The sequence below is a fragment of the Melanotaenia boesemani genome, chromosome 11, assembly GCF_017639745.1.
Source record: "Melanotaenia boesemani isolate fMelBoe1 chromosome 11, fMelBoe1.pri, whole genome shotgun sequence".
NCBI classification, from domain to species: Eukaryota; Metazoa; Chordata; class Actinopteri; order Atheriniformes; family Melanotaeniidae; genus Melanotaenia; species Melanotaenia boesemani.
The window spans coordinates 25,209,637-25,281,725 of NC_055692.1; the positions used below are offsets into that span (position 1 = coordinate 25,209,637).

Below are 72,089 nucleotides of genomic sequence, written 5' to 3' on the forward strand. Positions count from 1 at the left end.
CATTTGTGAAGCAAAAGTGTCAAATGTTAGTAAAACATCCTTATGCTTTGAATGCTGTTTTCACAAATTTTCAGTTTTAAAGATCAAGAATGATTGATCAATAAAAGAGATGTGTTTGACTAAAATGTTGCATCTACAACATTTGTACTCCCACCCTTTAAAACGAGACGTTTGCCCCGTGCCCAACAGGGACACCAGCAGTGATCAGCCAAGCACAGAAGCCTAAATCTGCAGGCAGTTTTGTGTAAAACTTCCTAAAACTGTGAACAGTCATATACTTTTTCTCACGAAGATCAGCACTGACTAGAAAGCACCTTCCACTGCAGGATGACCAAATGACCAGCAGTTCCCCCGGAAATGCCCATAAGAGCTCAGACCGCATTGCTGCTCTGAGACTGCACATCCAGATATATCCCCCCCACCCCAAACTTCCCCTTCACCCTCCCGTCCTTCCTCCCCAAAACACACACAGCCACGCCTCCAGAGGCACGCGCACAAGCGCAAGCTGAGACACACCTCCTCCTCCATCACACAAACACGCACACATACAAAGCCCATAGGCGAGCGTGACCACATCGCCGGGTGATGCAGACAACATCATGAAGGACGAGTGCTTGGCTTCGGGAGATTCACGGCAAGTGCAGCGGGGCTGAAGCTACACCTCACGGGGGAACAGTCTGCAGCTTCGCTATGCCCACCGCATCCGATCAACTCCCTGGCGAAACGGTAAAGGCCTCTCTTGTTCACTCACAACATCCGAAAGGTCCAAAACTTAGCTGAACTAATTTTCTTTAGCTTGTCGCTTCCCGGTGGGTTCTTGTTCTCATATGGATCTGCTGCTTCATTCTTACTCCGCAAATGATGTCATTCCGGGCTCAAAGGCACCAGGTCAGCAACAAAGGATGGAGGGCCGTTCGCCCGGTGATGCAGCTCCAAAATAAAAAGGGGTGCACAAGTGCGTTAGAGCAAGTATTTGGTAACGCTTCAAGGCTGAATGCGCCTTGCGGGCCCGTTGGGAGGTTTCAGGCGAATCTGCATCAAGATTAGTCATTGTGTAGACAAGAATAATAAAAATTGATAGAATATAGCTGTCGAAGTTGCTTCTAGTTAAACATAAATTGGTAAACAAATTATATTTGATTGTCATAGCTTCAGAGAGAAAGTAGGCTACAGCACGGGGAAATGCAACCTTTGTCTCTTTTATGTAATATTGCTGCATCATTTTATTACAAAGCATAGCTAAGCAGTCCATGCTGATTATAAGTCAGATTTCTAGACTGAGATCAGTGTGGGCTACAACTGCAGGAGTGCTTAATGGTTTCCTTGCTGTGTGCTGTAGCCATGGAGACAGTATGTGGCATGTGGTGTAGAAAAAGTAGTTCCCCCACTGAAAAGGAGCATTGAACCACAAATGAGTAGAGGAAGGAATGCATATATTTTAAGTCCAAATTTGCTTTGTTTATCCAGTGTCATCACTAAAGAAAAAATGTATTCATTTTTTTGGAGGGAAGGAAAGTGTGTGGCAGTCAGTGGTAATATTCACAACAACCCTTCTAATTAAAGGACAGGTTTTAGTTTAGATGCTGGTGATTTAGCATCCATGTACTGGGGAAAGTGGTTTGGGGGTCTTATTTAAGTATAGATGCAAACCTATTTATAATAATTTTATTACATAATTTGATTCAACTTGATGTGGAAGTAACATCTATTATTCATATCTGTACATGTGCATGACTCACCAGCATCCGTGTTGTTATCATGGACACTTTACCACATATTAATTTAAGCTGGAAAGATTCTAAATAATAAACTTTGTTCTAGTTAGTACTCTATCAGAATTTCCATTTTCATCTTCAATCAGACAGGTTCTTTCTCACAATATTACACCTGAATAAAATCTTATTATACTGACAATCAGCCATTAACCAGAACATTAGACTGTTTCCCTAAGATGGTAAAACATCTGATAGTCCGTACTGTAAAGATCAATAAAACTTTACGCAATTAAAGACAAAAACTACAGCTTGTAAAAAAGGCTGATATATTGTGAATGAAATTGGTAAAACTAAATTTACATGCTCAATTATTTTTGAACCCCCGGATTTTATTTATGCAAATCTAGAAAGCCTTTTTTAATAAAACATATCAGGATTAAACATTAGCCTCTTTTATCCTGATAATGGAAAAAATATACTCATCCCTGTCCTGCTATATGGCTCTAACAAAACATACAAATCAGTGAATGACGGTATAGATTTGTGTGTCGAGGCTGGTTGTGAACAGACATGATATTTAGGTGTGTTGTGGAGACATGACAGGGAGATAGTTGGTCAGTCTTCTCTCATCATGATGAACAGATGGTAACTCAGGGTTGGCTTGTGGGTGAGTGCCAAAGAGAAAGCCCATGTGTGTGTGAAACACATAAAAACCCATTGTTGGAACATTTTGTCCACAATGTTTTTTTTTTCTGTATTTATAATTTAAAAATATCTCTGGATGTATTAATATGAAATTTACAGGCGTTTTGTGTATTATTAAGATTTATATAGCAGCTTTGCTTTTGTGGTAAGGTATAGATTTGGCTATAGCTAACCTGATTTAATTTTCATTCAAGAAGTGATGCAGTGATAGTACAGTTACTTAAAATGTGACTTACTGTAGCTAAAGCCATGTATTTTGTTGTTATTAACAACCATCTTTAAGACTGATTCTTTTTCAAACAAAATTTAAAGTCAAAATATGAGCAAAGACTTTCTGTTACAAGCAGTCTGTTGTGTATATTGCCACTAGTGTTAAGCTTTGTGTTTTCTTCTGTTTAGCTGTGTAAGATGATGACAATGTTGTAGTTTACGATGTTGCTTAATTAAGCAAAATGTTCCTTGATTAATTAAAGTTATATATTTGTCTGTTTTTATGGACTGACAATGTTTAAATCACCTCTAGCTATATTTATACATGTGTTTAAAAGTATAATTGTTTGCTGTGTTGCTCAGACACATTGTTGTTTTGTGTTTCTCACCATGAAGTGCTTTTTGAACCTGGTTAGTAAATGAGCAACTACCCCTGTTAAATTTATGCATAGTAACTTATGTATCCAAGGTAGCAGTTTTTGTTTAGGATGAGTGTTTTTTAATACTATTTTTCTACATGTATTAAAATAGCCTTCAACTGTATTTGCCTTATCTTTCTTCCACAGGTTGTGTTGATTTTGAATCACACTAACTGGAGAGCACTGGAGGTCCTTTAAGATGACACGAACTCATCCCCCTGATATACTGGCATCGACTCTGTATCAGGACATTACACTAAACCCTATCGCTGACAACTCAATTTCTCTCCATTCTTCGAAGCAATGTGACTTGAAAATGATAGATAAATCAGAGATCATCAACAAAAGACACTGCCGTAGTTTTGACTTCATTGAGTCTCTGGATGATCCACAGTCCTTGTCTTTCTCAATGGAGTACCCTTACAAGAGGTCTGAGAACCAGACATTAAACAAAGATCTTTGGAATGGACTAGATCAGCCAGGACATCTTCGCTTTTCATCTCCTGATCTTTTTAACTCTAAACAGTTCCAACAGCACACTACCCACAACAAAACCAGCTATCTCACATGGTCAGATTCCAAAAGGAGATCAAGATCTAAAAGTGCTCCTCGAGTCAAGGCTACCCTCACGCCTGTGCCCATATCTGTATCCCCACCAGGGGCAAGGAAGGGGAGAGATGGACTCGAAGGTGTGCCAGATGCATCAAGGACCTCCGAAACCCAACGAGAAACTTTAAACAGAGTTTTTGTGAATGAGGTGCACCCAATTAAACTACAGCCTCACTCGCCACTTTATGTCTCAGACTGTTTTGAGGAGGAAAAGCCAGATAAACCAGTTGTAACTCCTCATGTTAGGTGCCGTGTGGACATTAAACCAGACGCTGCTGTTCTGCAGCATACATCTAGGCAGGTTCCCCATGTACAGTCTGAGCATCCTTGGCAAAGGTACTCCCAGGCTAGTAGCAGGGGAGGTTTGTATGTACCTCGGCAGATGATCTCTTCACCAACACCCACTCCAAGTGAATGCTACAGTGGAGATTTCAGACAAGGATATTACTACACCACCAGCATGTCTCCCATCTCTTACCAGCATCTAGACATGCACAGGATGCCATCACCAACAGTACCATATCTGAGTCAAGAACAAAGAGCTTACTCAAACCCTAACATACCAACCAAGTTTTTCTATACAGAGGATGCTGTTCGGTATCCAGTCCATCCCTATTCACGGACGTACTGTCAGGATGATCGGTCCAGTCTAACCAGCCTTGGTAGTACAATGACTAGTCAGTATGATCCAAGAACTCGATGGGTGCACACACTTCCTGTGAGGTCATGTTACACAGACCACCTTACCAACAGAGAGCCAGCTCACTCTGTATATAGCAGGCCTTACTCCACAAGTGAGGCAGGGTCATACTTTTCTCAAACTCCACTCTCTAGAGCTTACTATGGCGAGGACAGTCGGTTCAGTCCATACCATGCGAGTAACTCAAGGCTGTTTTATTCCAAACCATTAAGCTCTCCTGATGAGCAGTATTTTCCATCGAGGCCATATCAGACAGAGAGTCGGCGACGTCCTCGAATGTCCCAGGCCTTTTCAGATGACTGGTATCGCTCCAGTATATCTGGTTACTCTAACCAGTCTTCTCAGGCCACACCACCAAGAGTTGGACAAGACCCTAGTATACCTCCCTGGTTTACTAACAGCTGCACAGAGACAAGTCGACTAGGAGCAGATGTCAAAAACCACTCCAAGTCTTGGGACAATATTCTTTATCCACGGCATGACAGAGAGCAACCTGTGCCACGTGGAAGAAGCTACGAGAATCTTTTTTACCAAGCAAGGCAAGGGGCATCTTCAGATGTTACATCTAAGCCTGTTATACTTAACCTTTCAAGTTCACCAAGGCGCTATGCTGCTTTGTCTCTGTCAGAAAACTCTTTGGAGAGGGGTTCAAGTAATCCATGGAGGAATATCAAGAGTAGGAACTGGTTTGTGACACCCGAAATCACCATAACAGACAATGACATCTGTGCAGGCAATAGCAGGCGACGTGATGTCCACTCTGTCAGCTGGAATATATCAGACAATGAGAAGACAACACCGCCGAGGGTAATGCAGAAGCAGCCTTCTAACACAGAAGACACGACCAAAGAAAGGAAACACAACAACTTCTCCCTACAGCAAAGTTTAGAACAACTGGATGAACTCTTAGCGGATTTGGTTGTTGACTACAAACCACCAACTAGCAGAAAGTCAAGTGAAAATCTTTTAGACCAGTTAAAACAGCTGATCACTGAAGACACTGACAAAGAGAGAGGATCATCTGGTCTTGAAAACTTAGGAAGTCTGAACACACAGCTTCCATCCTCTAAATCCAGCCCAGACACAGTCAAAGACCCTGATAGTGGGTGTGATGCTTTGCAAAGAAGTGCAGAAGAATGTTCTCCAGACCATAGCACAGATGAAGATGACACAATGGTGTGTGCTAACAAGAAGTGCAACCGTATTGAAAATATGTTCAACGCTTGCTTGTACTTTAAATCATGTCACAGTTGCTACACTTTTTACTGTTCACGAAACTGTCGCAGGGATGACTGGGAAATTCATAAAGAGACATGCCTATATGGTCGTGTCAGCAGTGTATGTCGGCACACTCTGAAGTTCTGCAGAGAGAATTCAGAGATCCACAAAACCTTCTCACGCATTGCTAAAGCTGGCTACCTCTCAAGAGGGAGAGGCGTTCTCTTTCTGGGTTTTGCTAATCCAGAGACAGCTGACAACTTCCTGCAAGTTGGGCTTCAGAGCCTCCTCATGTCTCCCACATACTTGTCGCTCAGAGAGCTGGATGGCTTCAAGGACAACCTCGGTGAATACTGCAAGGAACTGCAGCAAGCGGGTAATGAGTACGACCCCAGTGAATGTTTCCTTTTGAATGTATCTATAGCTGTTGGTGAACTAGTGCCTAACAGACCTTCACCAAGGGTCCAAGCACCAACAGTTCGAAAATATGCAAAGGTGTCATTGGCCTCTTCAAGTCCTGACAAAAAAGTACTGAAGAAGGAAAATGAGATGGAAACTCTCATCCTCACTCCACCTCCTGGCACACCAGACATTGACAAGGAAGGGGAGGAGGGAAGAAAAGCCAGAGAGGTGTGCTTTATCAATATCCAGCGAGAGCTCAGGACAAGGGGAGTCTTCCTTCGTCACGAGTACCCCAAAATCTATAATCAGCTGTGTGAGTTTGTGGAGAGCAACAAAAGGTTCACCCCCACAACCATTTACCCAATAGATAAAAGAACAGGGAAACAATTTATGTGCATGATCATGGCTGCATCTGAGCCAAGGACACTAGACTGGCTGGGTACCCCTCATCTCTTAGATGATATTATATAGCACAGCACTAAATAGGAATGATAATGATGTCAGAAATGTACTTATTGTAAATAAATGGCGTGATTTAGCTAATCAAACATGAATTTGGAAACCTGTACATATGTGACTAATATTTCTATTTGTCTCACTCTTTCCATTAGTTCTCTCTGTTGCCACACTCTCAAAAACACACCACATATATAATATACATACACTTTTAAAGGTTTATGTGTGTTATTTTTTGGCTTGTTTTATTCCTATTGCACTCAGAAAGTTAATAACCTGCATGTAGACTATAGGCTCAAATCCTGATAACCAGGCATTTAAGATGTAGAAGGACAATATATGAAGCACACAACATTCAGGAAGCGCACGTGTACTTGTGTCCACACTATAGTTGGCACAGCCAAATCCAGTATTGTAACAGTAACCTGCTTTTCATTTCTGCACCAAATTGTTTATCATAAATTTATATTAGACCATATTGCAGTGGTTGCAGTAGTATTTAAGTATTATTTCCTTGATATGCTGTGGTTCTGTGGGTATTTTTAATTATTATATATTAGTGATTGTTTTATTGACAAAGAAGTACAATCAGACCATCTATGTTTCCCACTTTATTAAGGATTTTAGTTGGAGCTTATATCATCTCACGAAAATGCTTGATGTCATTCTTGTAAAAATTGCTTTGTTTGAAAGTGGCCTTTATTTGAAAACAAACTAAATGCATTTGACACAAAGCAATGTATGGAGGTAGCTATTTCTAAAGGCTTGACAGCTCTAGACATAGGTTGTTTGAATAACTATTATACATAGATGATTATTTTGCTCAAAGCATGTTATTTATATTCAGGTATTTTAATATTGCTATTGCTTCTAAGTAAATTTATTATGTTAATGAGATACCACTTGATGCTTAGAAATGTAAAAGATTCATCATACAGTATATTAAGTATTAGATCATTGAACATCCTGACTTTGAGACCTTATTAAAACTAATGCCACAGTATGTTCTTGATTAAACCATATGCAATGAAAGAGCAACCTTACCATCTATATTGTAAAATCATATTTTATTATGAATAGAAAATAATTCCTTTCAATTAAGACTTTTTGCACTAAAACATAAATTATGAAACAAGAATGTTCCTAAGATAGCTGCAGCACTAAACTCAGACGTGCCTGCTTTAATGGCCATTGTTCATTAAACTAAGGTTGCTCTTTTACTTGATTATATATATCTTTGTGCAAGACCTTCCACGAGTTTCTATTTTGTGATGTTTATAACCTATATATAAATGCATAATAAATGGGATTTAAAGTGTGAGCACATGACTCTGAATTTCTCTTGAAGATGTTTAAAAATGGTTGAAAGTTTCTATACATATAATTGATATTTGACCTTTCTGAAAAAAACAGCAAGTGCTACATTCAGTTCTAACTTATGGTATTTAAGATTTTAGGCTTAATATATTTTATGAAACAGGAATTAGACTAAAAACATATCAATCCAAGTTAATGGCACAAGAAAAATGAATTTTTACTAGCAATTTTGTTTAAGTTTAAATTATAGCTTGTATAAAAAAGTACTGATGAAGCAAATGATTGTTAAGTTTTTTTTAAATGCAGTTTTAGAAGAAGAATTAGCTACATCGATTATATAATGAGGTGTGAATTATGCAGCTATATGGAGCAAAATGTTTATGTGAAGATGGAGCATACAACGTCTGCAATTAGTGTGTAAAATTTTCCCAAGGACATTTTTACTCTTATAAAGACATGATGTTATTCATTGTATTAGACTAATGTTAATGAAATAATCAATTTGCCTATATAGCCATAGTTTGTGCTTTGTATTGAAGGGCTAGTTTAAGTATCAAATGAAGGAAATGGTGGAAAGTTCTCCACAAATACTGAATTGTGAAAGAGAAACAACATACACACTTAACTGTACTGCTGAATCACGTTTATTTAAAATATTTCTTGAGGTCACTGCTTTTTCTGCTTTTAGACCACCACCTAGTGGAAGAACATTTCCATTACTGCCTACATTCTCAATAAAAACCAATCTTCTACTTACCTATCTGTTAAACTATTTAATTGTTAGACAAAAAGCATCAATACAACAATCTATGTATAGCAATCCATTTATTCATGGCTTGTTTATGTTTACAAATGTTTACAAAGCTAGAAAAATAGAAACTGATCATTAAAAATTGTTTATTTTTCTTAATCTTTTAGGCAGGCCCAGACTGCAACTACTTTTTGTTGAATTTCAAAGGGTAAATTACTGATAAGTCTTACATGACTTGAAGGGCAAACTGTACTTTCTCATGCTGGCATCCTGCAGAAGCAAAAGTAAATGTAAAAATATGTGGACTCGTGGTTGTTGCAATAAACTTCAGTTTTACTTAATATTTGAAACCATACTGATATGGCTTGGAACAGTGCCATTTTAATGAATAGAAATTAACTCTGAAAATCAACAGTTGTTTTCTATATTGCAGCATATTTTTTTCTATATATTCTGCAATCATGCATAATAAGACACACATGCACAAACATTTCCCTGAATGTACAGCCAGAACTGAAAAAGGAATATTTACCTTACAGGAAAGAGAAATACGTTTACACTACCAGTTAACAATTTTGACACATTTTCTGATTAAATTTAATGAGAAATACGTCCAAACTTTTTAAATTTAATTTATTCTACTTTAATAATTCCAGCTTAATCTTTGTATTTAAGCCATCCTAGTTGCTAGGAGCAGTGGGCTGTCAGATTCCAGTGCCTTGAGAGCAGTTGAGGGGTAAGGGCCTTGCTCAGGGGGCCACAGTGGTTTACCTTAGTTGCCAGTCTAGGGACTTGAACCCATGGTCTCCAGACCCAAGCCCACCTTTGTTACCACAAGGCTACCACTGCCCTTTGACTGGTACTGTACAAAACTAAAACCCAGAGGAAGGATGACCTCACGTTCCAGTTATTTTTGATATGGGATATGGACTCCACTCATCATTTCATAGGATGTGTGCCAGGATCTGGTCACAATATCAGGCCTCTTCTACTGTTCTGTATTGACATAAGACATGCAAGGGGCACAGTGTAGCATTGTTTGCCAGTATTATTTCAAGATTTGGGCAGGCGTGTTACATCAAAGTTAGCTTTTATAAATAAAATAAAAAATATAATCATGTACCACAAAACACTAGATTATCCAATTAAACAGAGCACAGTGAATGAATGAAATTAAAAACTGAAAAGTAGAACAAGTAGATAGATAGATAGATAGATAGATAGATAGATAGATAGATAGATAGATAGATAGATAGATAGATAGATAGATAGATAGATAGATAGATAGATAGATTGATTGATTGATTGATTGATTGATTGATTGGCTTGCTGTCTATTTTAGAGCGAAAGTTCCCTTTAATACCGACAATTCACTTTGTGCGCATGCGGGCTGCGCAGGTCTCCTCGTGATGACAGCAAATGACAGAACTGTTCGCCCTAGCAGAAGCCAGTGTGAAACAGCTAACCGCCAACAAACAATTCCTTAGACGCGACACATTTTATAATCAACCGTGTTTAGAGACGTTGTGAACAATCCGTAGAGATCAGTAAGATTTGGTAAGTAGCTTAAGTTACGTTAGCATGTATTGTTGGTCACGTTTAGAGTATTCTATAGTCTAGGCTAAGCTAATGCAGCTAACCAGTTAGCTTTTCTTTAGCATGTCTTGTTTGACTAGCAAACGTTGGTCAAGTTAACTTGGTTAACGTTAGCAAGCTACTGCTATATTAGCCAGTTCACTAGGATGCTTTCTGTGCCCCTCCTCCAAATCAGTGCAAACACTCTTTCTTCTTAATGGGTGAGAATGTAATACCAGCGTTTTTTGGATTACTTAGATACCTTAACCGCGTTTAGCTATTCAGATGTTACGCTAGTTATATGAGGCACATCTTTATTGGTGATCTGAGACAGGTCAACCTCGCAGACGGGAAAATACATTATTTTACGGTAACGCAACCCATTTAGGCATGTCGGCTGCCATGCTAAATCTCGGTTGTGTAGTACATCGTATCAAGGACACTATAAACTTAATGCTCAACAACACGTCGCAGTTAATCTGAAGTTAAAGAGGTCTTTGCTAAATTTGCTTCCATCCGCCCACTGAGCCGATGAGATGAAAATATTACACCCTAGTATAATATTCAGAATATATGATGTGATGTTAACATGAAAGGCCTGTAGAAGTACATATTACGCTCTCAGAATTTTAAATGTTGAAAGACTGAACGTTACAGTCAACTGTTTTTGTATGCAAGTACAATAAGATGACTATAACTGGATAATTTTACCCCAAAATACTATAGCAACAACGGCATAAAGGCACCAGATTATTACTGAAAATGTAGTGCTTCCTTGTGTTTTTATTAAATTGAAACACTGACATTTACAGTTTGCCATTATAAAGTTTAAATAATTGAGATGTTGATTGATTTAATCTATTATTAATGCTGCTTCAACAACTATTCCTGAAATATCTGTCCTTTTATCTACTATATTACATAGCAAAGTTTTTTAAGTTTGCTTGATATTAAATACCAATCCATCTGCTGCGGTTATTTCAGCTGATAGTGACTCAAACTTTGACAACAAAGACTTTAATATTACTTATTCATTGGAATGCTGCCATCAGCACTCTTTTAGCGTTTTAAGTTTTTTCTTATGCTTTATATACACAAGTCAATGATTTATTGGTTTCTGTCCTGATATTTTGCTTATCACCATACTGCTCCAGTGGTCTCCACACTTGTAAAGAGAGGTCCCAAATGTGATCTAATTACATGTTACTCCTTTAATGACAGATGGTATACAAATTTATAAGTTTTTGTTTTGTTATGTTTTAGCCCCTTATACACTACTAAACTTTTAATCTCTTCATAAAATGAATATCCAGCAGCATGATGCACCATTATTTGGTCCTCCATTGATGTGTCAGAGGGCCTAGTAGCAGGCTAAACTTGTACCTGTTCTGCAGATTAAGAGATATGCTTTGACTGAACCAGAATGAATAGTACATTGTTATGTTTGCCATCAACTGACTAATTTTTTTATTGATATATAAATGATGTTTTATCTGTATCTTGTACATTTTCATCCTTAAGACTCATCTGATACCACCTTGTGATTAACCACTCAGGGTTTATAGTTGTAACAATCAGTTGAGTTAATTTACACACACGCGGCAGCAGAATATATACATTAAATTATTATAATCGATTATATTCTGTTGCTGCATCGATGCAGAATCCTTCATGTCTGCATCGTGATGCATCGTAGAAACGATTAAATTCAACACCTCTACAGAGATGGATGTTATGTATTCTTTGTATTAGTGTTATGCTAATTTTATTTATTTATTTTTAGAAAGAGGCATGTAGTCATAAGGACGCTTTTTTTTGATCCCTCAGATTAGCAGGTTAAATCGGGGTGGGGAAAATGAAAGGGGACTACTTGTCTCTCCCTTACCTACACTCAGCTGACCACCCTTAAAAGCCCCAACATTTAAAGTCAGCATTTGTTTTTTGTCATTTGAAAACATTTCCCAAAAAGTATTGAGCTGCAGTATCCAGGCAGATGGAGGAGAATGCCACTTATTAACAACAAATACCTTGCACTGAACAGTGTAAGAATTTACCACAAGGGGAAGTGTGAAGGGGATGCTGGCTTAGTCACAAATGCCTTTTGTAGAAAGCGAATTCCTTAAAATATCTAAATAAAAAAACACCTTTTGTTCCATTGGTTGGTTTGACTGTATGTGTGTGGGATCTTGTCGTGGGAGGAGAGGGCTCTGTTCCAAACATTTTTACTGACATTGTGATGTTTACTCTTAAAAGTACAATTGTTTTGTGTTTTGCATTTCCAAAATGATTTTAACCTCTTTTATTATGTAACTTGTGTGAAGTGGACTGTCCTGTCTTTTGTTCTTTTCCAGCTTCTTGTCTCTAATTCTACTGTTATAATTGCAGCTCTTCCATGTATGTTGTGGCTGAACAACTGGCTCACCTCTGACTCATCTTCAAAGAATTCTGTAGCTGTCCTACCAAAATTCTCTCATACAACACACAAAGTTGCTGATTATGGCCTCTCTACACTGTCTGTAGGTTGGTTTCTCTTCTGCTTCAGAGTTCCTCTGGGTTCTCCATGACTCACCAGGTAGCTCACTACTGTGGATTGTATTGGAGCTGGGTGGCACATGAGGCAGTGATAAATGGTAGCACGCCTCACTTCTGGCTACTAATAGCTAAGTTTTCACTTCCTTGTGAGGAGTGTGCTTATTTAAAAATCTAATTGTGCTTGTGGAAGTGTGCCATGATTGTAGGGGGCCAACTGATACCAGTTAGTAATAGGGAAATTTTACTTGTAATGAGTCTGTGGGCCGGTGGAATATGCTCAGATTTTCCACTGATATACACTTTTCTTTTGGTTTGGATATTTTATATTAAGTAGAAGCAATTTACATCAGAGTAACGTATATTTAATAGTACTTAGTGGCCAACCATTTAACTAAAGCTTACTTTGAGATAGGTGTAAATATCTTTGGTATTTTTTTACCTAACTGGCTAAATCCCTGGCTTTTCTATGGTTTTCAGACAACTACATTGTTTTTAGAGAAGTAGCCTCACACCCTGCCACTTCAGTATTGCATTGCAGTCATCTGTTCCAGTTAAAGGATATATTGTGTGTATTTGAGAATTGACTAGCTACTATAGCTGTGAATTAATGCAGTGGAGTAAAAAGTTAGACTGCATGATAGAGAAAATCAACATTACAATATTTTCATTTTCTGTGATTGTATATACTATTTGTACAAAAAAATTCCCAAAACCAACAAACCAAAGAAACAAAAATAAAACAATAAAATTAAACAATAATTATGAAATTACATCAGTATATCTGTAATATTGTACCACACAGACTTCTCTTAGCATCATATAATGAAGCAAAAAAAGTGGAAGCACAAAACATTTGCATGTCTTGAATACATAGTGAGTTTAATGGATTATGCTATGTTATTTAGCCTATCAAGTGATTTTTCTTTCGGAAATGTTGTAGCTGTCTCTAAAATTAACTGGATAATGGTGCCTGTGCAAATGTACTGTAAAGTTACTTTCCAGAATAGCTTTGAAGTATTCTCTGCTATATCTGCTAGCAGTGACATTGATTGTACAGCTTCTCTAACTTTGAATAGATTCCAAGCTATTGTTTCTGTTGAGTTTTGTTTGTTCTTGCTTACCAGAGCATACCATCTTCAGCAGTATATTGCTATCAGTGGATGCACAATAGCCCCAAAAGTAAGTGAGCAGAGTCAGCTGAATAAGTTGAGTCAAGTTAGTCGAGATCAGCAGCTGTGCTGTCTTGGGAAACCTTCATAAGTGGGAAAACTCAGACTTCTGAATACTGAGCGTTGTATATTTTTGAAAGGGGTGCTTCTAAACCTAAACAAACATTTTGGTTTTGTGTAAATTCATGTTTGCACATTAGCACCCACTATGCTGACAAGCTCAGAGAGTAGTGCTTAGTGTGTTTATTAGCTAGTTAGCGCTAAAATCATCATCCCAGAGTGAAAGATCAAAAAGCTATTTACTCAGTTTCCAACTCTGCATCTCACCAACAAGAGAACAGTCTTTGTATTAAACGGCCATGAGACAAAACCTATCATTGATTGGTCCATACTTTGAACTGTGCAGGCAGGCTACAGTTCCTTTATGAGGACATTATGTGGTTGCACTTGATAGTTGAGGTTTTGGTTTTGTTACACCTATTGCAGGGCAGTATAAAGGAGAACATATTGATACTCTCACATTATGGTTTTTGTGGTTGTAGATTCCAGTCGAAGGCAACAAGAGAAGCACTATGAACTTTTCCTTTTCAACAAGAAACTTTATAAAAGAAATAAAAGGCATTAAGACAACTGCAGAAAGTCCTGCGGCTATGTTCTGGCCCAGCTGATGACCGACGGTTGAATACTAAAATAAACACACTTCTTCTTGGGTAGCATGACCAGGAACAGGGAGTACTTTCATTCCTGCCTGCTCACATCTTTCATTTTTACTTTAGTGTAAATATACAATAATTTGCAGAAAGTGCTTTATATTTAGAAAGTAATCTGAAAATATAATTAGGAATGCTAAAGAGGGACACTCTTTGATTTAGAGGTCAAGAGGTCGTTTTAGATGTTAAACTCTCCAATGTGGAATGATACAAACCAAGAGCAGTTCTGTCTAGTTGAAAAATGCTTTAAATACTTATTTTACCACACCTCTACAGAAAAACACGCTGAATCTAAGAGTAATTTGTTTACCAATTGCTATTCTTGGTTTGCTAAAGGAATTCAGCGTCGAACCCATCATTTTCTGTTTAAATATATATAACCAATTAGGTTTGTCAGGCGTATCAACCCGAGTGTTGTGGATGTCTGTTCACTTGTTTAGAATGATGCAGCCTTGTAGTCATTTCCATTCTCCAGCAGTTCTCTTTGCTTTTGTTCCATTCTCTGCCTAGAGCCCTAATTCCACACTTAAATCAGTGTTTTTTCTGTTAGCAAGCTACCACAAAGAGGCTTTTGTGGAAACGATTCAGCAAGAAATCATTCAGATTTCATGCACTCAACTGGGATTGCACGCTCTGGCTATATGTGTGTTGTAGAGAGAGTGATTTGCATTTTCTGCTGTGCAGCATCTCCTAAGGTTTTTGAAGAAATGCGCTCTTGCTGTTGTCATTGGGCCAGTGTGTGAAGCACGCTGACTGCAGATGATCGCTAAATGCAAATGCTCAGACGATGTGACAATACTCTTGTTAACTAATGGAAATTAAACTATTTCCTATTTGACCTTTTTCATAACTCAACATTTTAATATGTGGACATTTACTTCTGAATTCCTTCGTCATTCATTCCTAATTCAACAGCAAGTGCAGCAAGTTAGAAGTATGAATTAATTAGAAAACACCACTCAGTCTGTGGCAAGGGAAGTTTAACCATTGTAGTGAACAATTTTACAGCTCACTCAAAATGGTTTTCCAACCTGTATCAATGTTTAGAACAATACAGATAGCTGGCAGGCTGGTATGTATTTTATTGTTAGTCAAGATAACAGTTCTCAGTTTGCATTCATTTGGATGTGTTTGGAGATACAGCATATCTTCCTAAAGCAGGAAGCATGCTGAACATGTTTTAACAAATACACAAACTGAAACTTCACGGATTAATAACTTCCACCTGATACTGGTTTCAAGCACAAAAATTGTTACTATTTCCAACCCCAGTGAAGTAGACAGCCTACAAGCTAATTTTAGTCAAAGTGAACCATCTTTGAACTGGATAAATAATGAGTCTGTGCAACAGGCTTTAAAACCTGTGCATGGGTACAATCTGCTGGAAAAATTACATAGTGTTCTTACTTTTCATGTTAATGTATAACCAATAAAGTCAGTTGCCAACCTGTATATATGGAAGTTCTTTAAGTAATTTAAGTATTATAAAATCTCTCAAACAGAAAAGTATTGAGTTCCCTCAGTGGAAAAGACAAAGTCTTAGCATGTTTCTTATTTAATGACTTGCATCATTGGCTATGATAAGGCTTAGTTAATCCTTTTTTTTGTTTTGTGAATCAATTAATTGACCGAACCTTTCAACCCTAACCCCTGGCTTCCTTTTTTTTTTTTGTAGGTTTGCAGAATTGAAACACAAGATAACCCTGATTATATCATTGCAGGCTATTGTCTCAGACTTAAAATGTTTCCAGAGTCCCGTCAGTCGTTTTGCTGTGGTTTTCACATGACGGTAGTTCCTGCCAAGAAAGCTGATTTACAGGAATGAAATAATTGCAGTATCTGTTTGACACTGTTGAAACCTCATTCTTGATTAAGTAATTATTTGAGCTTTTGTTTAGTTTGTGTTCCACATTTTCAGCTAATATACCTTTTTTTCTGTTCAATCTCTTCCTATTTTTGCTCCAGCTATTTGCCTCACTGCCCGTGTGAGCCAGTGAAGATGGTGAAGCCAGACATCCACACTCTGGCCCACCACCTGAAACAGGAGCGGCTGTATGTGGCATCGGAGAAGCAGTTGATTCAGAGGCTCAACAGTGATGTGTTGAAGACAGCTGGGAGGCTGTATCGGGCTGCCTGGATCGCCAAGCAGCAGAGGATCAACCTCGATCGTCTTATTCTCACCAGGTCAGACCTGTTGTCATGGTTGCTTCAAGGCCTTGAATGGAATTATTATTATTATTATAGGAAGTACAAGCTTAATGTCTCTAACTTCTGTATTATTTAAAACAACAGGAATTTCTTTTGGGGAATATGACCCAGAGAAATTTATCAGGAATGATCTTGCAATTGATTTTTTAAAAAAAAATTTTTAAATTGGATTTAATTTATTTTTTTGTGCGTGTACATTTTTTTAAGTGTACTTTCATAATACTAAAAGATGCTCCCTGGGGATGTAAAAATAAACCAATATCAATCCAAACCTAATTGGAAGATGTAATTAGATCAATATGCGGAACACTGAATTGAGGTTAATGTACTATAAACCAGTTGAAGGCCCAATTCTTCAGGTAGGTGAGCTGAACAAGGTTTGTTGTAGATCCTGCATATTTACTATAATGTTTAATTTGGCAATGATGAGAAAATCTCAGAGTGGGCCTGAACCATTTTAATGCCGGCCGTGCCACAAGCGAGTGGAGTCAGTACACTATTTAAACAGCAGAGTAGCAGAACCCCTTGTGTGAATGCTTTGCTTAAAACAATACATGTCCAAGGACGGGTGACGGCAGGGTTAACACTACAGCGCACCATCCAGTCATTTGATAAGGATGAAGAAACATGCTTAAACTACAGTGGTGATGTAACAGATTTCAAAACTCACCTGGTGAGATGGTATGGTAAATCTATGAATTCTATAACTACTGAAACCAAGCATACACACAAGACAGACAGAAATACTGAAGACTCTTTCTTATCAAAACATAGCAGCAAGGTCAGAGATACAATATTGAGGTTGATAGTAATGACTTTATTATGTAATCAGAACCAAGGTACAAAATACTGAGTAGATGTAAAAGTAGAAGTGAACGATTTTATTTATTTTTTTACACTATGGAGAATCAGAATACTTGATCCTCTGGTATTATAAGCTATATATTTTAACGTAACTAACCAATGTCACATGGCTTGTTTTTAATTTGGAATGGAAAATAGATATTCATATTAAATCTATCACACACCACATTGAATTGCACCTTCCTTATATTTTGATTTTCTTACACGGGTGATATGCACGCCTCTTACACAAATTAAAAAGTACATGTTCAGACATTTGAAAGAATTGAGAAATGAAAGCAACTGTAGGTACAAGAGATGTTGTATGAGGTGTATGTGTAATTAGACATTTCTGTTCTATAGTGCGGAAGCCTCCCCGGCTGAGTGCTGCCAACATGCCAAAATGCTGGAAGACACACAATTTATTGATGGCTACAAGACTTTGGGTTTCCAGGAAACAATCTACGCCGAGTTCTTGGCCAGACTGAGGGAAAATCCCAGACTGGTTGCATCCTGCCTGGTGGCAGGAGAGAGGCTGAACCAGGAGCACACCCAGGGTGTCATCCATACAGTCTTTACCTCACTTTATGGCAACTGTATCATGCAGGAGGATGAGAGCTACCTTCTCCAGGTCAGAGCTCCTAACCATCTCTAGTAATAAGACTGTCTAAGAGGCTCTCAATAAAATTAGTTTTTAGATGGTTCATGATTTCCTTTCTTTGGTTTTCACTTGCAAACTTGCAGGTTTTGAGGTACTTGATAGAGTTTGAACTGAAGGAAAGTGACAACCCTCGACGTCTACTCCGACGAGGAACCTGTGCCTTCAGCATCCTTTTTAAGCTCTTCTCTGAAGGTCTCTATTCAGCCAAACTCTTCCTCACTGCCACCCTCCACGAACCCATCATGCAGCTGCTAGTGGAGGACGAGGACCACCTTGAGACTGACCCAGCCAAGGTGACAGAGCGCCTCACTCCAGCCCAGCAGGAACGCTTTGGAGAGAAAGGCTCTGAGGGCTACAAACAAAGGGTGCAGACTGCTGTTGAGGCCAATGAAGCCAAGCTGGTGGCGCTGGTTAACAAGTTTATTGGTTACTTAAAGCAAAACACCTATTGCTTTCCTCATAGCCTGCGCTGGATTGTGTCCCAGATGTACAAGACTCTGTCATGCGTAGAGCGTCTTGAGGTGGGTGAGGTGCGCACCATGTGTACAGACCTACTGCTGACCTGCTTCATTTGTCCAGCTATAGTAAACCCAGAGCAGTATGGTATTATCTCAGATGCACCCATCAATGAGGTGGCTCGCTTTAATCTCATGCAGGCAAGTGCTGTAGAGAGTTCTATCTTCATGTTTTGACACATTTTTACCTTTCGGCCAAAGTCTGACTTGCAAGCTTTTGTTACACAGGTGGGGCAGCTCCTGCAGCAGCTGGCCATGGCAGATGATGACGCAGACCCAAGACGGAAAAGCAGTTTGTCTAAGTTTGATAAGGTGAGTTCTGTCAGAGAAATGTTTTCTTGTTTCCTTGGTCCTTTTAAGTTGCTTTTACCCTCTGTGTTGTGTGTGTGTTTGATGGGAAGGGGTAGGGGGTGGGCTTGCTGCTCTTGGGTTGGGGTTCTGGGGGATTTTACTCTCTGTAAAGCACCTTGAGTTGCTATTTTTCTGTATGAAAGGTGCTATATAAATAAAGTTTTATTTTATATTTATTATTCAATCCAACTTGAATTTCTGATATTTCTTTTCATGTAAAGAAACATGCTGTTTTTTTTTTTTTTTTTTTTTCTTTTGGGTTCGGCAGAGTTGTGTTGCTGCCTTTTTGGATGTGGTGATCGGAGGACGAGCAGTTGAGACCCCACCCATGTCCTCCATGAACCTTCTAGAAGGCCTCAGTCGGACTGCAGTCTATATTACTCATAATCAACTACTTGCACTGGTAGGTGTTGTTTCAAGTTTACGTTTAAAAAGTAATATAAGAGGTAAAAACTGAAATGCATTGTACAGTTGCCACACTATCTCGGGTAGTTCTTGCAGACAAGGTTACTTTACAATATTTCAGAGCACCTTCCTGCACATTAAATCAACTTTTATACATATGAGCAAAATATTACTATATATAACTTGGCAGGAAAAGGCGAACATAGAAAGATATGGACTAGACTGTGCACATGATTGCAGGCAAATGAGTTGCAAACACAGCAGAAACTTGATGAGAGGAAAGGTTCATGCATCAGCTTGATGTCCTTAGCTTGACCTGACAGGATATGTCTAAATGCGTTGTGATGTTTATGCAAGCACTTCCAGAAGCTGAAATGCCCTTTTATGCGTTATTTGGTATATTTCAAAATTTTGGAGAAAAATGTCATGTACAAAGTTCTCAACACAACTGAAACCGTTGTTTAACATTCAAACTTCAAAATATTGGTGTATTTAGATGATCCTGAAAATGATTTTTTTTTTTCCTGCTTCCTGCTTAGGTGGACTTTGTTCGAAGTGTGATGGCAGGGGATCACCTTCGAGAGGAGGAGCACATTGCCTTGGAGACCCTGCTGGCAAATGTGCCCCAGTCTCGAACTGTAAAGAGCAACAGCCTGGAGCTCACCCCCTCCAACACCCCCCAGCTTTCCCCAGCTACTACTCCTGCCAACAAGAAGAACAGACTACCCATAGGTACCTTTCTCCACTGCTTCTACACCTCCATCTGCTTGCCACTCTGGTTTTTAGATTTCGTTTACTGATTCACTTGATATAATAAGAATCAGAATAAGAAAACCTTTTTTAGTCTCTGTGGGGAAATTGCATTGTTGCAACAATACAGGTGCAGTACGCAGATGCACACAGGTGATATCAAATGAGAACACACACAGCCTTTTTTCACTCTTTAATATCTGAAACATATTTTGCTCTAAAAAAATACTATGAATAGAAAAAAGAACTAGAATATACAAGTATAATATTTAGCCTAACGAGAAACGCAACAAACAAGCAGAGTTAAGTGGTGATAGCTGGTGAAAGTCTGCGTTTTACAGGAAGCTAATGAGCAACTTCTCAGCTTGTTATAGAGATAATTAGCATAGCCTGCATTGGGGCTCAATTACAGAAATGACAGCCAATTAAATTACCAAATATAAATGAACTACATTTAACTAGAATGGATAGGAAAGATGCATAGACTACCTTCATTAGCATTTTCAAGATAAATGATGCTATAGCAACAGTTCTTTAATGAGACATAAACCACTTGTGGTTGCTTTGTTTGAAATATGACATTTTATATACAGCAAATGATTCTTGAAATACTCTTAATTCTGAGATATACTGTTTATTCTTTCTCCAACTTCCCTACCTTGTCCTTCTCCTTTCCTTTTGTGCTGCCAATGAATGACCAGGACAACACTTAGCCGCTATAACATCCTGGGACCCCACAGCCACCACTCTGTCTGCTCACATTCCATTAGTAACCCCTTTTGGTGGGTAGCCTGTCAGTTGTGTTTGAGCAGGAGAGAGCTTAACCCCTGTGTTTGTGGTCATACTAAGCTATCAAGCATTAGTGTGTTTTCTGAGCTGCACAGTAACCATGCTTCCTGTTACTTAGCACTGCTGTTTCCACATGCTCTCACCATGCCTGCTTTGCTCTCCACGGTGCCTTGGCTCCTCATAGAGCTAAAATGGTTTTCCACTCATTTTGTTTTTCCTTTTTTTTTTGGCTTCCTCGTTAAGCGGAATTTGGCTATTCATTATCAGGTAGAGTGGGAAAATGATAAGTATCTGTTACATTCCTCCTCTTGTGGTAGATGGGATTTACTATTTCTAATGTTTGAACTAATATATTGTCCAGCTGTAGCATTTGTTCAGTACTTTAAATGTAAAGTGCAATAAGTGAAGTTCCTTTTCTAACCAAGTACAAATTTGTTACTCAACCAACTAGTCTGTGCCTTAGTTGTAGCTAAAAGTATAAGAGAAACTAGTGTTCTTTTTGCAGTCATTGAGATCTACTCATCTGTCAGAAAATGTAATTAATCTGATAATAAAAGGATTTACAGATGGGCTCCTCAGGGTTATCGGTACATACATGGAAAGTGCAGCCTCAGATCACTTGAAGCTCTTTGTTAGGATGATATGTTATTATTGAAGAATGTAAAGTAAACACAGTCCAGACTGATTGTGTTTCCATGCCTCTTTTGTATTTAGTTTTTTTTTTTTTTTGTAGATACCATTCATTCTATACAATTTAAGAACCTAAAGGCACTTTCATGGGAGATTTCCTCACTTCCAGTGAATGAAAGCAATAATTATCTCTTGTGCATTGTGGCAAGAAAAATGTGGTGCTGAGCTGCTCCACTTTGTTTAGCCAGTCAGTTTTTTCCCTGATATAGTGTAAGCAGGTTATGTGGTGCTTTAAATATGCACACTGTGATCAGATAATGATAGTTGCTGCTGTTGAGGTACATGATAAGCAAACCCATCTGTGTCCTAACAGTTTAACCAGTAAACTGCTGTGTATCTTTTTAGATTAAATTATATTAAGCTAAAATAAAACATTTTACACACACACACACACACACACACACACACACACACGAATGCATGTATGTGTGTGTGTGTATATATATATATTTTTTTCTTTTTCTAACTGCTACTTACCATCTAGAAATGAGAAACTCATCCTTAATGTCATACCAGTTTGTTGCTACCTTAAAGATGAAGGCATTTGAAGTCTTTCTAAAGTCAACAAGCCACTGTGAGCTTCAGCTGAGTTGCAATTAAATATTTATCAATAAACGGTCTATAAAGTAGCTTTCAATAAGTCATTCTAATTATAAATAAGAGATAAAAGCAACAAATTGGTATGATGTGCAAAATGGGTCCTTTTATTTTAACTTTAAGCTTGTGCTGTTATGTTATTTTTACAAATACTGTTGGGTTGTAATACTTTTGGCTTCAAAGCATAATTTTGTATTATTGGTGAGTGTAATAGTCCAAAAATAATACTTATTCCCTCCAACCCCCCAGCAGCTGCTCGTAGCCGCAGCCGTTCCAACATAGCCCAGGAGGGGGAGGCAGAGGCCAGCTCCCAAGAGTCCCTACAGGAGCTGATGCCAGAGGAGGTGCTGGTAATTTCACTAGGAACTGGTCCTCAGACTGTCCCTGGGATGATGTCAGAGAATGAGGTAATGTGACTTGAATTAATGTACTCATTTGTAGAGAGATGATGATGTGATAAATTCAGTCTAATATTATTTCCTGTCACTGAAGGGGAGTAAAACCTCTTATAGTATACGTCATGCGTTTTACAGTTCTTTACACATGCTGGTTTTACATGTTTCTAATGCAAAACGAACTCCCTTATCCAGATGTAAATTTTTCATGCTGTTTTTGAATGTGGTAATGCCTGAAACAAGAATGGCTCATGTGAAAATAAGATTCTTGCCAAACATAAAAGATATTTTTTTTAATATGCAGTCTCTTCCTTTCTCTGCTGCTCTGTAGGTTTTGAACTTGCAGATGGCTGATGGGGCCCAGGGGGATGGCAATGCTGATGATACGAAGCTGCATGGTAAACCAGACAAAACACTGCGTTTCTCGCTCTGCAGTGACAACTTGGAAGGAATCTCAGAGGGTCAGTCTGCAACCAGATGACACAGAAAGCTAAAACATTGTAGATCACCAAGATTTTCTCTTTCGTTCAGATTAATATGAAAAATTATGTTCTCAACTTTGTTTTGTCTCCATGTGTGTTTTTTTTTTTTTTTTTTTTTTTTTTTTTTAACATAAGAATTTGGTGCTATTTAAGCTTAGAGAATGACCTGATTACCGTCTGTATGATTTATTCTTTTAATATCAGGTCCATCAAATCGTTCCAACTCTGTGTCATCTCTGGACCTGGAGGGAGAGTCTGTGTCTGAACTGGGAGCTGGACCATCAGGGAGCAATGGGGTAGAGGCTCTGCAGCTTTTGGAGCATGAGCAGGGTATGTGTCTATATCTGTGCATGTTGCTAAAATGTGTTTTTGGAAGCCTGTCTGCATGTTTCATATACATTCATTCTATAAACAAATGAAAGTCATGAATGTTTGTAGATGAATGATGAGCAGGCTCAGTCTAACTTTGGAATTGTGCATCTCCTTCAGCCACCACACAGGACAACCTGGATGACAAACTGCGCAAGTTTGAGATCAGAGACATGATGGGTCTGACAGATGACCGTGACATTTCTGAGACGGTCAGTGAAACCTGGAGCACTGATGTGCTTGGCAGTGACTTTGACCCAAATATGGATGAAGATCGACTGCAGGAAATTGCAGGTGCGGCACAGTTTAATTATATAAATATGTAGACTTTCACTTAGTGAGAAAATTGATAGATGTGCATGATCATTTATCTGCTGTATACAAAGATTTTCTGACTTATTTTGAAGGTGATTTAGGGAAATGTCATCACCTTGTGGTATTAGAGTGAAATAGCTTCAAAGGGCTTATTAATCTGCTAAGAAGTGCAGCACACATGTATGATATCTGCATTCATTTTTGCACTTTTTTTGTTTTTGTTTGCTAAAAGTAATAATAAAGGCCTGTATAGCAAATTAAGTACGATGAGCTTTTTAGGTTACATTCATTCACTCAAGTATGAAGTTCAAATTCAGTTTAAAGGCTGTTATGCAATTTCCTGTATCTTGGCTCGCAAGACCAAGAAAGTCAAACTATGTTCTATGATTACATAATATTCTGCTTAAAATCCCCTCTGTTTATACATATTGGCCAGTTCACATTATAATCCTTTATTACTTTAGAATAAGGCTTTTATAAACTAACCAGTATTATTGGGACCTTTGTTATAATTTATCCACCTAAACTGAAAGACTGTATTTCACAGTAGTTTTTACTTTGTATTTAGTAATCACAAACCTTATTAATTGCGATCATCTTCTCTAATTTTCAAAAAAAAAAGTACATGTGGTACATAAACACACAAAAAAGAAAACTTCCATTATTTTAAGTTGATTATCTCTAGATTTTAAGGATTTAAAACAGAATTAAAAAGTAAATAAATTAAAACTATATTTATTATATTACTAGTAATAGCTTCTTTTAAAAATGTAATTATAGAGTTTGTATTTGTTTTGTATACCGTAACATATATGGTATAATTTTCATACAAAACAGAAGCTTAATATTAATTGCTTAGATGTAATAAAACCATCCTTAGTTTCTGTGGAGCTTGAGTCTCTGGTCTGTTTGGCCAACACCACTGTAGTGAAACGCTGGTGGAAAACTTAATAGGTTTATTCACTGTGAAAGCAGCGGTAGACAGAATATCTTGAGTCTGCATGTCATTCAGACCCTGCCTGTCTCCTTGGCTTCAGTCTTTTTGTTGACATTCTTCGCCCTGCTTAGCTCGCTCTCTCTCTGACATTCACTCAGTCCCTGCAGTCTTATTGACCTTGGTTCCTTCTCATTTGCATCAACCATTTTTCATTCTTCGGAATATGGCGTTGGGGGACTTTTCCATCATTAAGTGAATTTACAGCGATTTCCTTATGTGTTTTCTCCAAGGGATTAGGTTATGAGATGCACATTAAATATCCATTAATACCTCATTATCCCACTGATAAGATTACCATGATAATGAGGCAGAAATTCTAATTGTTTCACTTCTTGTTGTGCCACTCATTTAATCATCCACCTGAAAGACAAGTACTCTGTGCCCCTACCTTGAAGACTGTAAACATGGACAGCGGGATGGAGCTCTCCCACTGCCAATGAGAGCCCTGCCCCCGCCAGCAGCAGCACACACACTGTTGTCTGGGTGCTGGCATGCGTGTGTGTGCGATGAATTGGAGCATTACGTAGTGCAGCTACCACAGGTTGACTTTTTGGTCATAAGCCTTGGACACTGACTCCCACTCACACCTGCTCGCTCAGCCCCCTCCTTCTTTGCATTCTTCCGCCTTGTTAAGCCACAGCTTCCCAGGTGGAGATGGAAGGACACGGTCGTGAGGACTTTGTGGGAAGGTGGACAAAGCAGTAATTTGGTTGTGAATTATGCTAGGCTTAATCAACAGCTCAAAGTCATGGCCCTGGAGGCCAATGCGGGATGAGATGTTACCATTAACCTCTGGCCTCTGGCACAGTGGTGTATGTGCCTGTGGCTTGCTGAGCTGTCTGAGTCTGAACCCCTTCATGGGTCTCAGTGGGTCATATTTTTGCTTATCTCAGGCTATAATGCTGTTCAGTTTGAAAGTCATAGACGAAGGCACAAAGTGATGGAATGGTTACATTCTTAATTAAGATGCACTGTAATGCATCAAATACCATTTGTGGAAATGGAAACAACCAGTCATTCCATTGAACAAGCTAAAAAAAAAAAAATAGTTTTGGGTTCTCATATCCTATTTGCTTTTATATTAACATACAAAACCTAAGATTAAGATTGCTCAATCATTTATTTTCAGACTAAATTGATAATTGGTTGATTAAGAAAAGCAATTAATGGATCAATTGATAATAAAAATAGCCATTATTTGTACTGGCACTCCAGTGGGATTGACTATTAAATGGAAAAATGCTTGTAAGAAGTTTTGTTTTAAATTATACTTGTCTAAAATATGAAAAAAAATTGTGGCTCTGCAACTGTAGATCCAGCTTCTTACTGAGCCAACTTTCCAATTGGTTCAGTTTCCTAAGAAAAAGAAGGCTAACAATGCTCAAGAAGGTTAACCCTCTATCTCACTTACGTCTACAGGGGCAGCTGCAGAGAACATGCTTGGCAGCCTGCTGTGCTCGGGTTCAGTTCTGCTCGACCCCTATGGCTCCACTATCTCTGAGACCACAAGCGAAGCCTGGAGTGTGGAGGTCCTTCCCAGTGACTCTGGTGGGGATACAGCTTTATTCTGCTTATGCACACACCCTTTGCTTTACCTGCTGTCTTGATTATTGCTCTCCATCTAACTGACAGCCTCAGATGTGTGTTTGATTGTACATTTGTGCATATGTGTTTTCACTATAGTGGGGGATGGAACACCAGGTGCAGAAGCGCTGCATTCCATACCAAAAATGTGCGCCTGCATCTGTCATCATATTTGTGTGCACTTGCCTGTCTTTCAGGGCAGATCTGCCCGTGCCAGTAAAAGGCAGCTAAGAGTTTCCTTAGAGGGACCACCAGGTGTGTTTGCACCTGTAACAGAACAGTGGGGAGGGAAGCACAAGGACAGCAGCTGTCCTCGGTTTACACTCAGCTTACATGGTGCTAGTTTTTTATCTGGCAAGTCTTAACATGGTGTTGATTTGAGTTTAGTTTTACGTCATTAATCTCCCAGGGCATGTTTTATCAGTCATGTTGATGTTTTAATGCCAATACGTTCCAATAAAATGCACATTCTACTTTATCCGCTCTTGCACAGTCAACACAGAGACCAAGCCTCATACCACTTAGAAATTCTGTGCCTCCATTTTGGAAACCGGTGTTTTTGTAAAAAATCAATAAGAGCTTTTTTAACTATTAACCAAGTGTTTCTTTGGAACATGGGTCTGTGTTAATTGAAGTAATGCACTGTTTCAATATGTGTGGTGCAGAAATGACATGCATGAGTGTCTTGATTGCTTTTTGTTCCGTTTACTACCCCTGTTGGCCTCAATAATGGTGTGATTGCAAGCTTGCTTCAAGTAGAGTGCTTGTTTCATGGCCAAGCAGCAGAAAACTACACTCTGAAGAGCACTTCACCAACACATTATTACTAACGAGCATGCAAATGAGCTCTGCTGTTAGTATGAAGCCTCTGGGTTTGACCCAACAGCTCTATTGGGTAGCCAAAGAATTGGATGTGGTAGTTTTAATGTTTGGATTGGCAGTTATAAGACACGATAATGTATGCTTTTATATATTCCTTGCACACTTGGTTTCCTAATATCACAACAGAGGTGGTGGTGGAATTGGGAGAACAACCATCATCTGGACAAAGCTGCAAAGCCCTTGCCTCACTTTGTGATCAAGGTATAATTTTTACTTTTTTTTTTTTTCTTTATCTGCAGAAGCTCCAGACTTGAAGCAGGAGGAGCGTCTGCAGGAGCTGGAGAGCTGCTCTGGAGTTGGCAGCACCTCTGACGACACAGAGGTCAGAGAAGTCAGCTCAAGACCCAGTACACCAGGCCTCAGTGTTGTTTCAGGTAGAAATCTAATGACTTCTCTGCACTGCCTCCACTTGCTTTATGAATTTGTCTGACTTTTTTTTTTCTCTCTGTTACTGAAACTCACCCCTATTTTTTGGGTTTGACTCTTAAGTCCTTTTACTCTTTTGTAAAGTCATTAGATGAGCTACAATGTTGCATTCAAGTAAAAGAAAAAAATATCTCAAAGGCTGACTGTTTCTAACTCTCCTTGATTCTGTGTAGAACGGTTATGTTTGTTGCTGGGAGGGTTGTTAACCTGCATAATGGCATTGGTGTGAATTTTTCTGTATGACACAGAGGTTAATGCTGGTTGTCTTGTCCGTGGGCTCAGGCAGACATGCTACGTTGACGTGCATGAAGTAGTATCCTAGATTAAGAAGCCAGCGGTGACATTCCTGGCTCAGCTCACAGGAGAAAGTCCCACAGGATCCAGCCGATGGATAGTCTGCTTCTGATGATCATTCTTACCTGTGTCTTTCCCTTAACCCATGGGAGCTTACGCTACCAATTTAAAGTTCCCAGTGGGTTCCCATCTGAGAGAGACCATACAGCATAGTCTAAAGAGAAAAATATCCTCTTTTGTTTTACAACATTGTACATGCAGTGTTTCTGTGGGAGAAGGGGAGGTGGGGGAGGTGGGGGAGGTGGGGGAGTTGGCGGTTGGCTACCAAGCTAAAACATTTCACTGTAGAGGTGATATTGAGATACTTTTGTCCTGAGTGTCAGCACAACAGAACCTTTTTTGTGTGTGGATGCTACAGGTATCAGTGCAACTTCAGAAGACATCCCTAACAAGATTGAAGACCTGCGATCAGAGTGCAGCTCAGATTTTGGAGGGAAGGACTCTGTGACCAGTCCAGATGGGGAGGAGTCAAACCACGGTAGGAAAGAGTCACATTCCCACAAGGCTGGGCTAAGCCATCATTCAGGTGTTTGGTTAAATCTGGACAAACCAGAGCCATTTGTCACTGTCATTTCTACAGCTGCCAGAAAAATAAATCACTTTTTTGTCCCTTAAGCTATAATTGTTGCATTCTTTAATATTTTCTTATTTCTCTTCTTAACTGGTATAATCTTTTTAAATAAATTTCATTTAAAAAAAATGAAACAGCAGGCTCTATTTGTTGATTGCTGTTAATTTCCTGATTCGTTTGTGTTTTTTGTAGGAGCCCACCATCTAACATCTCCACCTTCACAGGCTGATTCCTTACTAGCCATGTTTGATCCCCTCTCCTCTGGTGAAGGTAATTTTCAGTCTCAAAATGTTTTACAGCCAATAAAGCAAGAGTTGAGTATCATTACATCCCTGCCCTAATGCCATAGAGTCACTGAACAGCTTGAGCTGTGCAGAATTAACCAAAATTTTTCCTGTAAACTGTAACCCCAATTACAGGACATTTTATTACAAGTGCAAGTAAGATGTCACACCATTCAGCCTTGTTTACTATCTTAAATCATTCTTAATAGTCTCTGGTTCTGCCTGTTCTTTTTGTTTGTGGCGGAAGTAAATATCTAAGAGAGGAATGGTAATGGCTGTGTGCCTGTGGCAAGGTGAAGGGATGACAAGTTTAGAGACCTCACCCCAGGCTCTTTGGCACTATCCCCTTGTCCCACTGTGCTCATGGCACAGTGCTGCCATTGGAAGCTTTTCAGGAGAGAGTCTACCCTTGGAACAGGTGGCCTACCTACACCTAGGGCTCGTCTCCCACCAACATCTCTCTTTAGCTCTCTCAGCAACACTTGATGAGTTTTTTTTTTCCCACTTCTTATTATTATGATGAGCAGTAGCTCTTTTAAAACACCGGTGAGATGTCTTAGTCTGAAACAGCCCTACTTCATAAATTTGTTTGAAAAGTATTTTTTTAATCTTGATCCTAGTCTTTGGAGCAATTATGAATATATTCTAAAGAATATGCAGTGAGCTAGAAAGTGACTTAAAAGCTAACAAAGAGATCCGGATTTATTGAGCATTAATTGTATACATTTTCTCACTCTTATTTTCTGCCTTGTTACCTCAGGCTCCTCCACTGGGACAATAGTTAGGCCCAAAGTGCACTATCCCAGGCCCCCCCATCCTCCCCCAGATCCCCCTATTCCTGAAGCCAGTTCCCTGGGGCAGGAGAACCGCCACTCTCTTTTCACGCCTCACTGCTTGGCCCAGGCTGAGCTCGAGCTCACCAAGCAGCGCCACTCCTTCCCAGACAGGCTGGTCCGCAGCCGCAGCTCTGACATTGTGTGCCCGGGCCGCCGGCCCACAAGTGACCCCGGCCTTAACAGGCGGGTGGCAGTGGAAGAGCGCGACCCTGCTGGGGCTTTCGCCTCAGGACCATCCTCATCACCCAGCAAGGACTCTCTGAAAGGAGAGGTAAGGAGTGATAAGTGTACTCTGCTAATATAAAGTTGTGTTCTTGGTAACCCTGCTAAAAACAGATTGAAATGAAACTGTCTTTCTCCATTGAAAGGTGGAGGATAGGAAAGACAGTGATGATGAGAAGTCTGATCGCAACAGACCATGGTGGAAGAAACGTTTTGTGTCAGCTATTCCTAAAGGTAAGGAAACAAATCACTTGATGATTTTAAACAGGTCCTCTTTTCTAAAATGAGAAATGAACTTGAAAGCATTTAAAAAGGAATTCTTCCGGTTTGAGCGTCCATTTGTTTTTGTTGTGGAGGAAAAAAGTTCTCTTAATCACTACTGACTGGAAACATTTCACTTTAAAGAGCAGAACAAAACCAATTTATTATGTGAAAAGGAGAATGATGATCCATGTGGTCCACTCCATTGCTGATGGAGTTCCATTTGGAAAGTGATGTTTCTTATTGTTTGAAGTTTCTCCAGAGTCGTGTCCAGTTCTTTTTCTCTCAGGTCTCGCAAGCTGCAGATTTATTTGGACTTTTCAAAGCTAATCAGTCATGAGAGGAGCTTTAGTGTGTAGATTGTATGGCTGTAGCCCTCCCAGCAGTGCTGTCAGCCTGCGGCTAATGGTCATTAGATGGACCTCTCTGTCATCACCATTGATAGATGACGCATCTCTTGTTGCAGTTCTACACTATAGCCATTTCTCATAACATCTGTCTGGGAAATAATAAGCTGTGCTCACATGGACAGACTGCATATTACTCTTTTAGATAATGATATTTCTTTTGTAAACAAAACAATTAAATTCATAAAATAAAATGGAGAATGCTATGCACACGACGAGCTTAGAGCTGTGAAGCCTAAATCTCATGCCGCTCTTGAAACCACTGTAGAGTCCGTTGTGTTTGTCCTGTTGCTCTGCATGGGGAAGGCACAGCCAGTTGTCCAGCAGAGCAGCAGCATGTGCTCGAAAGGCCAACAATGTCTGTTGTGTTCCTCACAGTGCTGTATTGGACGGCTGAGAGTGATGTCCCAGGTAACGCTTCCGTGCTGTCGTCACTGAGCTAGCTTTACTGCTGGAGCCAGCAGCTGCGCGCCATGCTGCTTTGTAGATGCTGCCTTAGAGCTGTAGATCTGTGATGTGACATGGTGCATCCTGTGTTCACACGAGCACACTCCCCATTCATGCACCTGTGTAACACCCCTCTTTTTTTATTTTACTGTTATTAGGTTTTTTTTTTTGTTTGTTTTTTGCTACACTGTCATCTCATTGTATGCTTAACACAGAATTTCAGTGTACAGATGCTTCACCCAGTGTTTCCCATGTGTTGCCAAAGTGTAGCCTCTGTAACTTGTTTGTTCTGTTGGCACCATTGTGTTAATCAGACAAGTATCCGTAGGATTGTTTACATCTCTATGCATCGAATGTTTTATGAGTTACAGTGGACATTTATGAATTTCTGCTACAAACCTAAGTTTTAGTTCACCGTTTTAATATTCTTTTGCTTCTTTGCTTACTTTTTTGATATTGTATTGATACATTACACTGTGTGGCTTTTCATCTCTGTACATCTCACAAGTAAATGCAAAGATTTACCTAAGCGGCTGTCAGCAGGTGATTCACAATGGAATCTGTCATCAGGTTATAGTGAAAGTTTTATTTATTCATCTTGTCATCAGTTAACACTAGTTACACTTCCACAGCTCCGATCGCAGCATTTAGGAAAAGGGACAAACAGGAGAAGGATGAAATTGCCCAGGAGCGAATCCCACAAGGTCAGTAGTATTTTTTTATTTTATTTATTTATTTTTTTTTAAAAACTCTTGTTAGAACACATCCTCTATCACGGATTTATTTTGAGCCAGTATGTTTGTTGGTGTGTGTTTTTTGTTTCAGATGACCCAATGCCCAGACAAAGCACCCAAACCCAGGCAGCTGAGGACATCCTGGACAAATACAGGAACATCAAGAGGACGAGTCCAAGTGATGGAGCCACAGCAGGAGCCTCCTATGACGGCGCAGGAGGTCGGGGGGGGGGGGTGCAAACACAAAAAAAAAACTGGCATATATCTATATGGCATATGCATGTGGGAGACAAATTAATTGATCTTCATGTCATGTTTTTATATATTTACAGATCTTTGTGTTGAGGACACTGTGCATGATTCTCCTAGAGAAGATAACCTGCAAAATATTTCCACTGATGACCTTCCAGACTCAGCCAGCCAGACAGCACAGCAACATGATTCCAAGTTCTCTTTCAGGTCACACACTAAGAAGCCTGTGCAGCCATTTTAGAAACAGTTGCTTAAACCATTGTATAGTTTACTTAACAAAAGGCTGTCTTGTCTTTGCTGTTAATAAATTTTCTTTCTTTTTTTTTTCCTCCAGTGATGCAAAGAAGAAGTTGAGATTGGCTTTGTGTGCTGCAGATTCAGTGGCTCTTCCCATTATGGCACCGGCAACCACACGTAATGGACTGCCTGATCACATGGATCCTGAAGGTACGAGTCATCAAGCATTTCTTACTTGTTCCCAGATTTTTTTTCCCTTTTTATTTTAAACTTCTTAAAGTATTGATGCATTTAAAGGCTAATTATGATACAGAATTCATTTAAATTATTTACTGCAGATGTTTTACAACTTCTCCAGTGTGTAGGTACCATTGTATCACATCTCCACAGGGAGCAAGGTGCATGCCCCTGTTGGCGAGCATCCAACCTACTGAAATCGTCCTAAGCAAGAAAGCAATTCTTCACAACCTGCCAACTTTTAAATCACCTTTAAAAGTTTGGGGCAAAGTTGAGAGAAAATGCTCCTTTCCTGTAAAGATATTATGAAACCATTATACATGTGTTGCCACATAAATGAATGGAGGCTTATTAACACATCAGAAAAAGGACATTCCACTGGCCTCGCATTCTTCCTAGAACTATCCTCATAACCTGAAGGACAATGGCAGGCAGTGAAGTGGCATCCTATGGTTTACATTGTTTTTAAAAGTTTCATCATTTGTTGCTACACAGTCACATTGTCATCTGAAGGTGGCAAGTGTTTTTAGATCAGAGTACCATCCTGTCTTTCAACAGCAGGGGGAAGTGTTGTTCAGTGGTGTCTCTGTCGTCCTCTTTCTCTCAGACAATGAGATCGTCTGCTTCCTGAAGGTCCAGTTAGCAGAGGCCATCAACCTTCAGGATAAAAACCAGATGGCCCAGATCCAGGAGACCACACGCTGTGTCAGTCGCTTTGATCCACGCACTTGCAGGAAGTTGCTGGCTGCTATTGCAGAGGATTACAGGTAAATCTAGATGTCTGGAAAGATGCTGCAACCTGACTCGAGGTAGCCACACAGGTCTCTCAGTTTTATCTTTTCTTTGTTTGATACATATTGTTTCAGGCATTTAGGGTGGTTAGCCACTGCTGGTACTGTAGAAATAATGAAAAACATCTTTGTGTTTTTCCTTTAGAAAGCGGGCTCCATACATAGCTTATCTAACCAGGTGTCGTCAGGGCCTTCAGACCTCTCAGGCCCATTTGGAGAGGCTCCTCCAGAGGGTGCTCAGAGACAAGGAGGTAGCCAACCGTTACTTCACCACTGTTTGTGTCCGGCTACTACTTGAACATATGGAGGCCCAGATGCTTAACTTCATTAAAGGTATTTCAACATTTTTATCTTCCAGGTATCTAAATGCTAAGAGACTTTCCAGCCTTCAGAGTATAAAGATTTCTGACCTTTTTGTTTTGGTGTTTATATCCACTATTGATAGATCCATTAGCTGGCCTTACAGTTGATGTACTTCCAAGTGGCATGCTGTAATTCAAATTATGATACTAAGTGCAGCATGACTTAACCAGACAAGAACATGACCAGAAAAAAATCATAATGTCCTTGAGTCAGAAAAGTTGCACCTTTCATCATATGCAAGAGCTAATTCTGCCATTTCTGTGCTCCCCTCCAGCGTTCCAGGGGTGCACAGCAGCTGATGACAAGACAGCAGCAGTGGAGGATTTTCTGCGCCACTTGTATGGTGCCATGGCCCGTGATGCCATTTGGCAGTATGCAAGCGAGGACCAGCTGCAGGATGCCCAGATGGCTATCGAGCGCAGTGTTATGAACCGCATCTTCAAACTGGCCTTTTACCCCAATCAGGATGGGGATTCTCTCAGAGACCAGTGAGTAGCTGTATTACCCACAGAGCTAAACAAACTGCTGAATTTTTCATTGTAAAGAGGATTTGGAACTGAAGAAGTTTACCTTCATATACTGAGATATATATATATATATATATATATATATATATATATATATATATATATATATATATATATATATATAGCATGACGTGCTGCGATTAATCGCATCGTTACGCGCAAAATGTCTCTTTCCTTTAAAAAAAGGCCTACAGCTATATAAAGAAAATGCAGTAAATTTTGGTTTACTAACACACATCAGGGGTGTTTAACCTGCGACTCTGGACCTTCCACAATGCCTCTAAATACGTGGCTAAAATATTTTTTTAAATCTATCTTTCTTGTCATTAGGTTGGAAACCAGGGACTTTTTTTTTCTTTTACAGCATTTTCTACAAATATCTACATCCCTTAGAAGAAAGTCTGTCTATCCTCTTTTTTTATAAAGGTTTTATGTGTTTCCTTTATTTTAAAACCTTAAAAATTGAAATTAAAAATGTGGTTCTTTAAAAATTACAAATATCCTATGGTGGCTCTTTATTAAAAATATATAAGCTGACTTTTTGAAAAGTCTTGTAACATTTGCATCTCTAAAGTAGTTTTATTTAGCTGGCTGAGGGAAAAATGGCTCTTTGGATTGGAAAGGCTGCAGACCCCTGCACTAAACACATAAACAGGTTTAGCAGCAGTTTTCTCTTTAAACAGTAGCAGTTAAAATATTTCTTCATATATATTTATAAAACTAAATATTTATGAGAAAGAAGGATGAAACGTTCAGGATTTACTAACTAAAAGGTAAAAAGTCAGCAGGATGAATTTAAAGCTGTGAAGCTGCTTCCTTCTAAACACAGAAGGAACAATATGTGATGAATATCAGCATCAGGTGAACAGACAGAAAGCAGGATTAGAATCTCACAGCTTCTAGATATGCACAATAACTTCCATCCATGCAGCTTCACTGCTTCATTAACCAGATTTCTGGATATAAATTCTCTAAACTTTCATTTTTAGCTTGACTGTTTAGCTTCTCCTCTGCACCTGCAGCCTCCGCTACCGGGAGTTAAGGGGTTAACATCTCGTTCCGGCTGTAACGTCATGTCTGTAGATGTAACTATAAACATGTGTGGTATCCACAGAAAGTCCAGAATCTCAGCTACCAGCTCAGCAAAACCATTTCTATCACCTACAAACACAGTTAAGATAACAAACAATTTAAAGAGCAGCTGCACAAAGTCCGAAAAATATGTAAACACAAATGCTTTCTCCCCGTGTCCACCCCACGGCATGAACACGAACAAACGACTCCTCTACTGAAAGCTCACATCTCACAGATTCCACAGCTGGAAGATTCATCTCGCTATGACCAAGATTCACCGAACCAGAGGCAGAAGAAAACCCGATTTATGCTTCATGTGTTTGTATTAGTCAGAAAGCATGTCTTACCTTTGCTGTCTTGCATAAATTAAAACCGCATTTATATATATATATATATATAAAAAAAATGATAATAAAAAAGTTTCCCGTCCAAAAATTACGATGTTCTGTCCATCTGCTAGTTTTTTGATAAAGAGAAACTTCGGTTCTTTCTTCTTCCTGTTCCAGACAGAAAACATCTCTTTATTTTAATAAACCCGCTCTCTCCCGATCACGTCATACGCACCGCTGTAGCAGGGATATGGCTGGCCAGACCTGCCACAATTACGCCACTAATCTGTCACGTTTCACCCAAAGAACGGCGAAAAAAACGCCGTTTTGTCAGTAAACACGGCATTTTTTTCGCCGTAATAAAAGGCCGTGCCGTTAAGGTCTGGCCTGCTGGCCATGCCAGCAAAAAAAAAAAAAAAAATTAACGGCGTTAATTAAGCGTTGCGTTAACGCGCGATTAACGCGTTAACGTGCCCAGCACTAATATATGTATATATATATTGATTAAAAGCTTAAGGTCAAAATCTATTTTGATGATCTAAAATCATGAGGATAATCTCTTAATATCTTATCCCTCCACAAAAAAGTCATTTTTACTGTCTGAGCAACATGGATATGTATTGTTTAGGAGAATTTAAGCTCTGAATTTTGATTTTTATATGCTACATCAGCTGTTTTTTGCACTTTATGTACAAAAGTGCTGTATATAAATGGCTACAAGACATATGGTTGACAAGCTAAAACTGATGAATCTTGTGATGCAAAGCATTTTATATATTGTGACAACTGCTGGCCAAAAAAACAGTAATCACAATAAAGATGACATGTTTGACATCTCACTGTTAAAGCCTCTTGGTTAACCATTGATTGATATTTTCCCAACAAGAGTCCTAGCAATCCTGGTCTTTCACCTCAAAACTAAGTATAATGCATCTTTACAAATGAATCTGTAGCTGTGTGGATCTTTCAGGTATTCTGTGAATGTGACATGCGAACATTTCAGTATATCCCCAACCTTCAACAGTATTGAAGAGATTTAGATTTCTGTAGAGATTGTTTTGGAGAACACCTGAACATACCTTAGGTATTTTTTTAATTAGGTTTTTATTTTCGTTATCAGCCTGAGACTATGACTTAGTAAGGCATCACGCTGTGGTCATGTTTCTAACTTATAGCTTACAACTAGTTATCTACAGATTAACAGACACACAAAAAAAGACATAATGCTTTTCTCTGTAGTGCCTTCAAACTTCTGTTACTCAATCCCACATGAATTGAAGGGATCATGTTTAGAGTTTCTGCCATCACAAATCCAAAAGTATCAACTCTATATGGCTCTAGATGCTCATTTTACTTTGGGGTTGTTTTTAGAAAGGATTTTAGGACAATGTTACCAGAACAGGTTGAGAGCAGAAATTACTTGATCACTCATTAGTCTTTGAGTGGGACCACATACTACATGAATTAAAAATGTAACATGATACATATGGTGGGAAAAACCACTGGGATTGAACAATGTGTGAACTCTGTGTGTTCCTAAGCTGATTTGTTTTGTTACACACAGGCTCTTCCATGAACATATCCAGCGGCTCTCAAAAGTTGTGACAGCAAATCATAAAGCACTTCAAATCCCAGAGGTATTATGTTTTTCTGTCTCTCCATGCTGAAGTTATGTATTATTATTCAGGCTTTGTTATTCAAAGCTTTCATAAGTTGGTAAGTTATTCATCTTCCCTGGTTGTAGGTTTACCTGAAAGAAGCTCCCTGGCCCTCTGCTCAGGCTGAGATCAGAACCATCAACGCATATAAGACGCCACGAGACAAAGTCCAGTGTATACTGCGTATGTGCTCCACCATCATGAACCTTCTCAGTCTAGCAAATGAAGACTCTGTGCCAGGAGCAGATGACTTTGTCCCTGTGCTTGTCTTTGTTCTCATAAGGGTAAATCTTCATTCTTCCATTGCTCTGTCTAACATTGGCTCAATAGTTAGGTGTCATTTAGTAAACTTTTTTCATTTCCAAGGATTTTTAGTTGTCACTTGTTGACTTCTTGTCAATGAGGATTAAGAATAATCGCCTGAATATCCTCTGATAAAATGGCTGTAATTGCAGTGCACTATAAAGACTGCTATCTGGTAACCTGTGTACATATATTTTACATATTTACATATTTCTGATTATAATCTGTATGCTATTGCAATGAGGTTCTTTGAGCGGCTAATGTGAGCCCACCCCCACATCTCCTCCCCTCCAGGCAAACCCGCCCTGCCTGCTGTCCACCGTTCAGTACATCAATAATTTCTACGCCAGCCGACTGAGTGGGGAGGAGTGCTATTGGTGGATGCAGTTCACCGCGGCAGTGGAATTCATTAAGACCATCGACGATCGCAAGTGAAGCAGAACAGCCACCTGTATGGGCAGACTGCGGGGGAAGGAGCCGGGAGACTGGGAGACTTCCCAACCAACTGCTCCCTCTGCACAGCTTAGAGAACCTGGCCGTCAGCCTGCTTATTATTTGTATAGCCTGTACATAGCCAGAGATGTTGAAAGATTACAAAGTATATATTACTGTATGTATGTGGACAAATCCAGGTTTTAGCCGTAGTGGAAAAAAGCGGCTTTGGGGGGGGAAAAAATGACATGTTAACTTTTAATCTGATTTAATTTTCCTTTTATCCTTTTGTCTCTTGGGCTGGGTTCTTCGGGGGCTGATTTAGGAATTTTATATATACACAGTTACCAATATGACATTAAATCAATGTAAAAGTTAATCCTATATATAGGGACCACACTTCCTTATTCGATCACTGATTTTTTTTTTTCTTTCTTCTTTTTTCCTCATTTTTCATCCAGGTGATTGGGAAGGGGCCTCCCATGAAATTATAGCAACATATTCATAAAATGCATTTTGATGCAGGGATTTACAGTCATAGCTGATGGAATTTAATAATATAAACTTTAAGACTAAATTCACAATTAACAATACTTTCATAAGGTTGCAGCTTAGTTGTGCAGCTTCGTTCCTGGTTTGATTATTTTATTCTCAAACATGCATCAATTAGGACATAAGGGCCCACATATTTATATAAAGTTAATGTATTTATTTCTCAGTATATTTAATGCTTTATATAACACAAAAAAAGGAAAAAAGGAAAGAAATTAAAGCCTGTTCAAGATGTTGGTGGCAAGTGATGAAATGCTTGAGTTGGGAAGGCACCTTAGCCTTGAGTAGCCCTTTGGTGGTGATGCTGGGCAATGTACAGGGTCATGCACAGAGCAATGGTGGCATTTAGGGATAAATTGAAAATGGTGCCTTTGATGTGGGGCGCGCTGTTTGTAAACATTTTTTCCTTATTTTTTCCCCCTATTTTGTAAAATCCAAAACAGGCATTATTCTCTTCCCTCCCCACACACTCCAGTGGGCCAACAACTTTTGTCCAGCTCTCATTGCTGGAACTTGGGCATCACCACACCTCTGATTGTCATGGCTTAGTCCCTTTAATGCACCTGAGTTGGAACAAAAATTCCCTTTGGTATTCTAGATCCTACCTCAGAGCTGAAGCCAGTGAGCCTGATGGCGGTCTGTACGCAGTAACTCCTGCACTGACCGTCAGCTGATTACTGGATTGTTTTTGTATAGCTTCAACATCGTAAAACAGTAACAGAATCAGAAAAGTTGGATTTTGACCTGCTGTGATGCTTGTTGTGGTCTCATCACCCCCTTGTTAACAGAAGCTTTTGTTAACAGACGGTGACACAAGTTCTATTAATATTGCACCCGGGATGCGACATGCATTAACATAGGCAGACTAGCAAACTATTTAGGCTCTCTACCTCCTCACAAATCAAAGAAAGGGACTCATATTTATGTGCACTTACTTTTCTTTCCCAATTTGGTGTGCTGTGATATCCCAGTGTCATTGTATCTTTCCACTTATAGTTCAAGCATGTCTTTTGATTATAAAGAAATGACTAAACTCTTTTTTTCTTGAAATTTTGTGCCACATGTATTATAGTTTATATATATTTTCTTTTTTCTTTTTTTTTTTGGCTTTTGTTTTTGTCGTTTTTGCAATTAATGCCCGGACAGCACAATACACAGTAGGCTAGATGAGCAAATAATCAACACTATTGACTTTGAGTTTATGCTAAAGTGGCTGGTGTAGTATCTGAGTGTGATTTCTTTTGTCTGGTGAGTGTGTGAGATTCTTGTGTGATTGGTTGACCCTCTGCCTCCTCTTGCATGAAGTCATTGAATGGTCTGTACATTCTTAATCATGATAGACTGTAGAATAGGATTAGTGTGTGCCACAGGCCAGTAACTGAACTTGCAAGAGGATGTAAAGCTTCTCTTTGTGTTTGTGATACTTGCATATCAGAACTCAATTTATTTTGCACAAAACAGATGTATTTTCCTGGGATTTGTGACGGGGAGCACTGCATTTTGGCCTCCCCTTACTTTTAGCCTACATCATTCATTTGTAACCTGTGATTATAATAATATTTGACTGGAACATTTAAAGACCTCACCGTTAACTCTTACAAGCTGATGAAAAGTCACATTAAATTGTAACATTGCAAATACTTTTTAATCTGTCTACAATATCACACAAAGTTTGTGTACGCGTGATGCACTTAGAGTTGCTGTAATCAATTTGATGAGAAAACCATGCACTGGAAAACCAAGTTGCAGGTTGCATCTATACTAATTAGGTTTATATGATGTCACTTTAATTGGGAAAACATACTGCACAAATTTGATAAAATTGTTTGGCCTGGCTTGTGCGTCAGTTCATCCTCAAGACAGCCAATCACAGTGGTTTACCAATGATTTCCTGACATACTGATGAATCCTCCAAGTTACTTCACAGAAATATACATGGTCATGTCGACAACTAGAGTTTTAGCTTTCATTGTATGCAAACGAACAGGCTGAAGAGATGGTCTGTTCTTCAGAGCTTTACTGCTCTGCTCCCTGTACAGTTGAGTTGAAAAGCTGAGTAGACAAAAAAAAAAAAAGGGTTTTACATCTTGCATCCAGTTTTAAATTTAACTATAAGCTTGCACAACTCTGATATAGGGTGGGGGGCAGTTTGTCTTTACTGTGATTAATGCGTTATGTAATTCTTTAAAAACAATAAAAAAACAAAACAAAAAATGACAGTTTGCCCCTTTTTTCCTCCCTTTTGATGCTTAGTCTGAACCGGAATTAAATATCTCATCCACTGCATGGTAATGTTTTATTGCTCTTGACTTCTTGGACAGTTGTATATAAACTTGTAGATCTGACAGGTTTAATAATAGCAAAAAAGGTAAACTCAAAGAAAAAAAAAGATAATATACCTGGAATATAATTGTTAGTGGGGGTAGTGGAGCAGCATCATCCAATCTAGCAGCCACAAATGGCAAGCTCTCAGCAAACATTTCATTACTGCTGACAAGTGTTTCAGTGGATTGTAATTGGAGATATCCCCTCATTTAAAAGCCCTCCTTACTTCACCAATTGCCTTCTCTAATACTCCTCTTTTTTTTTTCCATCATAAATTTCTTCATGGGGTGCTTTGTGTCCCCTGATGATATCTCTCAATTGTTAATTTAAATTCAAATTTTGGTGTGTGAAGTTAATTAGTTACATAAGCCAAAGGCTAGATAGGACAGATTTAGAGATTGGATCTTTTGACAGCGTGGCACTTGGCAGATATAAGACACATGGAAGCTTGCTTTTGTTTTGAGTTAAAACTCCACATGCTGTATTTTTATTGGGCAGTACCTCCCTCAGTGTTACACTACAGGCAACAGGAAACTGCATGAATCACATGCCACACACAAGGTGTAATGTTATCTTCCAATTTAAACAAGGTATTGTAACAGCGGAGTCTGTCTCTACAGGTGATGGCAGACGGATCATGGGATAACTTTCTTTTTTTTTTTTGGACTCGTCTGTGTTTTATATTGTTGTCACTGCTGCTTGAAGACATAAGCAGGCCTGAGGTCTCACCCAGATGGCTGTGGGATAACAGATGATCAGTCCAGCGGGGATCATGCATGACTTCACTTGGTGGTGTGCTCTCTGGTTGCAGAATAGTGGCCTCCCCCATTACCATCAAACAATGATCTCATCCCATAAATTCCTTTAAGATTCACTCCCTGTTCTTTGTAAAACAAACTAAAAGCCACAACAAAGTGGCCTGAAACTGCAGTCTTGCTGATTATCTTTTGAATACACAGGCTATGCAGCTCTTTCCCTTAAATCCACACAATTATCATTCATAGGTTGTTAAAAATGAATTTGTAGCCTGTTAAATTCTGTGGTGTAAATGTTTGTGTGCTGCACAATGAAAACTGCATTCCTAATAGAACATTGCCTGCTTTATTGATTTTAGCTTTATTTCCACAAGATTACTGGATTGCTCTTAACGCAGGTATCAAGCTTTACGGGCATGTTAAATATATAGAATTGCAAGTGAGCAATTGCATCACCATAAAGAATCAGAAATGTTATCTTGTATGTGCAAACCGAAGTGAAAGCTTTTGTTTTACCAGCAGTGTCCTGCAGATGGCAGACACACCATTCAGGACGACGGTCTGCAGATCTGATCCGAGAGCTGCTCAGACAAAGAACACCACGGGGCACGACGGCTTGACATTTTAAACCAGTTGGACCTGCTGTCTGTAACTGGGTCTATTTTGTTTATTGAGGGGTAAAAAAAATATATTATTATTATTACTATTATTATTATTATTATTATTAGGCCTATAAGAGATAGCCTACTCAGCAACTTACAAGGCAAACAAATTGAAAAAGAAAAATTAGCAAACCATTTTAAATATTTACAATTGTTCTTCATAAGAAAGCTTATTGTTGCGCGGAGTCCCGCGTGGCGTTTCATTTAACATCACCTGCTTTAATACAAAAGCAAAAAGCGCGCGCCCTAAATTCGCCTCCGCACGTGCAAATAATACATGGAACACGGTTCCATATCTTGCTGGACTAAACTGCTGGCAGTGGCGGGAAATCTCCGCTAAGAACCAAAACAACACAAGGCAGCAGCACGTCAATTAAATTAAATGTTGGGGGGCACGGAGGAGCAGGAGGAGGAGGGAGGGGCTGGACCTAAATGAACAAAATGTCAAATACACATATTAAAACTTAAATGAAACAGCCGCAAGGATGCAGGCAGGCAGACGAAAAGATTAAAACTCAAAGGGATACCAAGTGCCCAGAGGTGCTGCTGCTGCTGCAAGAGATGCAAATAGTAAAAGTGAACATCACTCTGAGATCATTTCAGCTAAAACTACAGGGACAAAGGACTGCAACGGAGATTTGTGCCTTGTGATAAATAACATAACTCTCTTTTTTTCCTATGGTTGATACATGAATTCTGTTTTAAACCATGAAAATAAGGCAAATGCAAATATGTGCAATGTTGATATCTGTGCATCATATCAAAGCATATGTGATGCCCCCCCCCCCTTTAAAAAAAAAAAATTGAAAACAGTAGACACTAGGATGAATTGCATTCCCAGTATTTTTCATTACTATTCCCCACAAAGGATATCAGTTAGGTTAAAGCCTTAGTTAAACTGGTGCTTCTGAGGCTAGCATTTCTTCCTTATATATATTTTTATATCATTAGAAAAAGAACAATTTTCACTGGCTCGGCTAATCAATTTTGAGAGAAGAAGTGGGTGGTGACATCAAATTGAACCATGCAAATGGAACAGGAATTAGATGCACTTAGCCATCACATGTTAATGGCAGCAATCAACAGCCAATTACCCAGTGTTCTTGAGTACCTTGACAAGTGCAGGTGTACCCTACAACTAACACGGGGCTCTTATGTGCATTTCCATAAATTTAACAGTAAACTCCTTCTCTGATTGAACATGCATGTTTCACTGAGGTTGCAATTAAGCAATATTGTTAGGAAAGTGTCAAGTATTGTGAATGAAAAGTCTCTTGAGGGCAATAATGCATGCTTTTTATCTGGTTGCATGCAAATCTATAAAGCTGATATTTGTTTTAGTTAACTCTCCTTTGTTGTGAAGAAATGCCCATACCGCTCATATTAATGCTGATCTGAACATTTTAAAAATCAATGTGCAGAAATTTGTTTGGCAAGATTTAGTTTTTCCTTCATGTAAAACTAGACAGAATATTGGTGTTTCTGCCTGGTACAACCCTCACTATGAACATGATTTAGGCTGAAGATGTGCTGCTGATGCAGATGATCTCTGTCACAAGGGTGAATTTTAGGGCTCAGCTCTGTTACCCTGACGAGTTTTGAAAAACCCTCATGCACCCACTCACATCCATGCAGGCACATAGCTATGTACACACTTTGAGGCCAGCATCCCGCAATGACCCACTTTGATTATTCTGTCCTTAAGCAACAGGTGATGGGCTTCCCTGGATGTCATCTGTGGTGTTGGCCTCTGTTCAGAGACAGCATTCAGGACCCAGGGAGAGCAGGCTGGCAACATGCCCGATCTACAAGTGAGCTGTCCTATCATTGACATCAAGTAAGCTGAAGATGTCATGTCTTCATCTTGTGAGAGTTCAATCCCCCTTTCAGGATGGATCAAGCTCTCTGTCGCTGGAGAGAGGCTGTGCAGATATGTGTAGCCGGTCATACTTCCTCCCGGGTTTGTCTAGAAAATCACCCTTGGGATACTTGCATACTTCACAAAGAGTGATCATTAACCAATACAGTGTACCAACTTGCTTGTAGTCTATTTTATACTGTTAGAATGAAAATGCTCAAACATGTTTGTTTTTTTTAAAAGAAATGTAAGATGTATATTATAGCATGCAAATTTGGCTCCAATTTCAGGATGTGTATATATTCTTTGTGTGCACCCTGCATAGCCAATACTCATGTATGACATTTATCTGGTAGATATCTCTGTGATGTGCAGTGATGGAGATTACGAAAGATATCCAACTTATGCAGAAACATAGAAAAAGATGATCCTATTAAATCATGATTTGGAAGATTTGATATACCAACATAAGCAAATTATTGCTAAATTAACAACATTTATATCTGAAAACATTGAAAATGTGAAATATTTCAGCTCTGTTAGGATGTTTTTATTATTTTAGGTCATTGATTTCATTTAAATAATGAACAGTAAAAAACTAATAGCACAGTCCAACCATGAAGAAAACATGTTTTACAATATTTGATAAATTACAATATGACCATTGACAGTCCATTAGCTTTTAAGAATGACCTGCTCTTTTCCTCCTCCTCCTCTTTCTTTTGTTTGCCCTCAAGCTGCTTGACTTGTTCTACTTGACTCCTGAACCATTTTAATATCAGGCTGCCATGGGTTTCCTTCCTGTAAGCCATGTCTCCATATTTCTGTTTCTGCCTTTCTAGACTGAGCGATAAAATCCGAGAACTGCACACGCTACTGGCGACTTCAACTAGTATGTTTAAAAGAAGTAGTGATCCTGTTCATAGGCCTTTAAACACTATAGTGTATGCAGGGGCATCCAAATGTTTAGATTTTCACAGTATCATTTGGCTTTTATATTTAGATATAAAGATAAGTGTGTTTGTGGTACTTATTATCAAATGCAAAGCAAAATTAGACCCATTTCACAGTTTTGTAAATGCAAAACTATGCTGTCATTAATTTAGTCAAAGTACACTGTTAGAAAAGTGAAAAAAAATCAATAAAAATTCAACATGCCAGCTCAGTTTTATTTAGTGCTAAATGCAACAGCTAGTTAACAGTTCATATTAATCACTTCTGAAATGACATCAATAAAGCACTCCATTGGAAAAATGGCAATTAAGTATTTATTGGCCCAACGTGATCAGCTGTCAGAGGTCATGTGCTTCACTGGCAGAATGTGTGCATCTGAATACACATACAGTTTGTGTGCCTGTGCACATTAAATATGACCCAACTTTTACATTATGACAAATGGCTTCTATAAAAGATACAGCCTGTCTCACTGCAGCAAACCTCTTTCATGCCATCTCTCTGTCACCGGCACCTCATTGCTTACTCGCAGAGGAGTCCACAATGCTAAATATTAATTAAGGGTTTCAGAAACAATAATGGTGACAATAAAGACAGTCTTCCCTCTTTGTCCTACGTATTCTGCCGTCAGACAACATTAGGAGGCATGCGAGAGGAGATAGGGGAGGAGGAAGGGACGGAAAGATAGAGCTCCTTTTCCCTGGAATGTAATCTCCCTGATGTTACATGGTGCAGCCCAAACTGATAAATTGCAGATTAAATGGCGGCCACACTCCACTTCACCCTACAGCCTACACCACACCCCCTTAGTTCCTCACATTTTTGCTATTCACTGCCTTCTTGGCCTGTCAATTCTGCGTAATCGTGAGAGGCACTAAAACACCAGGTCTTGACAGAGCTAGATCAAGAGTGATGAACATCTCTCAATGGCAAAAGACTCGTGCTCCTAACTCTACTAGAAGGCTCGCATCACTTATGCAGAAATCAGCAGCGTGCCGGCATCCAGGAATTATGCCTGCTGACAGGAGATGCATGAGGTACGCATTGTGCGGCTGGAGCAGCCTTGACAAGTTATGGTTAACTGCAGCAATGGCGACCCCGAACACAAAGGATACAGCGGCTTATTAATAGTGGAGCATCTATGTCAATAATCCCTGCTTTTGGGTTGTGTCCAGTGTCATGCATCTTGCTACAACAAGTGGCACACACCTGGTTTTACAGCATATGAGCACATATACTGACACACACACATACACAGAGCATGCATTCCCTCCTTGGTCTCTGGAGTTATGAGCCGGAATGCTTTCTTTTCCTGAAATGAATGGCATGGCAGCTGAAAAAAAAAACAAACAAAAAAAAAAAAAAACGGGATATAAATATCAACATACGTGTATGCCTGTGTTTAATTATTTATCTGTTTCCTCAAAAACCTTGCCTGGGAGGGGGCGCTCCCTGACCTAATCCATAAGCATGACTACAAAGAAATAAGTCATTAAATTCCTAACTGCATGTTGCTGATGTCGTCCATGGAAATATTCGTAATGTATATTCTAATTTTTCTGAATAAATTAGGTAGAGATGCATTTCCATGTAAATTTATTCAAGGCACAAGGAAGAGGAGTGTGGGGGGGTGCAGTAAGATCTGCCAGATTATGCATAATTGTAGTATTGTAGCCCTCATTTCTACATCTAGCGCCGTATTGCGTGGTCATTAAATTCTAAAATAATGGCAACCTCACAGCTTCTTTGTCCTAATTGCCCCTTCCATACAATTGCCTTCTCAAGACAATATGATAAAGTGTGCTGTAGTATGTGTTAATAAGATGGCATTTCTAACTGAGAAAGATAATGCTTTGGAGTTTTATTCTTAGTGTGTACCAAATGAAAGGCCTTCCCTCCCTCACTGCTTGTGTCATTTGTTCACCTTTTTACTTTTTGATGCCTTAAAGGCAGCAAAGAGCTGATCTGAACATAGTCAAACCAGGAATCTGACAAACCAGGAGGAAACTAGGGTTACAGCTTGTCTCCACTCATCTCAACATGTGAAGGAATCAAAGTGTAGAAAGGCTCATTAATAAAAAAAGACATTTTTAATCCACTCAGTGGTTGGGGAGAAATGTTTTTAATGAAATGCAACATGTTGCCTAATTGCACGGCTACTTTAGGAGCACAGTATACATTTCAAAGGAAAATATGTATGAATTTCAAATGCAGTATCTCTCAAGTGAGATCAGAATCGAGTAAAAGAAAGGGAAGAGAAACATCAATCTTTGTGATGATGTGTGAAAAGGGCAAGTTCCTGGCCCAGCATGTACTTTTCCCTCATTACCTTTCATTTAGTAACCGTTCATCTTCCACTTGATGCAAAATAAACAACATGAATGCAGCATGCTGATATCCAGCTGTCTGTGGCCGGAGTGAAACCCTCATGTCCTCATCTGCAGATAAGCACACATTTCCAGCTAAAACATTTTAATTGTGTCTGCATGAAAGTGGATTTTAAAAGAGCTAAAAGTGTCCTTTAGATGATACTTTTTCCATGTTGAGACGTGGTGGACTCTCCAACTCTTCTCACAGACACACACACACACACACACACATACAAAATACCCTTTTCTTGTAGTCTAACCCACCTAAACATCACCTCTGCTCACTTTGCCGCTGTTTAGGCGCACTTCATCTCCACATCCTTAAAAGGAGAAATTAATGACAAGCACAAAGCTGCTCATTTATAATTGCTTCATTATACTGCTGTGTTCTCTTGACAATAATGGTGTTGCTGGTGTTTTTCTAATTATATGGCTTTTTTTTTTTTTTTTTTTGCTCGTTATCAAGGACTTCAGGTAATTGTGGAGAAAATAATGACTGCCTGCCTGCCTGCTTCCTCTGTCTCTCATGGATTGCACATCACAAACAGTCTCAGTGCAGCCCAGAGCCTTATCAAGAAGGCTGTTGGTTTGCCTTTTAAAAGCTGACTCCATTTACACTGCGAGTCATCAGAGGCCTAGTGGCTCAAGCGTCTCTAATGAGCAACTTGTACTATGTTTAGCTGAAGGTTTCTGACAGATTACAGTTAGCATTTAGTTTGTTGCTCCTGAGTCACAGATTTCCTCTCTATTTCTCATTTCTTATTTGTTCTCTATGCCTGCTGCTAAATCTTCTTTCAAGACTTGACATGTTTGGGGCAGCTAAAAAAAAAGAAAAAAAAGATTTATATATATATATATATATATATATATATATAAATATATATATATATATATATATATATATATATTTATATAATATCAAGCTAATACAGTATATCACAAAAGCAGGCACCAACTTCATTCTGTGACGCATATGTCTCATATGAAATGACTCAAATATGATTTGAAGCAGCGCTGATAGCATCACTAATAATGCTGTCTGTGTAGTGTGATTTCATTCAACTGTGGGGAGATTAGTGATTTGCATTTAATGCCCGGTGTGCCCTGCTGTTCTCTTTTGGTGCAACATTGCCGGATATGGATGATGACATTATAATAATTAAAGAACATTATGGACAGAGGGTGCTTCGCTCTTTGCTACCATGCATAATGGCGGCCAATGCTGTTATTTCTATTTGAAGAAGGCATCCATGTGTGAAATAATAATACTCCCTCCAGGAATACAATTGTCATATTTTATTCGTCAGTATGAAAAGATGAAACGAAAAAACATAATAAAGAATGAACTCTCGCTCTTCATTTCCATCCATCCTCCTTTTGTTTTTTAATTCTGCTGTTGCAGCATCCAGCACCATTTCTGTCTGAAAACCTCAGAGGCGGACTTAATTAGTTGCTAAGAGAAAGCTGCCAGTGGTGGGGAGCTAAGAGAGTGGGGAAGATTTTAGTTTGCTCTGAACTTTGCTAATTATCAGGTAGGATGTAATTTTCTGCATTCCCATGAGGCGCCCAGTAGAGAGCTGCACCAACTAAAGGGAGAGAAATGAGGCTGAGCCCAGAAAAAGTATGAATTATTCACTGGTCTGAACAAATCTTTTTGTTATTTCTTCTTGCAGATCTAAGAGTTACCATTAAGAGTTCTTTTTTTCTGGCATTTTTGGAGGTGTAAGTATAGGCTAATGTCATCATGGACACTGTCTGAGAGGACAGTTTGCAGGAGGCTGTGATCATGGGCAGGTGGAAACTGGATGCAGCACGGTCTCAGAATGGAGAAAGCAAGCGCAGGCTGTGTATCATTTATATCCAGCAATGTCTGAGCAGTGACAGGGACTGTGTTTAGCAGGTTCCTATCCCACATGCATCACATTATGATTCTGAAGTGCCTCAGACAAAAGAGGAGGTTGAATTGTCGTTGACCTGAGTGAGCTAAAATGACATAGATTCAGACAAATAGAGCACTGAGGTAAGCGGGAAAACAAGATGGATGTCTAGTGGCAGCACATCTGCACAGGCTCTCTCTCTGTTGTTGTGCTCCAGAGCCCAAACTTTTGACATTTTCACCATATGCACCACATCTAAACACACATCATCTTAATCGGTGTGAATATAGAAATAACTGAGTTTCTTCATTCACAAACACATTTTTCTTTTTCATGTTGCATGGACTCAGAGAATATCTTTTAACACCACACAGTTGGACTTTAGATTTCAGGGCTATTCAGATGTCTGTGTTCTAAAATGTCAACATGAAGTTTTTCAGAGCAGCTCTTGCAAGCTTCCCATTTTAAATCTTGGCAGACCCTTCTCTGTGTGAGTGTATCACCATGGCTGCAGCGTCTAATATGCACGCCCCAGTGCATTGAGAAAAGAGAGTACTTCTTCCTCACTTGGTTTAATTGTCCCTCAGAGACCTGTGGAATTGGAATCTAAGTGGAATACCAGTCTCTTTCTGCAGTCTCACCCCACCACCGCACCCCCGCACTCTCTTTCCCTTCCTTTCTCCAGAGCCGGAGCAGGGCGTTCGGAGACTCTTGATTTGGTCCCGTCTTTATTTCATCACAGAAATCTTCGCAGCGTGCTCCTTGCCGTGGTGTTTGAGCACCACAGCGTTAGGCTTTATTAACCCCCCTAAGCAAGAAGTACCTAAGGGAGGTCAGAAGCTGGTCGTTAAAAATCTATTGTGACTTGTCTGAAAAATGAATAAATGAGCACATTATTTCCCCCCATTCCACGGCCTCAGTGCACTGTTTGTCTAATCAAGTGCGGGCGCAGGCAAAGTCAACCAGGGTTGACATGCACATTTTATTTAAGTTTTTGTCTGTCAGATGAGTTTAAATGTGTAATGAACAAAGGAGTGGTGATTTGAAATATAATCCCATTACACTGATGAAATTACAAAGACGGCGAGAGTTCACAAATCATGCTCATTGTTTTCTATCATGAGCGATGCCCCTGTTGAGGTTGTGGCGCGAGGAGGAAGGGCAGGCCGTGAATGAATAGTGACAGCACTGTAAGGAGATTGGGAATGCAGCTCGGCCTGCCTTCTTTGCACCTCCCTGTGCTGGAAGATGTAAAAGGGCTTTGTTGTTGTCTCTGCTGCTGCTCAGGGTGAACCCTTAACGACGAGCTGGGTGAAAAATTCAAAACTGGAATTACATGATGCTTCTGTGTCAAAGTAAAACTGGATATATTTGGGAAGAATTAACCTGATTATTTATTTTTCAATAGCTAACAAGTCATCTAAATAGCTGTAGCCCAGAAACAACAAATTTGACTTTCTACAGCACTTTTCTTAGGCCCCATTTATGCGATCAACATCATTTTTACTGAGTTTTAGATGTCATTAATAATAATCATGAGTCAACTTTTCATTTCTCTTTTCGAGTCAAGCTTAAGATTTTGTATTTAGAATTAATATATAGCTGTGTGAGCATAAGCTGCAAAAGTCCTTTGATGCCTGCCTCTGATAGGGAGGGTGCTAGCAGCCTGTGGCTCATAAAAAAAAAAAAGTTGCATTTAACTTGAGGAAAGAAACATTGGAAAAACTTGCATTAGTTTTCAACAGCATTAATTGGACGCCTCACGTGCCCCTTAAAAAACATCGTTTGAAGCTAATAAGACTTTAAAAGTACATGTGGCTGTAAAACGCTAACCATTTTTAACGCTAATGAACTGTGGCATGCAGCAGAGATAGCCAAACTGTGGGGAGATGTACAGTATATTCTGGTGAGTTCCCCTGCTGCACGGGAGCTCATAAAACATATTTGAAGACAGGAACTTGTATCTGGTATTTCTGTTTAATTGGAGGCACTGAGTGATGCAAACTAGGTTTTAATGCCCTCCCCTGCTGCCAGACTACATGGAGCATCAGTATTGCCACGTACCTCTCCTTCTCAGTTTATCCCAGAAGAAATGACCAAACATACTGTTAACAATACCTGGAACATTGTCTTGGAAACCTTTCATGGCTGCAGCACATCATGCTAAATGTGTCTAATTACCAGCTGCTTTTTTAAAATGATTTCTTATAAATTATTTACTTCTTAACGTGAGAAAGTGCAAAACTATCATGACAATACAGTTGTATTACTAAAGAGAATATTAGGCCATCTTTCAGATTACATTTGGCTGAAAGTAGCTGCACACATGAAAATGTCGGAGTATATAATGTGATATCTACGTCATTAGCAACAGGAAGTTGAGTCGTGCCTGCTGTTTAAACTGCGTGGCTTGGTGAAAAACCAACATGTAAAGTGAGAAAACTGGGTGTCATCTATGTGATGTGTTAAATCTTGAGCTAATCAAGTTGACAATTACATCGTTCAAAACACACTTCACGCAGAGCCCCACTAAACCTGATATTAATTTTCTTCAACTGTCACATGTGTTTTCCGGTGAGCTCTGTCAAATGTCCGGTTTTTCGTTAAACGCTTGACAGGCTGTTCTGTCTTGAACTGTTATGTTCTCTTCAAGGCTTTGATCTGCCCCATGTACAATATAATAGCTCATCCTGTAAACATGAAAACAGATTGAATAAAGAATACTTTACTTTGCCTCAGCACTGGAAAACAGTTCTGTCATGTGCTGTCCACGCTCATCTCAGCTCTAGGCTGGCTGTGTTGCCTTTATTCAATGTGACAGAGGAGAGCTGGGGACTCTTTCTCCTGGCACCCCGGTACTCGCCACACTGACACTCTCCTCTGAAGTGCCACATTAATTCTAATAAAGCGCTGCCTTACCAGGGCCCATGAAGACCGGAGCTGTTGGGGGTGGGGGGGAGGTGCAAGCGCTAGTGTAAATACCAGGCTTAATGAAGGGAGGCAGTGGTGGCGCAGGTGGTGTGGCAGTGCAGGTGGCACCTCTCGCCCCCAGGCTCTTGGGTGAATCCGCTGCCACTACCACTCCAGGGGGCACAGCAGCAGAGATTGCATTTTAATTACCAGGCACACCTCGTCCTCCTGATGGGTCACCGCCTGGGTGGAAGCGAGTCTGCAAACCTGCATGTTTTCAGACCTTCTTTTTCTAAACCTGCATGTTTACAATAAGATACTCCCCTTACTGTTGTAGAATGATGCTCAAGTTGAATAGGAGTCTTATTGTTTATGCTTGGCCTGTTGCCGCTCAGCATAACTAATTCTCTATATGGGAGAGGCCGACGTTTTCTCTGAGTTATATGCACCTCTATCCTTGTGGGGAGGCATCCATCCAGTCCCAGTCATTGCTAACCTTCCCCTCGAGGAGATGTATCCACAGGGAGGACCACACCTGTTTCCTCCCAGCCTTCCTTCTCACACTGGAAAAATATTCTCGCTCCCTTTTCCAGAGGTAACCTAAAACTCTTGACATTTCAAATGCTTTTTTAGCTGGGGCTTCAAGTTTTGTGTAAGTGGCGTACCTGGATTAGAAATGCATCATGGTTTCACTGCACCCATCTCCTCCTTGTGTCAAGACCCTGTACAGATGGGTGATGAGAGGGTTTGGATGTAGTAAGGGAGGGTCCAAGACATGTGAAGACACCACCCCACCATCTACACACCCCCTCTTTCCTCCTCTCTGGGGACACACGCCTCTGTCAGCACACAGCAGCACTCAGCAGCACAGATGTTGTTGCATTGTCTGGAGCACCAAAGCCCCGATCAGCCCAACTGGGAGCTGCTACTCATTAGCTATTGTCTCTGTGTGTCTGACTAGGCCTTTGACGAATGCAGCAGTTAGCCGAAGACCAGACACCAGACAGAGAGAGAAAAAACAAACCAACTATTCGTACATTGTAAATGATAATACTTGACTAGGTTCAACACGAATGACTATTGCAGATTTACATTGCTTAAATGCAGCCAAATATATCCACAGCTGAGAGGGAGGGTCGCCTTGTCTGTCTTTTAGCTTTTTCTGCACTCAGCAAACATACTATATCATTGTAAGCTTTACATTTACCATAAAAAGCATGGGCTCTAAGCTATGGAAAATAAAAGGGCACTGTGCCTGCCTACTCAAAACTCTGCCTCTGTCTTTGCTTACTCACCCAGAGAAAGGCCATGGTATTATTTATTTAATTCCCCCACCTTCACTCCATGTATGCATCTACCCGGCCAGCCAGCCAGCCAGGCTATGAACACATTGCGAGGCCTGAGGGCAGTACTGTGGACAACCTGTGCTGTGTTCACATGGCTGAGCAGAGAGCGAGCGAGGAAGACTGGCACGTTGAAACCAAACAGGTGTATGATTCAGAAGCGTGAGCTGTGAAGAGTGAATTTCTAATACAAGCCATTGTTGTATTTGAAGCAAACAACAGCTTGGAACTGTCCCAGGAAACATTTACATGCAATGGGACTTTTTCCTCTCATAAGCCAAAACATGTTTCTGTTGTTTCATGGTAAGCTCATCAAAGAGTATTTAGTACTTTACATTCAGTTACACCAACTACACTAAATATAGATGGTTAGAACTAGTAAATCAATGTTACAATAAATGAAAAGTGTAGTGGCATGCTATCTTATTTTCCTGCATCGTGGATTTGCTGGTAAAATTTTAAAAATGAAAAAAAAAAAGTAACCCAGTTCACCTAGAGAGCTTTCATTTAGCCACAGATAATATTGCTGTTTTTTCTTTTTTATCTCATGAATCTACTTTTGAATAGAGGACATCATGGGTAATTTTTTGTTTTGGCCCTTACAAATGATAACTTTGAATCATAAAGTTCATCATGATCTAAATTTTCCCATGATTTGCTGTGGCATTACCCATGCAGGAACAGAAAAACACAGAGGAAGCAACATGACAAATGCAAATTATGCTCAAACATATTTATCCATTCATCCATCTATGGATGGAGAGGTCAGATTAAACTGCTGTCAAAAATAATAAAAACTGACTGGAAATGTGAAGCAATGTACAGATGAAGCAGATGCATTAACTGCATCAACCAATTTCTGATAATAAATTATATAAGCATAATATTTTAAATAAAACTTTAATAACAAACATTAAAAGCTGTACAATGAATGGCACAATCTTATTATTTTTTTTCTAAGTAGCCAGCTAGCCTGTGTAAAAGTTTCTGATTGTTAGCAAAGACTTCTCTCTTTTTTTGAAAACATTTGCACTCATTTTGATCATTATGACCTCGTGTTAGGGAAAATAAAGCTGACATCAGGTATTGATTTCTTAAAGGCTGAATAATTGGGATTTTTTCCTTAAAAATAATTTAAAATGTTCTCATTTGCTGCAAGGGATAAAAGGAAGCTTCCCTATAAACATTCTGTCTCCTACATCAGCGATGTCTTTGTCAAGTTTTTCTCCTTCAAAATGAGAGCCGGAATAACTTGGGTGCACCGTGTTGCTCTTTCCAATTTCCTGGTTCCTTAACCAATCATATGCAACTCCCCATGGTTGCCTAACAACAACACGGCGGCAGCGTTTGGTATTTTATGTCGGCAAAAGAGCAGCATCGTGCAGGTATGGAAGCTAGTAAAAGAAGCGGACCAGAAATAGTTTCAGAAAAACCTAAAAAGCCTCGGCATCCTGCTAAAAAAGCAAACGACCAAAAACAAGGATCAGTATTGGAGAATCTTTTGCAAGTTGGAGAAGTCTGAGCTGGTAAAGTTTCTCCTCGACAGGTGAGCACCGGAATTTTGCTTAAATTAACCAAAATGTTTATCTTGATTTACAAAGATTTTAGTCTTATTTATTTCTCGGCACTCATTAAATTAATTTGTGTGACTGCATGGATGTATTAGTGGAGTAAATTGGTGGCCTGTTAGTTTACAACAACAAATGTAATGATGTTTGGGCCAAGTGAATACTGTGTCTGTCCTTATAAACTTATGAAATTACTATCAAATTAATTTATTAAGTGAGACTAAGGGAAAACTGCCGCTGTGTGGCATTTGTTGATTAATGTAGCGTTTGTTTACACTCTATGCTAACGTAAATTAGCCTGTGAAATTAGCGCTAGCATTGCAAAGCATAGCAACTTACTGTGTGTGAATCATCTTTGCTCCTCGTCATGATGTTTGCTGGCGCTATGTTCTCCATTGTTCATAGACTGTCTAAAAGAGCCGTCCTCTCATAAACCGGCAACCTAGGCGAAACTCTCAGAGGGGGAGGGGGGAAGAATGCTCTCTGTGTTTTTCTCTTTCGACTGCAGTTCTGATTTGAAACACTAGGTGTCAATGCTACTTATTTTGCCTTTAAGATGTCACACTGTATTCTTGCTTACTCTGAGGTTGTCTCCGAAGTTTAACTTCAGGATGCTACTACTCTCAAGCTGTAAAATCAGCCTCTAAAATTCTACCCCAGACCATTTCCAATCCTCATAACCAAATGTTATGAGAATGCATGTAAAGAAAGAAAGAAACAAAGAAACAAAAAAAAAACAAACACATTTTTAAATTTTTGCAATTTTAAAAGACATCTTTAATGTCAATATAATGACTATAAACCATCAAACATGTCTACATAAAGCTGACACATTGCTGAATGTATTTTTCAGTATTTTAATTTCTTTTCTTTAATAAATAGTGGTTGGACTTTGAAGGGGATCAAAATTTGGCTCAATATTGGATTATTATTAATGAGCAGATTTTACATTCAGGAGCTCAGTTACACTGTTCCTGGTAAGATCAATCAACTTTCTCCATTTCTCTTTTCCCTTCTCTCCTTATATGTAACCATTTTTGGCCAAAACAAAGCAAAATCTAACAATATAATGATTGTAAATTAAGGTAATAGGAGTTCCCAACAAGACAGTGCTTCTATCCAAGCATGCAACACAACCTGATGTACCTTCACATACTTTTACTGAAAGATTTGGTTATACATGTGAACATAACAATACAACCACAAGAAAGTCACATTAAAGGAAGTACACTTGTGTTTCACTAGTAAGATGCTCACAGACTAAATTTATACAAAAAAATTTTCTGACTACTTTATTCATAAATATAAATCATGGGCTGTGTACACCAAGATGCTCATCACTGTTTTAATTTGTAGTAAGTGTTATTGCTTTTAAACTTTTCCTTGGCTATCTAGGTTTATATGTCACTTAGTAAGGGTTACACAACTGACTTATTAGGAGGAAAGTGGTTATTTACTTCTGCTTAATTAATTTATTGTGTGGCAACAGAGTAACTGGAACTGTATGCCCTGATCAGAGTTGGTTTTGGTTTTAATTGTCTAATTGTGATTAAAATTAAAATTCTATAAATAAGTGTCACAAAAAAAGAACAAAAAAAACAAAAAAACAAAACAAAACAAACAAAAAAAAACAACAACAAACAAACAAAAAACAACCAAAAAACCCCACTCATTTTTTGTAAGGTCATTTATTTATAACAAACTAAAATTTTGGCTTTGTATAGAGAAATACTACATTGCAGGTGTCATTATTTTTTAAATTGCAGAAGCAGTGAAATAGTGCACAACTGTGATTATCCTTTTGAAATAGCAAAAAAAAAAAAAAAAAAAAAAAATAAATAAAAAAGAGAAAAAGATTTTGATGTTTTCGTACTACTATGCACATACAAATAATTCAACTGTGACATATCCTTTTATTGCAAAAATCCAAAAATGAACCACCTTGCCCCTCTCTGAGATGAGCCAGTGTTTAATAATGCGGCTTAACACAATATCAACAGACTTTTGCAAATACTTTGGAAAACAGAAATGACACAATGTCCCGCAGGAGTCACTATGAGAAGTGAACATAAATCTCTGTGCAATCAGCCCTCAAAGGCAAGACCTCGAGGTTACCATAAGAGACCATGTTAGTAGTTATTAAGTGAAAGTTTCCAATCGATAGCCAGAGAGACGTAATCAGGGAGGGTTTAATTGCAAAGGGGAACACATCTATTCACGTTATTGCAGCAGCTGTCCAAAAAAGCTCCAGAGTCTCGCTCCCACCATCTGACTCCAGCTGACCTCTTGAAAGGCTACTGCTTGCGCCATGCAGAGGTGTCAGGCAGTTGGTGATGTCACTCAGTTTTATATATTTATTTATTTATTTTGTGATGTTTGTATGACTCATCTTTCTACAGAACCATGAGAGATTGCTGCCCTCAAACAAAGAAAGAATACAAAAAGACCTTCACATTTATTAGTATAAGAAATCACAAGTAACATCAATGATTGATTTAATTGTTTTTGTTTGCTTTGTCATTACAAAAAAAAAAGAAAAAAAAGAAAATAATTAAGCTTCTTTTCTTAGTCATAAGACTATGAATCACGTTAGTGTGCAGAATGTTTATTAGCTTTCCAGAAGGGGAAAAAAAAGATATGAAGACAACTCCTTGTTTATGACTAGGAATTTTCTCAACCATTAACCTTTAAAAACTAGATTTACATCTGCATTTATCAAGCTGCAGTGGCTGAATATGACAATAAACACCTCAGAGATGCCAAACAACTCCCATGACCTCAAAAATGTTTGATTCTTGTTATCTATCAACCATCATTTACCATTCATGCAAAATGAATACCAGAATAATCCTTTGCTACAAGCTGCCTTGCACATCAGCAGAGGGAATAAAGTGCACTATGGTAGGAAGGGTTTCTTACTTATATTACAATATAATTCAAAATTCACTATGTTTTTTGCTAACTGGTCTCTACTCAATAAAAAATTTAAATATAAAGATTTAGCATAGCAAATAAATTGGATTATCACAGGTGAAAATGGAGGTATTTTTCAGTGCAGTGGTTGTCTCATCTTTGTAAAAATGTGATTCTGCTACATTATGTTGCATAATAACAGGAATAAAAGCCCTTTCATTGCCGCGCTGGTTCCTGTTCTGCAGCAGCCTGTTCATTTCTGGCTCCATGTGCTGCTTGATCACCAAAAACCAAAGGCAACTTATTGCAGGGAATTTCATGCAATGAAAAGATGATGATTATGTGAATGGATGGCTGATGCCACGTCAAATCCAGTGGATGTCAGTAAATTGGAACATATGTTACTTAAACCATAACATCATGATAATTCTCCTCCAAGATGGCTCATAAAACTCAAATTTATTGGCCTAAATCTAGGCTGACGATAACACAGATAATTTTTAATGCAAGGTTAATGCAGGAATCAAAAGATAAAAATGGACCCCTTGGCCTTCCATCAGCTGGGTCCTCCAGTGCTGTACCCAAATCGGCACAATTTTTATGCACTATGGGGTGTTCCCTTTTCATTACATTTTATAGCTTAAGACATAAAAATATACGGAACATTTTCATGGCCAATAAAATCTTAGATCTTTACATGATAAGCAGAATAGAGACACAGTGTAAAGGAAAACTAGCTGGAGCAAAGCTTCTGCAAAATATTCCCCATGCTATTTGTCCCACTAGAATGAGGAGTGTGTTCAGCTGCTTGTGAGCCATACCTTCTCCCAGCGGGGACCTGGAAAGCCTGCTTAGACACAAGCACAGAGTACTTCCACTATTCCCACAGACGCACGTTTAAAATAGGCCACATTGGAGAAAACATGACTTTTCACTATTCTAATAAATGGGAGCCTGCCTGTTTATTATTAATGACATCCCAGCACACTTTTCAGATTTGGTTGGTGTTACGCCATGTGAGTAATTTATATTCATGCCAGCGTGAGAGCCTGCGTGTGTACGCTTACTGTCTTTTTACTGTCAGCTTTGTGTAGTGGTTCCATGAAATTTTAATGTTTACCAGGTCAGTCCTGACCTTCTTAATCCTCCTGGTTATTAATACGGTAAAGCCAACACAGAGGAACAATTAATCAAAAACACCTCTTTTCTTCCTTTTTTCATCTTTCATACATATTAATTATATTCTGCTGCCTTGGGCTGAGGAGTGCATTAACATGTGTGTCCCAGTGCAGAGAAATAAGTCAGAAAGCGGAGCGACTCTGCCCCTACAGCGGAGGTAGTTCCTTAGGATTAGCTTTATGAAGCTGAGTGGCAGGAACTTGAACATGACAGAGCACTGATACACTTTCTTGTCCTGACAATTATCCGTGCCCTACTTTTAAAGCTAATTCTACATGGGCCCCCCAGGTTGTGTATGAAGCATCCTAGTAGGGGGGCAGCAGCGGAGGGTGTCAGTCACAGGAAGACCAGACTGCCCTGGAGTGAAGCTGCCGGTTCCTTTTCAGAGGGAGGAGGTGTGAGGGTGGGGTGGGAGCTGATTGAAATAGAAGTTGAGATGTAGGACACATAAATAAAAAAGATTTTTTTTCTTTCCTGGAATACACGTCTGTCCTTACATTACATACTATTCTACTGTTACTCCGATCAGCCCAAAGGTTTACAGCATCATGTTATGACGCCTGTTTCAGTGGGATTTATTGCAACCCAAAATTTCAACAGCACAGGTCAAAACACAATGTTCTTTTGTTGTGAAACCTGCTCCTGATTTTTTGGTATTTGTGCTGGATAGCATACTTTCCAAATGATCAGGGGCTTGGTTTTACCCCCCCTCTGCTTATCCTATTGTACTTGCACACTACATGACCTCCAGAAGGAGAGATGGAAGACAATGCAAGCATGCTGGATGAAAGGGCATCGGTGAGCCGCTGCGTCCATGGGTGGGGGAATGAGGAGGATGGGAACCAGATGGCAGCGGCTCTGTCCCATCAGCACAACAGAAGGGGAACTCAAGATGGCCACAGGCCCCCCTCGCATTAACAGCATTCAGGGAGACGCCTTATCATCCCACCAGCGTGATATGTTTTTAACAACCCCCACTCCCCTCTACTCCCCCTCAAACACCTCATCATACTGCTGGTGATGCTGAATCAATCATCTGGGTACTTAAAGTACAATATTAAAATCAAGGATAGGGCCTATCGCATATAGCCTAAAAATGGGATCTAGACGAGGAAATATATTCCTCAACATGAGTCAGAATAGAATCCGGTTTAAGACGACGGGGCACGACCTGCTTGACGTGCATCGTGGTCGACTTTGAATGAGGCTGCAGCGTCTCTAAACAGCTTGTCTGGGAGATAACCTTCAGGCTGCCTCCCAGCCGTTACCTCTTCTTGCAGAGCGAAGAGCATCTACTGAATAGGTGCTAATTAAGCTCTGTGAATATAAAGAAGATGCCATACTGTTGCAGCTAGACAATAAAAAAAAAGAGAGAAAAAAACATACACATACACACTTTTGCTGTGCACCATTTACTTCTTTAATCCTGATGGGTTTTATTACACACACACACACACACACACACACACACACACACACACACACACACACACACACACACACACACACGCACATATATATATATATATATATATATATATATATATATATATATATATCTATATGAAGTAGATAGATAGACCAAGTTAATCAGAGGCTGATACTAAATTGTTCATCTCATGACTTTTGCTCTTGCAGAATAGTTCATCACAGAAACCAGTGACAGGGCAGCAAAAAAACCAAAGAATCATGCATCTTTGCAAGAAGAAATGAATAAAAAACGCTACGTCAAGGAGGCAGAAAAAATGGTTTCCCTTAATGGATTCTCCACAGAAAACAGCTTTTAGACAATCAATCTTGTCTTTGAAAGCCCAATTATTTAAGTAATTGTTCCTTACAACTGCCACAGGAATTTGTCCTCCGGACGCTGTAAAAGTGAGCATCTTTTGTCACTCGTAAAATGTCTCATACCATTTTTATTGTACTCATTTAATTTCTCTGCCACAGTTCTACTTAACAGCCTTTGTGTACATTTATAAAACTGTCTCTATTTTTCACAGAAACATAGGCACACACAGAAGCACACGCACATGCACAAAGCATAGAATTATGACATAATCGAAAGTCATGTGCAGTACAGTGTCAATCAGAATTGAGATTCATTTACAGAATCCAATAAACACCTGTTGACTGATAAGTATGTTGTAATGTTTGCAGAGCATGTCATCTCAATAAATGAATTTTCATTTGGGTGAGCCCTCTTTCATAGTTCACAATCCAAATATAATGAGTAAAATTAGTAAAAAAAAAAAAAAAGATTCCCCAAAAGTTTATTTTAACTAAAAAAGTACATTTTGTTAGTCATTGTAATATTATAAAAAAAAAACAAAACAAAAAAAAACCCCACAAAGAATAATAATATCAATAATAAAAAACATAAATTACTTTATGGAAAGAACAATCTGTAACAAAACAAAAATCCATCATTATAGAGTGAACTCACTTGTGTACATAAGTAATCTCAAATCGTTTCAGCAACTTTCAATCTCCCCTAGTCACAGAATTATTTAAACTAAATTTTCTGAAACTCACAGCATAACTTTCATTATGTGATTGTCATTTTGCAACATTTCAGTCGAGTGTGAAGCTAATCTATTACTTTATTCTCGTATCAATCTGACTACAGTATGCTGCAATTGACTACCAGCAGGTAGGTTCCTCACTTCATAAGTTTGCAAATGAATGGAATGTAACATTAGCTCTCGTTTTCACTGAAAATGTATTTGAATTTTTTAAGTAGGGTTGTATGAAATATAAGTAATGAACATTCCTACCTGCAGTAGGCAGTGATCAGACTGCACTTAGTTTGGAGAAACAATAGGAGATCTGATAATGGAGCTAAGCTAACTGCTACTAAAAGGGACCCAATTTTCTAAATATAAAGCAACTCAAACCTCAAAAGTTTTTTAACAGTTCTATTATGCCATTTGTATATTAGATTAGATTTTTCACTATTTTCTGTACTGATAAACATCCAAGTTGTTAGCGTATTTGAAATTGCATGCAGTGTTACTGTCCCTACTGCAGATCTGCTGAGTTCTTCAGGAGTTTTGTCAGACTTCTTGAAAAACTTATTGTCTGACTGTGGAGGAATTTTGAGTAAACGGTAATTAGCAGTAGGATGCTGCAGTGACTTTTACCAAAGGCATCAATGACAAACTGTATTTCTGGACTGAAATAAACATCATGGGATGGTTGTATAATATTGACAGCATCCTGAGAAAAATGTTCTTATTAATCTTTAATGGAATAATAGTAAAACCAAGAGCTGCACTTTACTGAATTACAGCAAAACCAGCTACTTCTATTTTTAATGTTTTGGAAAAACACTGCATGGAAAATTTCCAGATACATGCTGTTCCACAATACCTGCAATAAGCAGATATTTTATAGATACAAACTGTGTAAAAATCTTATAGAAGTCCAAGCTAGAAATATATAATAACAAGTGAAAAGTGTTTATGGCTTCCAGGCCAACAGTAAAAAGCTTTACTTGCATCATCATTCTAATTTTGTTTTGCTTGTTAGTGTCCAGGTTACTGACAGCCTGCAAAATATTGTTACAATTAAGCCTGGCAGCAGTGCCAGATGTTACTCAGAGAGGAGAGAGGGATATGTCAAAACACCTGTCTGATCACCATGGTGCACATGCTGGTGCAACCAGCAACAGTGCAAGCAGTCCTTGTTAGTTTAGTTCACTCCTCAAGACCCAGTCTGTGATGACAGTAAACAATGGACACCTCTGCTGACAAAGACTCCTCAGATTTTGTTGTCAACATTGCTGAACACAGAAAGAATGAACCCAAAAGGCAAATTCTCTAATATTACAGCACTTGCATAGTAAATATTAGATTCTAGGTTATTTTCCCTCTCATAGAAATTCATTGTGTGTGTCCAAGGTATGAAATAAGAGTGGCAAAATACATGAAACTATTTTGTGACTGCTTGTGTATTTCTTTTAATAGATTTTGGACAATTTAAGTGAAAATGTAGTCAAATTATAGCCTGATGTACCATAAAACTTGCACATGATCTCAAGTTGAAACTCTATCTATATTTTAGGAACAATTAGATGAAGATGATACAGAAAATTATTAGACCTGCCACAGCTGCACGTTCAATCTCAGTGTGTAGGATCTAGTGACATCTAGTGGTGAAGTTGCAGATTGCAGTTAAGTGCATTCCTTCCCTACTACTTTTCTCTTCCAAGCATTTAGAATATGTCAGGCTTTCTTAGAGCCAGTGTTTCATTTACTCCTCCTGGGCTCCTGTAGAAACATGATAATGTAATGTAGCACACTGTCAGGAGGGGAAATAACTAATTTGTAAATATAAAGGACTCGTTCTAAAGTAATGGAAACACAATATTACTTATTTCTGTGATTCTATAATAATTAGAAAACACTGTAGTGATTAGAATTATATTATATCTCTGCTAAACGATCACCCAAACATTGCACACTGGTAATTTAACCCTCATAGTTTTTACAAAACAAATGAATATCCTACAGACCTTTCCTGTACTCAACTAAAATACTAATTTAAAAACAAAACTAAAGCATAATAAAGCTGCTTTGAATGTTATCCAAACAAGTGATTACTATGCATATTTACATGCGTGTGATAGGAACAACAAATAAAATTACATTAGTGATAATAATTTAAATACTACGCCAAGCAGAATATGTTCAAAATACAAATGCAGCCTTTGTTGGCTGAAATTAGCAGATGATGTAGATTGATGTTTTCAAATAAAATGCGTTGTGATATTTAACTCCTCTGACTGAAAATCTAATATCAATTTAATGGAGGTTTACAACTCAATTGTTTTGCTGTGTGCTACAGCAGTGAAAAAAAAGAAGCACACTTATAATTATGCAAACAGTAATCCAAAGCAGTGAACATTGTAAATGCATTAAATCAACATTACATCAGGCTTTTTACAGTATATGTGCTCAATAAATTCTTCTAGTGGCTTCTGGGCCAATATACAGGGTAGTCTTACTCATCCTTTCAAGTGTTCAGGTCAGTTACTATGGCAACCTGCACAAACTGGGGATGAGATAAGGGCCGGAGCCATGGCCTTGAGGGAGTCGTTAAGCATCTGTCTCCTGACTCCCCCCCCTTCAGTCTGCGTATGGAGGAGGCTGCCAGGGAGGCAGCGCATAAACAACAAAGGTGGCTCACCCTTGCTGCCTCTCCAAGGGCTGACCATCATCATGCTGAGTTAACAGTGCCACCCATCACTGCTCAGTCTGACTGAGAAGAAGAAGATGATGATGAGATTTCCGAGTTTCTCTCATATATTTTTTCCATGCTTCCACATCTGTTTTGCCTGACAAATTTATGTTCGCCCATTGGTTTAACATCACTGTAATAAACTTGCGTTAATTTATTTGTTTTTTTTTTACGGTTCTCAATTGCAAATAAATGTTTTCCAGTTAACGTACCTGTTTATTGTGCATATATTTAAAAAATGTGACTTTTTTAAAATGACTTTTCAATGTGAAAGAAGGTAATACGCATCACTATGGAAACTCCAGAAGCCAAGATTACTGTTTAAGTGTTCGTTAACCCATACCGGGGGTTTACATGCTGAAAAATGAAACGTTGCTTTAAATTATTCTGACTCCATCGCTGTACAAGTGTGAAGACAAGAGAGATGTCAGAGGCTAAGTTCATCAGTGGATTCTGATGAGGTTGGTGCTGCTGCTGCAGACAGCGAGCACGCCTCACTGACTTTCAATGCAGCTGCGCTTCTCAAGATGTTCCAATCAAGATGTTACCGTCTCCTATAGAAAAGTGAGTTTTGAAACATGATCGAGGACTATGACTTTGTTGTATGGGACAAAAGATTTCATAAAGGGAAAATTTCCTTTCAACTTAACCCTAATGAGATAATTTATTATATAGACTTGGTGGTGTCCTCTTGGGTATAATTATGAAATTTTTAACATCAAAATGGAGATGTGGCTTTTCTTTTTTTTGCATTTCATCAAAGGTTTTTTTTTTTAAATATAGGCAATGTAAATAATCAAAGCCCTTATTTCCTACTTGTCAGCATCTGTGGAATAAATCCAAGGATACCCCAACTGAATGAATTAATCATTCTCTAAACACACAAAACAGCAAGAGTCAGCTAACAAGAGGCTCCTGCTGGTTGACCACAGCATGTCAGTGTCAATAACAGCAATATTTAGTGGACTCAACACCACAGCCCAATGAGGACAACAGTTTGGAGGTCTGATACTTCTTAAGATACTGCCACTCAGGGTCTCACAGGAGCACTTCTTGTGTTAAAATGTCATTTTGTAGTCTGAGCACACATCATGTCTACAGTCCACCTATAGCCTCAAACAGAAGTGTGTGGACCTGAAACAGCCAGCCTTGCCTCAGAAACAGATGATAAATAAATCAAAGTGCACTAAGCACAGCTTCCACATGGCGATCGCCTCCTTCATAACGTCTGCACCTCATCAATCACGCCATTGTCTGCTTGAAAGGCGAGCCTTGTAAATGTCATATCCACTCAAACCCAAGGAGAGGCGGATCAGAATGCAGCAGAGTTTTTTTTTTCTTTTTTTAATTGGATAGTGTAATTAAACTAAAAAACCCTGCAAGGCTGCCTTTTGACAGGACAGATGAAGACCCCTTTTAATAGGGCTGTGAAACATATTTGTTAAAAGGATGAGGCAATATGTACCATATGATTGGGTGCCCTTATGTGTCATACTTTTATTTATGATTAAAGCAGCAAAAAGGTGTCTTTAAGAAAAAGGAGGGCTTCTTAAAAGGTCTCTGTATATTAGAATAATTAATGCGATTTTCCTTTCAAATTATCCAATTTCTTTGAACCAACTAAAAAAGGAAGCCCTTGTATATTACATACACCAATCAGGTGCATATATCAAAGCATATGTTCTGTAGCATTTGTGAAACATTCATCTTGGGACCCAGCGATTAAGAGAGGTAGAGCTTGTTCTTGATTAAAGTAACAACTGAGAGAGGCCAAGCTATAATATTGATTACATGCACAAACGGGATACGGGTCACTTTGCTACCCACACATGCTTTCTATTTAATTTCATTAGCAGTGTTCTTTCCTGATGTACTAATGTTACGCAAAGACCGAAAAGAAAAAAAAAAAAAAAAAAAAAGGAAAAAGAAACAAACAGCCACTCACTGTCATAAGGGGTCATAAAAGCAACGACACATACATTCAATACCCTGGTGCTTTGGAGTTGATTTTGATGGTTGCTGGTGAGAACCTGGCTTGAGAGAGGTCTCCCCTGAGAGGCAGAGTTAGGCCTCAGTATGAAAGATCGATAGGACAGGGGTGCACAAATAAATCAGCATGCTTTACTGACGTCTGTCATAAAGCTCCTGCCACAGTTGCAGCTCTTAGTTTTATGGCAGCGCTGAGTGTTATTGCAATCTTTTGATAGCCTTGGTTAATTTATCTGATTACAAGAGCACCCTAGGAACAAACTGCATTCAACCTTTCACATGTGTTGCATTTAAGCAGTTCTGAGATTTCAGTGTATTCTGCCATCAATGTGTCACGATCATAGTAATTAATAACTGTCATTCTCCCTTTGTTTAGAAAAGGACTTTTTAGGAAATGCATCTATGCTGTAGAAGTTATTTTTAATTTTATTAACCTTTGATGTGTTGCTCTGAAGAACATTTAAGTAATTTTTACTACCAAGGTCAGTGCTTAGTTTTACAGGTTCAGTGTCAGTGATATTTACAGCTGCAACAGCTAAAAAAAAAATAAAAAAATCCAAAACTCAGACAAAGTGTTAAATATAGCGGAGCATTTATAAGTATAAGAAACTTACTAGCAGAGTACCAAGGAGTAAAAACTGGTAAATGAGTCAACACAAAACAAACAATCACCTATAAATCAAAACTTGCAAGTGGAAAAAACAAACAAACAAACAACAACAACCAAAAAAACATTCTTACTTTGTTATTAGTCATCCATAGAATATATGATGCATGCACAGAAATGGGTTTTAAACAAATTTAATGCAAAACTTTCAAGTGTGTGGGCTGTTGTAGAAACACTGTTTATTTCTAAATGTGACAATTCTCTTTTAACAGTCAACAGTCTGCAGTGTTTTCATGTTGTACAGTATTTATAATGCTTTGCCAGCTTGGAACGTTAGAACAAAAGAAACTTGGCATCATATACTTCTATTGAAAAGATTACTCCAAAATAACCTAAACCTAGTCAATTTTATTTTAATTAACCCTCTAAAAACGTATACCTTCTAAATTAAAACAATATTATGATTAATCCGTCTACCCTGTTTCATTTAGTCTATTTCTCATATCTGAAGTTCATATGTGATTCTGCCTTTTTTGTATTTTTACTTTTTCTGTTCTATTATTCCACTGATGGCTTAACATCAGAGTGAAACCATCTCAATAGCATATAAAACTGAAGACTATAGACCTTATACAAAGCGGCATTTTCCAAAAATGAATGAACATGTCAGCTACCTCATGGCTTTAAATGAAACTGCATAAATGGCAGCTCTGCCATTCTGTCTGCTGGTAGCCAGCATGAATAGTGGAGGAAAATCTATTTTGGAAAGCTGGGTCTTTCAATTGAAAGGGAAAAGAGTGACTGCTGTAGCGACATCAATCAAACCAGGACGCTGTGGTGGCTTTGCTTTACAAGCAGAAGGTCCAGGGTTCACGGGTTAAAACAGGCAATATAAAAAAGGTGTAGTGAAACGGCTGAACTGGGGGCAGACTGTTGTTGGTCTCTGCTATCTCCTCAGTGGAAATGTTGGAGAGGTACCCCCCCCCCCTCCTGTATTAGCTGGACTTCATTAATCTTCATGCCATCTTCTTTAACTAGTCATGTAGAACGGCTCAATAGAAAGCCGTATAATGGGGAAGGCCCAGTGCCAATTACTAGGTTAACATAGTGTTCAGCCCCAGTGCAACAAAGGAATGAGATGGAGGAGGAGAGCTGGCCCACAGGGAGAAATGCACAGCATTTGAATTGACAAGGGATGCAAACTAAAAGTTCTAGCAGTGATATTTGACCTGCAGAAAAACTCAGAGGTGCCAATAAAAATATCATACCAGTCCATATTTATGTCAGTCCTTTTCAGGATATTATGTAGCTAACACGGTAGTTTGATGTTCAAATTTGACATCAATCCATTGAGGTGAAAATTAGAGGAATTTAATGCACCAACTGAAGAGAAAAGAGGCTTATACTTTCTTTTAAAAGCTATCCTTGGATCGAACTTTTCATAAGCTAAAAATTTTTTGTTTAAAAAAAGGCTGTTTTAGCAGCAAAGAGGTGATGGCGAGTGGGTTGTAACCTTTAACATATATTTAAAGTATGAGAACCTGAGGTTAGCCTGGTTATTTCTGCACTCACACAAACCAAACACAGTGAAAGTTTATTTACAAAACTAAACTCAAAATACAATGAACTGACATTAATTATAAATGCTCACATTTAAGATTTTTCCTGTATAGCTCTCAGAAGTATCACTCTTGTCATCTTCAGCCTCCATTTACTTTGTTGTTATTCTGTATGTGACTAGAGGGGAGGTTTGCTGTGCAAACTACTTGTCATGACTGCTGTCAGAACAAGTACAGTGTTAAACTGTAGTTATTTAATTCCATGTGATTAAAATAGGACTGGGTCAGTTTGGGAAGAGCCTGTAGGGTATGGTTTTATTTAGAGGACCAAGATTAAACTCAAGTAAAATGGAAATGTCACACCGTCATGGAAGATGCTGCGGGAGTTGTGAGAAGGATAATATTATTGTGATGTGAAGTGATAATTCCGCCCTGTCCACCCTCATTATCCAGCAGCCAAGTGTATTTCTGGCTTGCAGCTGTGTGTATGTGTGTATAAATGTGTGTGTGCAGATGCCCTTTCCACTCTCTGCATGCTCATTGCAAATGTGTATTACAGGAAACATGGGGAAACCCACTTGGCATCTCTGCTTTTTGTTGTTGTCGAGGCCCCAAAATTGGGGTAAAGGGAGGACACGGTATGTATGTTTGTCTGCTGGATGCTGGTACAGTGAGGGGTGTGGCATTTGTTTAGTATTGTTTATTATGTTTCTCCTGCCTAAACTCAAGTACTATCAATATCAAAAGTAGTTCACCACACTCCCCCTCACCTTCAGTGACAGCAGCAATGACACAAAACAAAGCAACAGATTCCATCCCAGGTTACATGCAGTGGAGCAACACAACAACAAAACAACAAGAGTGTCAACAAACAGCAACGACCTATCCAAACACAACACAAAGAAACTGAACAAGAGGATGATCTGGAGAGGCTCCACATTCACGCAGACCCCGGCAGTCTGAGATAAGGTATATTTTTGTCTGGCAAGATAAGAGAAAGAAAGCAAACATATTACAGGGCTCAAAATTCTATATCTATAGCTTCTTTTGGTGAGTCCAATAATTCATTCATTCATGGCCTCTGTTTCCTCTGCCTCTTGGAACATCTGCCTCATACATACATCACTGCACTGATAAAGATTGCAGACAGAATTGGTAATATGCTGTGAATGGGACACTGCAGCACTGATTAAATAACTTCAGTGGCTGGCTAAAATTGAAGCGAGCATGGGATGAAAGGGGGCTTATCGGGTTTTATTAACGCCTGCAAAGGATGATTTTCGTTTGGGGTGATGTACACAATTGAAGACACAATGTCCTGCGATAGTGCAAGACAGAAAACAAAAAAGAAAATATGAATGCCTATTTTGACCTCTGTCACTGTATTTTCCCACTAAGCACACATTAAGAAGAAAATATTATCCTGTGTGTGTTAAAAAAACGAAACAAGAGCTAAAAGGTTAGGGCATGTGATGAAGAATATTGGTAAAGTGGTGCAAAAAGTCTGTTCTTAAAAATGTTATTGATTTTTCACCTTTTTTTTCCCATGTTTTTTGTTGAAATCATAACACAAAAAGCTCTAAATGGGTTACTTTGTGATGCAAACCTCACTAGATAGTATTTTTATGGCTCCTGATGTCAATAAATTTAAAAATGAGGGCTCTTTGGATAGAAGAATTTAAATTAAGTCATATTATCTCTGGTTAGAGACAGATTCCCCGACATTTTATAGCTGCCAATATGAATGGGTTGACCAATATCTTATCTAGCTTGGTAATGTCTCTCCTCTTCTTATGAAACACTGCTTTTTCTCCTGGTTGAAAAAACACACAGAGCACACAGCATTCAGCTAAAGATCACCCTGTTAAAAGTTATAGATTCCCTTTCTACTAATTTCTAGTAAAAACAATTGCCTTATGCTCTTATCAAATGTAGAAATGCTTTGAAGTGATAATGCCTTTGAATAGCAACATTTTATGTAGTCAATAAAATTTGAACATGAGCATAAATATTATTTTAATTAACAGAAACATTTCCTATTTTGCATATTACATGAGCAACTGTTTGGTTTCAACAAAGCAAGCAAAATTGCTGGTTTACAATATCCTATGGAGTAATGTCACTTAAGTTGGTGGTCTCACTTATTAGATCTTCTATCAACAAAATGTAAAAGAAGCAATAATAAAATATAAAGATATAGGTATATGGGAACAGTCATGAATAATGGGCAAATACATTTGCATAATATTACATCAATATAAAGCAAAAAAAGACGAATTGCCATAAAACAAACAACCAAAAATTGGTCATTCCTCTGTAAGTCTGGTGTTATGTAATTGTGTGTTACTGACATGCAGTTATATTGCATGCCATTGCTAAACCTTTTTTATTTACTTGTTTATTTTTATTTTCTTGTAATCGGAAGAGATGTATTAATGATGGGGTAGGACCTTGTCTTGTACGTTGTTTTTTTTGTCTGTTTGTTTGTTTGTTTGCTTTTGTTTTTGTTGTTGTTGTTGACCTCCATGTAAAGCACCTTGAGTTGCCTTTCGCATGAAAGGTGCTATACAAATAAACTTGACATTGACATTGTACTTGTACTCTAAACCTAACCATTTGATTTTAACAGTGTAAAAAGTCTTAAAAATGTTTAAGGCGTGTATAAACATTTTGAAAAAAGTGCAAGAAATAGCATTATGCAGTATTTAGAACATGTTTTTAAGAATAATTTACATTGCTTGTACTGTACATATGAGAACTGTAAATAAATGATTAATAAAAAAATTTGGTTCTGTAGTTCATGCATTGAACTGTCTGATGTTAGAGTTTGTACAGTCCTATGCAAACATTGTGAATATATTGTTTATAAAGCATTAAAAGGAAGTGAAAACTTTTTTTCAAGGCTTTTATTCTTCACGACCTTTCTTTTTCTGTGTAGCCTGAACTGATAAAATGCCCACAGAGGTCAGACAACAAAATTTTGTCTGGAACAGAGAGCCATCAGCATGTAAAACCTATGGGAAAGAAAGATATTATGCTCCTAAAAACCTGAAAAAAGGTTCAAGTTCAAATTTAAAATCAGTATGTAGGCTTTTGCTGTGTTCAGTTCCTGTTTAAAAGCTGCTGTGGAATTAACCAGTGCATTTAATCCACTCCAGTGGTCTAACATGGACTGTCTGCACAGGATCTCCGCAGCCAAATCATACAGTATGAAACTGCATCAAATGAACAGATGGCAGTGACACGAATTAAAAGCACAGAACAATAGTAGAATATAAACCAGAAATGACACCCAAAGTGGCTGTTGATTTATAGCCATAGCGAGTTTGGTACTGGGCTTCCATGTATATTAGTGCTACAAATCT

At 38.8% G+C, this 72,089-nt stretch overlaps 2 protein-coding genes across 7 annotated transcripts; both read left to right on the forward strand.

The window, feature by feature from the left end:
- Positions 1–489: 489 nt before the first annotated feature.
- unm_hu7912 (un-named hu7912) lies at positions 490–7,755 on the forward strand. Its single transcript, XM_041998599.1, has 2 exons — positions 490–726; positions 3,197–7,755. Exon 2 carries the CDS (start codon positions 3,249–3,251, stop codon positions 6,447–6,449), a length of 3,201 nt encoding a protein of 1,066 aa, XP_041854533.1. The 5' UTR covers positions 490–726; positions 3,197–3,248; the 3' UTR covers positions 6,450–7,755.
- A 2,148-nt stretch (positions 7,756–9,903) lies between these two features.
- Positions 9,904–40,841, forward strand: gapvd1 (GTPase activating protein and VPS9 domains 1). 6 transcript variants are annotated; one of them, XM_041998592.1, is made up of 29 exons: positions 9,904–10,059; positions 16,454–16,672; positions 17,903–18,170; positions 18,284–18,856; positions 18,944–19,027; positions 19,335–19,469; positions 20,011–20,203; positions 20,923–21,003; positions 22,547–22,704; positions 23,024–23,153; positions 23,379–23,504; positions 23,664–23,837; positions 26,275–26,403; positions 27,561–27,695; positions 28,460–28,579; positions 28,865–28,942; positions 29,717–30,063; positions 30,161–30,248; positions 31,061–31,093; positions 31,762–31,833; positions 31,955–32,083; positions 32,196–32,322; positions 32,450–32,562; positions 33,197–33,356; positions 33,526–33,713; positions 34,018–34,231; positions 37,238–37,310; positions 37,418–37,615; positions 37,929–40,841. In XM_041998592.1, the coding sequence occupies exons 2-29, from the start codon at positions 16,488–16,490 to the stop codon at positions 38,067–38,069; spliced, it is 4,452 nt and encodes a 1,483-aa protein (XP_041854526.1). In that variant the 5' UTR covers positions 9,904–10,059; positions 16,454–16,487; the 3' UTR covers positions 38,070–40,841. The 6 variants fall into 6 exon arrangements, with proteins under 6 accessions (XP_041854526.1, XP_041854527.1, XP_041854528.1 ...); XM_041998593.1 differs by having other exon boundaries at positions 22,550–22,704; XM_041998594.1 differs by lacking the exon at positions 31,061–31,093.
- The last annotated feature ends 31,248 nt before the right edge of the window (positions 40,842–72,089 follow it).

Excerpts from the sequence above, each read along its gene's own strand:
- unm_hu7912 (XM_041998599.1), top strand. The coding sequence starts at position 3,249 with ATGACACGAACTCATCCCCCTGATATACTGGCATCGACTCTGTATCAG.
- gapvd1 (XM_041998592.1), top strand. The coding sequence starts at position 16,488 with ATGGTGAAGCCAGACATCCACACTCTGGCCCACCACCTGAAACAGGAG. Across the intron at positions 19,028-19,334 it reads GTTTGTCTAAGTTTGATAAG|AGTTGTGTTGCTGCCTTTTT; the intron begins GTGAGTTCTGTC and ends TGGGTTCGGCAG. Across the intron at positions 30,249-31,060 it reads TGTGTCAGCTATTCCTAAAG|TGCTGTATTGGACGGCTGAG; the intron begins GTAAGGAAACAA and ends TGTTCCTCACAG.